Genomic DNA, 72,089 nt, shown 5'->3' with positions numbered 1-72,089 from the left:
GAACATTAAATGTGTATTTATGGATGAAATTTCTATAAAATATTAACAAGATTTGATAGATACGAAATTTCCACGGATAATATTTATTTAAGACCCTCATTCAGATCAGAACATGTAAATATTTGAATAATAAATGACATTATAATGGATAATCTGAGAAAATCTTTTTAAAAAAAGAATTATTTGGAAAAAAAAAATTTCAGCAATAATTTACAATTAAATATGCACATTAGTATGGTGTATCGTCGTGATATTATTTAAAAATATATTTTATGACTTGTCCGCAGAATTTATTAAAATTATACATATTTTATGAACTAACAGCTTAAAATATTACACACTATGACTAGCATAATATTATATTAACATAATATATTTCATATTATTTTATGTACTATAAATATGTATTTTATAGATTTTTATGTTTTATACAAATTATTCAGAACTTCGTTAATATATTTAAATACTTGAACAATTTCGTATATCTACCTAAAACCATTACCATAAGAAACATCTTAATGTGTTGTTTGAAGATTGAGTGTTAGGAAATATTTTTTTCTTTAAAAGCTTAAAGTGGATTACTATTATTAATTTATTTTGTAAACAAATAACTAATAATAAGCGGAAAAAAATCATATTATGCAAACAATTTCTAGTTAATTACGAAGTAAACTACAAACATTCATTAAATAAGTCTTAAATGTTTTTTTTTATCAATTTCGAAATAGCGAATTTCTTAGGTTTCAACATTATTAGTATTTATAAAATATAATACATCATGCAAGTGTAATATATTATATTACGGATTATTGATGTGAATTATATGCCATGGAAAAATTGGAAAGCGGCCTTATGTTTGTTATTTATGACCAAAGTAAACGTGTTTTGCAGTTAATTATGATTTCGTGTGTATTTTGAACGATTATTATTACATAGGATTTAGCTATTGATAAAATACTAAATAAATTATTAGTATACATCATTCTATATATGCATATACATATGTATATTTAAGTTTATTATTTTATTACTTTTTTTTTTTCAATTGCTATCGTATGAGCGCATCCAATTTGTGTATGTGTGTGATTGTGTGTACATATTATACGAACGTGATGTGTATTATAATTATGTAGAAACTGTTAGAGACACGCCGAACCCATTTTGGAAATTTAACGACCCGAGGCGACGGACAAAAACGATATTATTCCCGTATATATTGGGTCGTAAAAAAAATTTATAAACTGTGTTAAAAAAAAAAAAACCATACTTATCCAAGCTCGTATACGACGTTTATTATGTATATTTTATGATAATTCAGTTATACGGGTGTCCGTTGGTCGTCGGTGCACCGATATATATGGTTGACTTTTACGACCAATAATTACGAACGGGGCGATAAATCCGGTCGACGTCGTGGAACGGGTCATAACTCAATTCGGATTTCTACACCTTTTGGATGTATGTACTTTCGTGTTGGCATTTTGTTCCGGTACGATCGAAAAAACTATTAGCTTCCAGATGTTTTGAAAGTACACACGTACGTGCATGATACATACACACAATACACTTCACAACATCCCTTAAAGAATTGACACCATAAATTCCATCTCTTCTTTTACGCGTATGTAAAAACGTAGTAGTACACGTGCACATTTTCACGACAAGAAATGTGTAGACATGCGGTTTTTCATGCTTTATTTGTGTTGTTGTCTATTAATTTCATAAAAAAAAAAAAATAATAATCATCAGTATAAATTAAAAGTTACCTAACCGTATACTGCTGTCATACTAAGAAAACTAATTAAATTAATTTATGTATAATTTTGAAGCGAAAATGGAAAAAAAACTTTAAATTAATTATAGCATTGTAAGATTCGATGTCTTATTTTTGTATAAGTATTATCACGAATTAATAATATTTGTTTGGAAAAATATTACTTTTACAGTCTTTAAATTTTAAAGAGTGAGACGCGAGATCACGCGCACACATCAATAGTCACTTAGTAATAACTAATAATATTAAGTATACCTATAATGGTTAGAATTTTAAATATCTATGTCTAAATCAATATACAAGTAGTTATTGGTAAGTGCTAGTCACTAATATACTTGCTAGTTAATAGTGATGCAACTGTAGAAGCGTAATTACGAGGTGTGTAGGTAGTTTAATAGTCATTAATGATTAATTATAACGATAAACAATAAACATTAACTATTAAAAAGTAGAGTTATTTGGAACCTACAGGACTGGAATATAGTCTTATTTTATAACATTACTTGATCTTGTTATTGTAGTCATAATTTCGTATACCAATAATATTGTACAAATGATAATATAATAAATACATGTTGATAGCATATTGTCATACAAGTTAAGACTTGAAATCATTACTTACTCATTATCTTTGATAAAAAAAATAAAAATTAAGTCATAATGTGGTAGAAGTTTTTGAAGTTAATTTAAAAAAATTTCTTTGCATGGCATACAGTAAAATTTAGACTCCCAAGTTAAATAATTTTGACTTTGACAGAGTTCCAAATGTTTAGATTTTTAAGAGTAGATATTATTGTAGATTACACAAAGAGCTCTAGCAAAATATCATAATAATATTACGTGTTGGAATTGATGTTTTATTAAGTGAAGTAAATATTATTTATTACTAAATAACTATATATTATATGGTTTTTAAAAGCGGACTGCAAAATGCGTACAACATGTGTAAATGGTAATAATAAATAAATTAGAATAAAAATATATACAACACGAAAGAAGTTTGTCGTTTTGTAAATCGATAAAAAATAATGTACACGCTCGCATGCAAAACCAAGGGCGCATAAACAATTCGTCATGGGTTTCGTTTTTTTTTTTTTTTAGTATTTATGTTTCATGTACCGATATAATGATGATAATTTATGCTTTGATATCTATAGGGTACAATAATAATAATACGTTTAATAATTTAAATAATAATCGTATTGAATCGTTTTTACAAACTACAGTTGTGTGTATAGTGTATTACCTGGTCGAATAATTGGAACACGTGCTGCCTCTGACATCATATTTTATATATTAGGCATGAAGTATATTTCAATTTGAAATGTCTTACAGCGATTCATTTGTATCTCAACATTCACGATTTAGAGTTCTAGCAAAATTAGTGTTTACACTATTACTCGCGCCCGTTATATTCAATACACGAATTTATATATGTGATAACAATTTCCCGGAATTAAATAATTATAAAAAACAATAGGGCAGGTAACTTTTGGTGTATAACTTTTTTATCATTATTTCTTATACACATATTTTTAAACTTTATTTTAAAAATAAATAAAATTAAAATGATTTTAAATTTTAACTGAGTCACCACAAAGTACGTATATTGTATGTAAGCTAATAAAAATTCTAACAGAAAAAAAATTGAATTTATAATAAATGTTCTTTGTGATTTATTAACTGGACATTAATATTCAAATTATAAGAATAAATATCAATGTGTCAAATCCTAAAAGCAATGAATTATAAATTAATCATGCTAAATATATATATATATATATATATATTAATTAACATTGAGTATAATTAATACATAAATTACTAAAAGTTTGTCTTTATAAAATACGCATCATTTATAATAATTTACTTAATTCATATTTTATTACATTTATTATGTATTATTGTTATTATTATAATAATTTTCGCGGGTAATCATATTAATGACCATTTTGTGCCTATAAACATATATGATATTATAAATTTAAAAACTAATAAAAAGTCCAAACACAATTATATTGAAGTGAATACGAAATACTCTCATAAAATACAATTTTAAATTATTATTGTCCAACCTGATATCAATGATCGTCGTTTCTAAACGTAATAAATTATTACAGCCACATCTCCACGATGGACAGTGGAGAAACATACGAGTTTTGACCATGTGTATTAGAGTTATATTTAATATCATATGAGACCATATAGGTCCCAGTATACTTCGCAAATCCGACGAGTATGCTTGGTACATAGCTATTATGTTTTATTGGTTTAGCGCGTCAGAATCAAATGAAAAAAAAATATAAATCAAAGACCCGAACACTTCGGAACATGTTTTAAAGAAACTTCGCTAATATAATATGGTCAATGGTCGTCTTCTCGTGTGCATACTCTATCGTATTACAACACACGTCGGTGACAGTGCCGAGTATCATTATTATTTATTATTATTACGATTTTTATGGGGTTTTTCGAAACACTTCCCGTCCAATCATCCCGTCATGTCGACGTCTGCAACCCGAGCACCGACGTACTGTTGCGCGTTATTTTTTTTCCGTTGGACCCCATTATAAGCCAGAAAACACGTGTTTGCATGGACATGCGTGTGTGTAAGGGCGTACCGTCGGCACGAATGTGTTGCGTGACAGACCGAAAAGCCGTTCGGACAACTGACGCTAAAAGGATTGCTAATAATAACGACGACAAGCCCGTGGGGCTAGTGGACACGGTGCGTCTGTCGGTGGCGCGGGTGGAGAATTAGCGCCACTCCAATGTGCGTATCGCGTTTGATGTGACAGCGCGCCAGCAGGACCCGTTTTATTGGAGAAATCACTTTTAATTTTGTGTTTTTATTTTCAAGGTTTATTTTTTCTACTATTTCTCCATTACGCCACGCAACGACTCAGCTCCGCACATTTCATGTATAAGTTTCACGCAGTAGAAAAATATAATACATTATAACTCATGATTTATTTAGTACGATGCGGGCTCAAGAGCAGACTGCAATGTCAAACAAAATGCAATATATATATATATATATATATTATATATAATAACATGTAAGTACGCACATTACGGTATATGTGTAAAAGTAAGAGGTCGTGTTAAGAAAAATGGACGAAATTCGTTTTTTGTAGTTTTCATTGTCGCCGCCCAAAACCCTATTCTCGTGAGCTATAGGTATATCGTAACTAGGTATATGTAAGATCAATCGATTTGAGTCCATAATAATATAATAAATATAGTGTAGTTGTCAGGTAAAAGGCATTTAACCCTGACCACCAACTCGTCTTAATGGGCTATTATTTTTTTGGAACTTTTTACGAGTTATCTGAAACTACCCTTACGGCCTTACCGTACTAAAATCAACCGAACACCAGGTAATGACATACGCTTTTGTCGAAAATTGAATTTGCATAAAATTTCACTTTTTTCTTGAATTTTTCGTTTATTTTTCCTGATTATAAAAAAAAATACTGGAAATATTTAAGTTTGAACTCTCCACAATACAAACTAGATCTGATTTGGTAGGTATCTGAAATCACCCCCATATTTAAAAATTGAAGCATTTTATCGACGACTTGCCATGTATAATCATAAAACAAAACCATATCACGATAACATCAATACATTCATCGCTCCGCTCGGAATCTAAAATATTATGTAGGAGACTTTCTTGTAATCCGCTAATTTTGATCGAAATATAGTTAATGTCTATAGCGATTTACACCGACGCATATTTTTTTCCGTGAACTAAGGCACCTACATTAAAACAGAGATTTAATAAAATAGAAATATAGTACCGGTTATGGTTAGTTTCATTCATTTCGATCGTTCAATTATATAACGATATTGCTATTAGTTTCGATGACCTGGTAAAGAAAGGAAAAAATTGCGTTGAAATGATTATTGTTTTTTGTTATGCAAGTGAAATTCTAAACCGGATCACAAAAAATAACGCATGTCCTTATACTAACGTGATCAGAGGTTTTTGGTGTGGATGACGTCGAGTGCCAAATTTAGTGTGTGTATGTGGGAGGGAGGTTGTCAGTTTCATATTTTTACCTAGTAAAAATATAAAATAAAATCGTGTTATTTTATTTTGAAAATATTGAATCAAAGAAATATCAACTACGTTCAATAGATATGAATTGTTGATGTACACGTCGTGTATAATTCTCTGGTCTAATATAGTTATACGGAAATCTAAATACGCACGTGTCTGGAAGTATGTATAAACTCAAAGGATATTACATATATAATAATATCAGCATAGTTTCAACAATTAAATACGCACCTAAATATTTAACAGTGGCAGAATAGTTTTGTAGCTCACAACTATTAAATCCTGCAGTACATGTTTAGAGGTTTACCGCCAATTCTGGTCCTCTCAGCCACGTTACACGACCGCAATATCTGTGTTGACAAAGTCACATTGTTTAAAATTAAATTCAGTTCAGTCGTGTGCATTATGCGCATACAAACACATACACGTGGTATAATATTCTCGGTCGAGCTGTTGATTTATCTTGTATACGGTGTATTATTATTATATTATATACCTAACGTCATTATATTATAATATAATAAATGTGCCTGTTCAAGCAGCATGTGTTATGTACAAACTATAGGTTTAATACACCGCCTCAGGTAGAAATAAGTCAACCCGGTAACATACTTATTTGTCTAACAAAAAGTAATTCGCCACTTGCAGGTCGATGTACTGTAAAGCCTACACGCATTTGATGACGTATTTACGTGTGAGAGATGCGTCGTTCCGGACGAACGTAACATATATGCTAATATACGTAAATAGTATATAAATAAATAAATAAATAATATGTTTTTAAATCGTACTGATGCTCGTTGAATAGTATCTAATCAGAGCTTGTTTACACCGGTTAAAATTATGACGAAAGTCTAATAAATTTCACAGTGAAATTGAAATTAAAAATCAGCACGCAGTTTTAAATTTTTAATTAAAATTTTAAAGATGTATTATTGGACCTACTTGGTTATAAAAACTAACGATTGTAATTTCTTTAAAATTTAACGGCCCATTTAAAAACTTAATATATATGCTAAGAAAATGAAAATAAAATAAAATTGAAATTATAACTATTATAGACTGTCAATAGTTAACAGGATAAAATAAAAATGCCGTGCACAAAATACTCATTATTAGTAAAATAAATATATTTAATATTACTTATTTTCTATTGTAGAAATATCAATATTTCCTTTCTAATAATTTATCCACTTACGAGTGAATAATAGTAAATGATTTGACTACGCATTCGTTTATACTCGATTATTTATTACGTAAGACAAACATTGTATTTTCCGTTTACACATTAAATGAGTAATGGTTATTGCCCGACAAAATAGTAAAAGAAATGGCGAGTTTTAAACCGATTTAATAGGTACATTATTTATGTACGTAGGTTGTGGTGTACAGTATAATCAAATAAATATTTTTTATTTATGCAAATTGAATTACACTGAAATGCATTTCATATTTGTATTCTTTCACTTATCAAGCAACATATAATATACATAAATGTATGTGTAATGTATCTAATACAGTTTGATTATAACAAATATATACTTAAAATCTACAATCAAACTGGCATTGTAATTAAGTGGTAATTATTATTTGCTTGAGTTTATATAATATAATATATAAATTAATTATAATAAATTATCACGTGTTCTTGACTGCTTACAAAATAATTACGATAACTTTTAAAGCTTTTAGTATAAGATCTAAGATTGCTGAAATACATACAATAAGTTATTCATTATTTAAAAAATAAAAAAGGTGTATTATCCTCTATCGATTATCAACGAAAGAAGTACACTAAATTATCAACTTATAACTCGCACAAAATAATTATTAATGATATATTACGTTAATATTATTTATTATTTTAATAATAATAACAACAACAATTTTCGACTGTGTATAATTTATAATTGCAGATTAGTTAATTTATAAATTATATAATATAATATATATTCGATTAAACTACAACTAGAATATTAAGAAAGTCATAAGTGACTCAATTCACAATATATACTTCATATTATGCGATGAATCATCAAATATTGAAAAAACTAAAATTTAAATATTATAAATCACAAAGTCACTCTTGCAAACTTACCCACTTTTAGTCAATCATTTATCAAAATACTTAAATAATTTATTTGTTAAATAACAACAATAATGTCGAATCAGCGGCGAGGTATATGATGTCATTGTGGTAAATAAATCAGTGTAGGTACTCTAAACATAATGTATATTATTTTGTAGCTAATGAATTAGTAATTATTCGACCCGTACATGTTCTTAAAACAGCAACAAATTAAAATATCCTAATCACAAAAATAATTATGACGTTGTAAAAAACATAATATAAGAAAATTGATATGGTACCTCGAATTAATGGGCCTTAAAGGTCATTAAAATTATACTAAATAGTTAGATATAATAATATATTAGGTTATTTCTTACATTGTAATGTTTCATATACCCACATTATTATATAATTATCAATGCTATGTTTGAATAACATTTAACTCTAAAAATATTTTAAATAAAAATTAATTTATTTTGGTGTTATGTTTATAAATTATAAAATGCGACTCAATCATTTAGCGCATATGTAATAGCATCTATGCCTTTGTTTCAATGACTTCAATATCTGTGGAATATGACATAATTTATTAATTGCATATTTCCTCGTACCTGGAATACTATTTTTACAAAAAACAAACAATTACTCACCTATTTATAATAATTTTGATATTGGCGCATTTTATCTACGTGTTGGAGTTTTTAAATAATATTATGATATATCAGGTTTCTAAAAAATATTAATTTAAGTATATCAATATTATGGATATTTCACATCAATATAAAATAATATAATGTAAGTCTATTAAAAATATATAAAATAATTTCAGCAAGATGAACCTTCATAACTACGGGCTACTTACACTAGATTAACGTTGTATTGATATTTTGGAGGCGCTTTGTGTGTCATTACTCATTAGTTATTGAAAAATAATTATTATTATAGTCATATCTCATATATAAAAGTGAAATTATTAATCATTGGTTGTGGACATGTTTTAAATCGCATTATATATTATTATTATAAACAATATTATTGACCTGGCACTAACTGTTGAAAAAAATTATAATTGTACCTAACTATATTCAATTCTACACAGAATTACCTTCAAATCGATTCGTCATGGTCGGTTATACTGATTATGCATTAATAATAGTTTATTTCGTTTGAAATTAAAAGTACCTGCCTATATGTTTGCACAACGGTCAAACGTTTTATTAATATTATTATCATATTTTTTTTTTGTTAGTATACATAGTATAATATGTTATATGTTATATATAATATAATATAATAATAACAAAAAAATAACAAATCAGTTATTATTTTACGTTTAATATAATTTGAAATAAAATTCGTGGTTAAAAAAAAAAGAATAAATACTTAAACTATTTTTTGTACTGAAAAAAATTGTTGGTTCTTAACAGTTCACCGTATTCTATACACCGTACGGCGTACACCAAGCTTTAAATAGAGATGATATTTTTTAGTTTTTGTAATAAATTTATTATTATTGCAATATAGTCTAAGCCACTATAAATTATATACATAATATGAACGCATATTTTACTATAAACAGAAATGGCGAAATAGTAATTATTACATAGAAGTAGGTGTGTCAAACGTTATTACTTCGTAAAAATATATTATGAATTTCTTTTCCGCCATTTGTATATTATTCTTAATATTTTGAAATTTCAAATATTATCCAACATTTAAATGAATAATTATCCAAATTTAGTTATTGTGATGATTAATCAATTTAATCGTAAGTGAAAACTCCTTACTATACCATATTGATTAATGCGTACATTTAATTTAATAATTAATAATAAGCCTATATAATTTACACTCGACTAAGAACTTAAATACATTATTGTTATACTACTACGTGACGATAACAATATAGTATTGCGTATGTCATCATCATATTTTGTTTCAGCACTTAAAATTATATAATAGGTGTCATGTAGTACACCATACCTATATACAACTTTCAACTCTGTGCGAAAATAAGTACCACAAGAACATTATGATCGTTATGCATAATAATATGATAATATTCTATAATACATACACAAAAGAACGATTTCCGAAGTTTCAACTAGTACTTTTAAGTCAACAGGAAGATAACATCTATGATTTTTAACGAAATCACGAAGAGGAAAAAAATTATTTTGTCACATTTCTACACATTATAGTATAGTTTTAATTTATTTTTTTTAAAAAAGAAACATTGAAAAATTTAGAATAATGTGTTTTGATTTCAATGTAATTAGGTTCTTCAGTTTGATATTTAACTGCGTGAACGGTCGTCGTATGTAACCTAATGTTTACAAAACTCATAGGTACCTAAGGGTCCTAAAGTAATGTTTAGAATAATGTAGTATTGTCGTTACCATAATTCTCCGTTGAATTCCAAATAAATTGTGCGTGTACCGAAACCGACATTAAAAGCGGTCGTCGCTTTTTCGATTTATTTTTTACGCACATAATTCTATATTAAATTACGTACGAAAATGCGAATTGAAGTGTAAAAGTAGGCCTCAGTCTCCAGCGGTCGTGGCGGCAGGTGATGAATGGGGTGGCGTGCCTTTGAGTCATTACAATATTAGCCGTTTAACACGCGGCGGCCTGTCGTTCGGTCTGAACCCCGTGTAACGACAGACCGCAAACAAGGGCCATCGAAAAAGGGGTCGTCGTCGCAGCCGCTATTGCCGTCACCGCCGCCGCGACCACCGCCACTGTTGTGTGTGCGCTGCTACGCGAGTTGGAGACCCGAAAGGGCGTGTTAAAATATCGGTGACACTATCTGGAAAATGATAAAAAAAAATTTAAATAATAATAATAACACCGAAAAGAAATTATGACAGCTGAGGGGTGTGCAGTACCTACTACACACCGTGAGGATTCGAGTGTAATCGCGAAACGTTTATCTGCCGCAATCGTTTATGTATTATTTGTCTTCGTTGTCGTCGTCGTCGCCACCGCGGTCGTCGCCCTTCCGAACGCACACGACCCCTCCGACAACGATATTTTAATATATTACACCGGACGACTCGTTATTGCAGAATAGCCGGTGATATAATAATAACAATAATACGTGCAATGTACTTTATTTTTTTTATTTTACTTATGTATACGCACCCGAACAAAACTGCGTTATTGTTGATGGTCGGCCGTGTGATTTATGCGCGTCGAATCGAAACGCATACACTCGTAAATAATATTTAGCTATTTATACGCGTACGCTTATCGTACATCTATATTAAAATATGTTAATATTTTATTATAATACCTTTATTATGATGGTACGAGTTTCTATTATGATCGGATACTCGAGAATAACAATCCGAGTTGAGGTATTATCTATATTAAGCGCGTTACGAACATCCGTAAATTATTTATATTATCATTACATTTTAACTAGACAGTACGATAAACATATTGTGCATTACGCACTATTTCGTAAAAAAAAACACAATTACGTCGTAAATTGTCAGTGACTTTAACTGCTCCGTGTCATTAAAACGCATGTTATTGGTAAATACAATGTATAATCGCTATTTCATTGTTTGGTTTACTGACCACGATAAGTAGTCGCACGCGATACCACGCAACAATCGTCACCGTTTCAAATTTTTATTTTGTGTAACGATTTAATAACTTTAAGTACTTAACGATACATTATTTTTATCTCGACACGTGATCGATAATAAAAACCACATCGTATTTCAGCAGTAACGCGTACTGTGGTATATTATACCAATAATAACAAATACATTAATTAAATATTAAGGACCGAGACCAGAGACGATGTATGGACTGAAAAACGACTTGAATTCTCGACGATATCGGTGGATGGAACGCGAACACAGCTAGTCCGTTCACCGCCACTGATTTAAGACGACTCGCCGCCACAGCAGTGACTGTTTCGTGACTTACTGGGGCGGTGCGAGTAAGATGAGGGCCGAGAAGACGACGGCGTTTTGAAGACGGCGAAAACGCCAGTGCGGTTGTGTTTCACGAGAACGACGAGTTTCTCGGGAAATGTGATCTTTGCAGGTCGCTGATCTGTCGGTGTCCCGACTTTTCGATGGCAGAATGCTCGCCGCAGCCAACCCACGACGGTCGACAAATAACCGCCACGACCACCGTGCAGCCCGCAACGATCGACTTCAAGAAGCTGATATTTCGGGCAGCAGTTCTCCTGGTCGTTGTCGGACGAATAGTTAGACGTCTGCAGTGGCGACGGACAGCGGTGATTTGCCATGGCGGCCGGTTTCTTCGGAAAACGGTGCAAGTCTCAGGTCGCGCTAGCTGCACTTTTCGCGTTTTCGTCCGCGACGATCGACGCATACTCGTATATAATATAAACACGCGATTATTTTGGTTTATATATGACGCGTTGTAGTAGTAGCATAATACAATATTATCATTACGTGGCAACGGCGGAAAAAAATATCATTATTACGTTTCGGTTTTGTTGAGGCCTCTCGCGGTCGTTTTCTCCCATTCCGATACATCGTACGCACGGTTTTCGTCCAGAAATCGTTTAGACACGCTGCGCTGTAGTCATCAATCACTCGGCAGCCCGCCCGTTTCCTTTGTACAAGTGAGCGTGTGCGCGCCGCGAGGTCGTTTATAATTGTTATTGTGTATCGTTACGGCCGAGACAATATTACTATCATCGTACCTATAAAATATTATCGTGCTCGGTACGCACTATATCATACTATCGTGTACACACTCGGAAGCACGTCGGATTCGGGGATCGTTCGCCACCCCCGTTCGGCTCATCGCTACCGGAAACACCCTTCCCGGACGGGACGTATCTCGGCGTCCGAAAACGTTACGGTCGACTGCGGGAGCGGCAGTGGCGGTTGATTATCTGTGACGATTAGCCGTGACAACAAGCGTGTATATATAGTAAAAGCCAACCCGATCCGCGTCGTTAACGGCCATTTTACACACACTCACACGCATACACACACACACCGGAATCATCAAGTCGTCTCACACAAAAGCGTATTTCAAACTCGATTAACAGCTTGTGCGCGCGCTTATACTGATATATATATATATATATATAACAACTAACCGCGTTTATACCGCCGCATGTTAATCCAAACACCGCCACTGCAATAGAGCAATGTCACACGAGTCATTATATATTCTACGAAGAGCGATCCTTTGCCGCCTTGCCGGCAAACGCGTTTCAATTATTCGAGTCCCGCGGCTGCGGCGATGATAATATTTTAATTGTACGGAAATACGCGACGTTCACGCCTAATCGGTCTCGTAGACACGCAATTAAACATTTAACGTAAATATATATCATATTATATTTATATATAGAAGCGGTAAACACCGGCGGCGTCGTGTGTGTGTGTGTATATTAATCCCGAGATGTCGCGTTTCGTTTCCCATCTAGTCAAAGGCGACAGGACGAGACGCGGTTCACGCGCCGAGAAACATGGACGCGGCACAACAAAGGGCACGGCCGCCCCCACAAAAGAAATTTTTCCGGCTGTTTCCCCGCGTTAATGACAAACGCCCGTCAGCCTTCAAATATATCCACACACACACACACACACAAACACCTCTATAATATATTATACCCACCTGTAGCAGACTGCAACGACATGTTGTGTCACGCGCAATTTAAAAAAGTTTTTAATATTGTACATGCGTCATAATATATACACAGTACGTGATAAATTGTATGATGTCTGAAAGGCCGGATTTAGGTGCTCCTGTTCTCGGGGGTTTGAGTTTTTATTTTTTGTAAAAAGCTCGTACTACAGTAAAGTATATCGTTCACAATAAATTATTTAATATCATAAATCACTACAAGAATAAATCAAAAATGTTTGTTTTCTTCTAAATAATATTATATTTTATTAGCAACAGTATATACAGTATAATATAGTATTAGTATTACGCGTGGTAATCAATAATAGAAAAAATAACTGTCCTAGGACGCAAAATATCTTCATTCCACTTCGAGTAGTTGAGCATTTGAAACAGTCTCACAGTTCGAGCTCGTACTGTACAAAACACAGTTCTGTATTATAGTATATTGACCACTAAATCTTTCTGCAGTGGTACATTCTGAAAAAATGCCGCGCTCATACTATAGGCTATATATATATATATATATATATACTCACAAATTGTGTCTTTTCGTAATTGTTTGTTGTGCAAATAATATACATACCTATTGTTCTGTACTTTTATGTTGCCGTAGCATGTTTAATTATGTTGCGTGAGATTTATTAACTTGACCGTGTGAATGTGTGATAAACTGCATGTATTCAAGTGTTACGAGTAACACATTTGTATGTGGTTAAAATTATGTATTTTAATATTTTTTTTTTACAAAGACACCGTTCACATATTATTTTAAACACTACCGAATAATTTTACTAATACAAAACGTATACGTAAGATTAAAATATTTCCATCGTCTCCGAATGTTTCTTGAACACCAGCCAACGCAACGAGTTGATGATAGATTGCATAATTTTATTGATTTTCAAGTTTCTACGACTCTAACCTTATTACTATAACACTGTCATACAATAAGTATATTTGTGATTTATATAATAATGCAAGTACCTCGTGTAACTTATATTCGAAACAAATATTCTTTTTTTAAATTTATACTGGAAAGTAAGAGATTTTATTTATACTAAAACAAAACATTTTTAACTCGTACCCAGTCAACGGATGTAATTATGACAATCAGCTTCTGAACGGTATGAGTTGCTGTCACAGCCATAAATGTAAATACAACGGATGTACGACGAGGGTTATATAATAATATACGTAAATGAATATTAAAGGTGTAGACCAATAAGGATATTATGATAATAATGTTGGTGCCTGAAACTTCATTCTTAAAATAATTTAGCATCTATTAATATTTTGTCAATATTGTATCGGGTTTCTGTTATCTCAGCTCACGCAATACATCGGAAGTATCAACAACATTATCTCGAGTGCAGTTATGATCCCAAGACGAACCAGTCATGTCGTACTAATGATATGTGTCAATTATCTCCGGTACAAAAACCTCAAAAACACGTGTGTTTGTGTATAGGCCTGGGTATTAAATCACACCAAAGTGTATTGCCAGCGTGTTAAGGGGAGGGGGAGACGAGGAACAACGTATAAAAATACGGTCTTTTCGCCTCTTTAATGGGGTTTATACCCATAGGCGGTGGACGATCGATACCCGGCCGGCGGTGTGGTTGATGAACGACCTGACAGTTTCCGCTTGCCGAAAATCATATTTCGCCAGGGTCAGAACATTAAATCTATATCTTTGTGTGTGCGAGTTTGTGCTTTTTGGGTCATAAATCAAAATGAGTTTTACACCGCCGCCGCCGCCGCCCCCGGATTTGTACGTCCACCGCCACCGCCGCCGGATGATGTATGTGACGGGTTGAAAAGGTCGATGTATATATACTCTTTTCCTGCAGTCCACCACTGCGCTCGGACGACCCACAATTTATATACTTACAGATTTTCATCAAACCAGCCCTCTATACGTTCGGATCTCTATACAATATTAATACATATGCATATCGTATATGTGATGTTACTCTTGTCCTGGTACATTGTAGGTTCCTATAACTATATATTTATTATGGCTATAATATGTGTTGTATTTTATCGGTGGACCATAACACGCGACTGGCCAATTAGAACCCGCTCGAGGTCTGGTCATCGCGCAGCATCATAATATATTATTATAATAACGAGCACGCGCGTTTAATTCATCTGAATTTCATACGCAATTGGATAGATTGTAAAGGTGGTTTTTTTTTTCGCGATGATAAATGTGTGCGTGTCTGTGCGTATCTGTGTATGTGTGTGGGTATAGTGTTCGCAAAGTGTATATATACGGTCGTGTGTGACAAACGACATCTCGTAAAGTTTTCACACGACGTGTAACGATTAAACAATTTTTTTTTTTTTTAACATTTCCATTACCGGTCGACGGTACCCATATACAAACATGGTTCGCAATACAACTACCGCATGCTTTACCATTTTGTATTTATTGCCCGCACACACTGATAACTATATAACCGCCGTCGTAACACCTTGTATAGTATATACTGGCTGTAAACTATAGCTATCTTTATAGAGGTCAATAGTGTTAACACAGCGGTGTTATCGTATATGGTTCAGAAGTAATGATTATGACGTGTTAGAATGTGTTAACTCAGTATACAAGTTGAACACGATCAGAAATAAGAATCAAAGAAATACGTCCACATCCGCCTTAGAACTTTTTTTTTTTTTAGTTTCATAGTCTACCATAGTAGAAATTGAATAGATGATACTCAAGTGACAAGTATTTATATGAGCACGATTGCGAAACGTCAATAAAGTATACAAGACTCGAAAACCGAAATTAAAAAGCTTCTGTAGAAGCGTTTTATAGTACTTAATAGGTGCATTACAATAACATGAGGTATTTAAAAGAATTACTCAAAATTTGATAAAATATTTTTAAATTATTATAGCATACACATTGCCTTTAGGAATAACAAAAATTTGCAAGATGTTTATAATATTTAAGAACCTAGGAAATTTGATTTTGTTCATATTTAATAACTTTAAAATTACATCAAATTGTACTAGATCTAAAATGTAAATGTTCTAATTATTTCTAAACAACAGATTTTTTTTTTTTAAGAATATTTAAAATGTATATACTAATAACAGCGCGATAAATAAATTAGATAAATAATGGAACAAAAACAAATATACATGAAGAAAGCGAGCAATTATTAGTAGTACTATTTTGACTTTTCTGAGATATATAATATCATGCATTTTAATTATTTTTTTTTTTTTTAGAAACTATTTGGAATTATATCATATTTTTTAAAGCGTCTTTTAGTAAATTTATTTTTTGCCTACAAACTGGGTTTCCTGGTATAATCGAGAATAAATTTGAGAGATAAATGGACTTTTGTGATTAGTAAATTTGCTTTGAAATATATAATAATGTAGGTGGGCTAGTTTTTTATGTAGAGATGTGTAAGTTTTTATTTAAATTTCCATCGGACATATATCACGTGAATTTAATAATTAGTCGTAAAATGATCACTTAAAATGCAAACAACAACAATAAAATTGAGTATAACATTATGACTATTGATGCACGCACGAACGAAAGACATTAGACAACTGACTCACTATAAGTTATTGACATTCAGGTATAACAGAATGTAAATAACAACGAACTGGCAACTTATATAATATATATTATATTATATGACGTTGAATATTTTTTAAAAGTTCTAAGAGTACATCATACACTACTCGAATGCTAAATTTTGAAAATGGTTTTTGTCTGGTATAAATTACACGTTGACTAGGAAGTAAAAAATACAAAAACATATTATTTACCATCTGATATAATAATGGTAATATGTAAATAGATATGAATGTATAATATTATATTTATTAGTCTTTATAGAATGCTAATATAATGGTATACATTCATTACACCTGAATGTACTATGTATACGCATTGTGTACACAATAAAATTGAGGAAACATTACACTGAATACATTTGCGCATAGCCACGACATTTGATTTTTGCCTTACCTATTAATTAGTAATACTTATTATTTAATAATACATATCTTCACATACCCCCTGAATTTTTCCGCATTGAATACTATTTATTTTTTTAATTGGTTTTTGACTAATAATTGTTGCCTTCAATCCCAACTAGATTAGGTTACAGCAATTCCAATTATATTTATAAATAATATTATAATATTATTTATTCAAATAAATCTCTGACAATGCCATTTTAATTATATTATCCATTTATATTAGTGGAAAAATACTAATTTTAAAATATGAGAATAATGATTTGAGGAGTAAAACATCGAACTAACTTACAAAATTTAAAAAAGTGTATAAATTAAATTAACTAGTTATTTGGCTCATTTTGAATTGTGTTGGTTAAACCACTAAAATGTACGGAGAAATATTGAGAATAAATTTCTGTTAAAATTTCGAACGAAAATGGGGTTACTATTTAAAATTAAAATAAGTATACCACAAATACGCATGTGCGAAAATCTTATAAAAAAAAAATAAAAAAATGCAGAGAGCATGAAAATGTGTAACGACTACGTTACGTATAACAACTAACGGAAAAAACAAAATTAAATTATGCTCTACGAAAAGATATCGTGTGCCTTTTATTAACGTTTACACAATATGTACTATAAATTATATAATACGTCAATATGACATTTGTTATTGAATAATCAATAAGGTAATCAGACGGGACCTGTGTACATCAAGTCATCAACACAAGCCACAAGGTAATGTAACTATATATAACACAGCAAACACTCGAGCAATAATTAAACCCGTTGAAACGCATACTATATATAGGCTTACTCTAACAGGTGTTCAAATAAAAAAAGGACATTCTCATAATAATAATTATGTATAAGTTAATAATTTAATATATATATATATATGTGTGTATATATAGTATATAGTATATATGCTATATGGGTATACACAGTATTATCAGCGTAAACAGCAATATTCTTCTTCTAAATCGCTTACACCACGTGCAAGACATATTATTATGTCGTAGTAGAAATAGTTTAACTGCGTAAGACAAAAAAGCAAATCAAGTGTTATCTCTTTGAACGATCGCAACTGTCTATATATGCATGCAAACGTGTATCATAGTAAACGCGACGAATGTATCTACATAATATAAATCACGTTTTAATCGATTTAAAACATGGCGTTATTATTTATGATTTTTTTTTTCTGAGTATGGGCTGTGCGCGTGTTTCGGTTGTATATTATTTTATAAATAAAATTCTATTGTATATAAATAAATAATGTAACTATATGCATATGGAATATTGAATTTGATTTATGGCGTATTGTTGTCAATGCTATATTATACTGCTTTTGTTTTTTTTTTTTTTTCACGGACATCGTGACATAGGTTTCTTTTTTATTACATGTATCATATTAATTAAGGGTCATATCCGGTGATTTTATTTTTCGATAGACATTCCGCGATATTTTGGATTTTAATTATATTATGTTTACAGCATATTGGCCAAGTCTGCTGATTTAGTTGTATTCTTTCCAAGGATTTAAGCTTTGATGTTTGTACAGAAAAAAAGTTACAGCTAAGTGCCTGACCTAAGCCACAATTGAAAGAAAGTGTTATGATTTCTAAAATAATAAAAATAACCTGTAGTGAGTTTGATAACACAATATGTCTTGTGAGACTTTATTGTCCATTAGTGAGATTGATTTTATAATTTAGGTCAATATAGCTTGCAATCTGACTTAATAGGGAAACTGACTAGACAAATTGAAAAGTCAATTTAGTCACACACGTTTAGACGTATTGCTGTAGAACGGGTTTAAGTGATTTGACTTACAATGAAATAACTCATCACCTATATGAGACGGAAAGGTAGCTTTTACTGCAAATTGGAAGGATATAAAAAATGTGGTCGATACCTACTTAGTTTTTTATCGATTCTGATCTAATATTGTTTGGTATTGATTGTCCCAAGTCACATATAAAAATTGGTTTTCAAGTACCTGCTTTCAATTCTAAGGTGATTCATTACTATTTCGTCCGTTCTATTTGTAGTATGCCTTTTATACATATTGACGATTAGGTATGTACTACGTGTCTACGTAATGTGACGTCAGTTAAACATTTGTATATGTCACTTAATTTTTGTTTTAACTATTTATTAATACATTCCAAATTTCAATTTAACTAACCTAATCTAATCTAACATAGCAGATTCGTTTAACGAAATCTTATAATAGTAATCTTTTTTTTTACGTAAAAATAATTGAAATTTGTTCTGTAATGACATAATATCGAAAGCGTAAAATTATTATTAAAAAAAAAAAAAAGGTTGGCAAGTGGATATCGTTCTGCTGTATAGTAGAGATATAGAGATGGAAAGTAGGTCACTATAATGGATGTGTTAAATTTGAATGCAATGACAGGTATCATTGTATACGAAAAACGATTCTGAACGGAGATGATTTGCCAGTCTAAGATAATTAGTAGGATAAATTATATTATTACCTTTATTTTAATTGTAATATATATTGTTATTTTACTCGATTTCGTAAAAAAAAAATAAATTTCATACGCTCATAGAATTTTTTTCTATATTGACGCTGGAATTTTTTTTTACATTTATTTGAAGAAAAAGTTTTAGAGAACCTTGTGTTGGGTTTTTTAACCTTAGATATAAATTACAACAATTTTATGAATATTCAACTTCAACATTTCTGCAAATTTTCACGATTTTGACATATTTTGTATACATTTGAACTTTTAATGCTTAAAAAACAAAAATTGTGACTAACGATTTTTGATTTTTTTTTTTTTACTTCAATAAGAACAAAAAATTTAGAAAAATCGAAAATTTCAATGGTTTATAAATAGTTTAAAAAAAATATAAATATTTTGAAAATTTAATCGTAAATATATAACGTTAATATAAACATTTTTTGACAATTTCAAGTATTTACAATAATTCGTTTTTAAGTCACTGCAAAATCGAAAAATCGATTTTGTCAAAAAGTGATTTCCGTTTTTCCGTTACTTTTTCAGGGTTTTTCCTGACGCTTTTGAAAATTACTGGAAATTGTTTACTTTTGACCCCCCAAGTACCAACTAGATTCGATTTTCTTTTCAAAGAGGGACTAAAGTCAAAAACCAAAGCACTATTACTACTCCAAAACGTGAAGACAGACAGAGAAATAAAAAATAAAAACACACATTATTGTAAAATCAATACATTCATCACTCCGTTCTGAATCTAAAAAACTAATGACTACATGGAGAATCCATTTCACCAGATTTGCTCTCAAAAATTTCAAATATTATACTCACATGTACGCGGTATTTCCGTTGAGTAACTCGCGCGCCTCTTGGCAGTGGTTACAAGGTAAACGCACCTCTGTAATAATAACGTGGTGTGAAATCTCGCGACCGACAATAATATAAAATGAAAATACAATATATATATATATGACATAAACATATTATAATGATATGGTTTACGAATAAGCGAGTGCGCTTTTGTACGTGTGTGTGTCAGTGTGTGTGTACGCGCGCGAGAGAGTGATTTTTTTCTTCATGACAATACAAAAAAATATAGTTTGGCGCCAGGTCGACGTCAACGGCACATACTCATACACACACAAACACATGACAAAAGCGTGTTATTATAAATAATGGCGTTGAAAAAAAAATAATAATAATAACGCTGCTGCTACAGCAACGATTCTATTGTCTGTTCTCCACGGCGGCACCAGCGGCTCGCGTGAATTGCGCAACGGGTGAATTATAATAATAAAATGAAAATATTACCGTCGGAAAATTCGAATAAACGCGCTGTGGTGATGATTATAGTGCAAACGCGCATTTCGTAGCAGCCATGTCAAGTGCAATATGTGAATATTACTTAACGGTGATATGGCTTAAATGGTCGGAGTGCCAGTCGCCTAAAATTATTGTAGATCGCAAAATATTATGACATTATTCAGAAACGTCGGGTAAAATTGAATTGCCCGGAGAATATTACTTTTATATTTTTACCACATAAATCAGGATGTCGATAACAATTTTAAAGTGTACGTATCATTAATTTAAAAACAAAGATATGTAGCTTCATATTTTGTTTAAATGGGCTTGGATACTATATTTTGGAATATAAGTGAAATTACGATATACATATATGTGTGTGTGTGTGTGTGTGTGTATACTATTGGGTAGATTTGAAATATATTTTGACAGGTATAAAGTAGAACTGACCATCTTTAAAAATCTTTTTATTTATCTCCTATTGGAGCATTTTTGACTTATACCAACAGACGTGAATCAGTTCATTCGCATTACAAATTATGATTAAATTTCTATAGCAGTATAGACAATAAGTAGTATTACTGTATTAGTAGTTGTGCGCCCTGCAGCACAAAAGTTGACGACTCTGATGAACCGCGTCACGGAGCAGGGATGATGGCTTATTGAGACTGTACGGATGGCCCAAGAAGCGACTGCGATACGTTGAATACCTTGGAGCTGCGATGGACTGAGTAGACGCTGTGACGGCGATTTAAGGACGAGGTCCACGTGCCGGGATGCTGTGTACTCTGTGGAAATATTTGTCAACAACAAAACGGTGTACTCAGTACAGTCGCAGTATTGTTTTACGTTGTCGATCGAATGAAACTCGGAATTCCGATATTGATAAAGCCGTTGTATGCTTGCGACATATTTCTTTATATAATCAACACTTTAACTGTGAACCTACCTTTGGACGATGAGCGCCTAACCTTGATAAAACCGATCCTATTCTTTATTGCCAAGAACTATAAGTTATTTTTAAGACTCATTAATTTATTTTTTCACTTCGATCGATTGTAGGCAGATACCACGACGCCCGCATACAGCCAATTGTCGCCATTGTTGGTACACAATACTATATCATTACACCGTACAAATCGACATGATGTCGTTATTAATCGTTTGATTATGTGATATCATAATGCTTGCTCGAAATATAATCGTTGGTTTTTTCAGTCTTAAACGCTGTAATACGCTCACGATGGCTACTTTTTTTTTAAGCTACATCAAAACGAAACCATTACAATATTTAACGGGTTTGTTGTGACCTTTATGGGCGGTTCAACGGCGAGTACGGAAGACATTATTTCACGTTCAAAAACGTTGGCGGCATTGAATTTCCCAACATAAAATACTGGAATATGATAATATATATACTCTAGGACGAAATGTCATTGGCTTCTGAATTTATACTATATTTGCCTTGTCAATAATACGTGGCGCCGTCCGAAATGGAAGTCGGCGTTGAGCATGCAGTTCAAACAAAAACGGTCCGTCGTTAAAGGCGAATTTGCGATCCGCGATTGTACCATTCATTTTTACCGTTGCTATACCATAATAAACATGATGGCAGTGTGTGCAACTAAAAACTATAGATGTCCGTCACCAGCTGTTTCGCGTCCGAAATAGAACAGCGAGGTAACATAATGTAATAATAATACGTTATATATTACACATTTGTAATGCCATTATTATGTGGCACGCACATTTTGGAAAGTGTGCCTAGAACGAATTACCGAAATTCGTCGAACGTTCCACCGGCGTTATTGAAAACGATACACCTCATAATGTCATATACCGTACAAGCGGTGGCGCCATATATTTATCTGTTATCTGTTTCGGCTGACGCGAAAATCGTTTAATTGATAATAAGCGCGTTGCGGATATTTGCAGTGACATTGGATTACGTCAACGCGCCGCTGCTACGGTTGTCGCAAAAGCGTACACGTAACACACTCGGTCACGCAGTCGTACGGCACAATATGCTGTACTACTACTACTACTACTACTACTACTACTACTACTACTACGGTAATTGACGAAATTAATTTGGCCCCGATGTTTTCACGATCACCGTCATCGATGTAACGAGTTTATTTGATTATAACACTTTTTTTCGCGGTGTCGTTCGACACGACAATATAATACTGTAAACGATAGAGTATATTATATTAAAATGTCTACGCTGCAATAACGTTTCACTCGTACGCGCGACATAATCACTTGGACGGCCTCGCGCTCGTCGTCAATAATAATAATAATAATATATTACATTGGTGTAGGTATTATATTTGAAAAACAAAATGTTTCCAGTCATACGCTTGAGTGCGATTAGTATAATATACGTGTAGAGGTACTTATACACCACGATATTGGACTAACCGAAATCCAAATCACGCGAGTTGTCTCACTACTAGTGACGACGAGATAAGAGAATATTCTTTTGCAAATGATCACCACCGGGTGATTATTGCTATTGTGGAACCTACTGTACTAGATAATATTTAGAATTTTACCACCCACAGTTGTACACCATAGTGATTACTGATGTCTATCTTGGAGAATATTCTTAAGAATATTTTCTCAAAAGATAGTTACCGTAATTTTACATCGCTATTCACAACGCGTCCGTATATCCTTTTCAACAATATACGTATATACCTTTTTAAAGTTTTCGATTTCGTTTTTTTTTTTTTTTAGAAAACTTATATCTGAAACGGGTACTAACCCACATTGTACACTCAGTGTAAGTGAGTGGTCTTAAGTCGTGTCGACATAAAAGTTGACACGTTTTATCACGCGAGATTGAAAAACCGAAAAGTCTCAATTCTCACCAGATCCATTGAATGGTTTTAAATCAAAAAAAACACGAGTGACGTACTTCAGTCAAAATCGAAACGCCCTGTATGCGCACGTTAAGACGTTTTTATGACCATTTGAGTTTCAAACGGGGCCGAGGACAATAAAAATAGTGCGGTGGGGGGTAGGGGGGATTAGACGGAAACTCGGAGAAACGCGGTGCGTAAACAGGCCATAATATTCGAAAACAATCGTAACCATAAAAACGGAATTATCGGTATAAAGCACGCGGCGTCGATTCCAATTCCCTCGCGTCCCCATCACGTCCACGACGACGTATGTATATAATAATATGTTTTTACGACTCGTCCGCCGTCGTAATATTTAAAAAAAAGGCCGTTAAGGGGTCGAAAAAAAAAAGAAAAAGAGGAAAAAATAATAATAACGACGGTAGTAATACTACCAGACGGCCATAAATCTCATCATAGGAAGAAGCAGGCCGGCGACACGCAACCTCCGCCACCGTCACGCGATAAACGTTTGTTCGCGGAAGAGTAAATATTATAACATACTACTATTATTATATCGATGGTGGCGTGACGGCGGTGGAAGTCGAGATAAAATTTCAAACTTTATTGTCCGGACGACACAAATCGCTAAATGTATATTATATCGATCAATTGTGCATTTCACATCTGTCCATTATTACTGACGACGACACCGATCACGTCAACCTGGTTGTGGTTAGTGGTCACCCGATTATTTATCAATACTGCAGTCATCGTCCGTACACGTTGAGTGATAACTCACGAGTCAAAAGTGAAGCGTCGTGATTCACGTCACATTCAAAAAAATCAATAACTGTGTTCGGCGGTACTCCGTTGAATTATTACGAGATAAAATTGTGAAATTGATCTGTCAACATTTCCTACGGTGATACATGAAAATGGGAACAATTTGTATCGAAACCAAACACTAGCTAAACATAGGCGAGTTGTCTTAGAATTTAAATAATGGTAATAACGGAAATGTACTAATCGTGTTTTATGATATTTCAATATTCTTACGTGATAATAATACGTGTCTGCTGTTGGTTTGGTGTTATACGTGTATACCCGTAATCAGTATACGTTTTCATCAGGCAGCGGACCATAATGTATGTGTTGGTGTTTTTACGTTTGGAACATTAAGTAAGTAGGTATGCAAATATTGTACTAGAAACATCGTAAAAATGGCAGGCAATGCTTGTGTACTGGAAACGTTGACGGGGTTAGCGGAAAAAGTTAACTCTTATACACAGTGGATTTGTACGTCGACAACGCGACATATGTTTGTATACAACTATAAAGTAGATGTGTAATAAGTTGCGTGTGTGTGCATAATAATGATAACGTTATTATTCGTGTAAAATAATACGTCCGCTGGACCGCGCGTTATAAAAATATAAATAGATGAAATACGACGTAAAAAAAAAAAAAAAATGGAAAAACCTCTCGTAAGCTTGCCAGAAGTTTTACGGCGCCTTCTGTGTTTTACGAGCGACGATTATGTAATATTGCACCGCGTGACAATGTCGGGCGGATTGTGCTACGAAGAATCACCGAAGACGGTCGTTAGGCGCAACCTCGTACCCGACTTCATACTGGCCACTCGACCTTATCGAGCTTGAGGTCTGCGTGAGCGAAAAACATTACATTACTATGGTGATTTATAGAGTATAATACAACGATAATCGCGCTGAAGGCGACAAGAATGATGGCATACGTCACCGCCATATGGTAGTGGGTACATTTACCGTAAAAATAAAAACGCGATTTTGTACGAATTTTGTTATGATAAAAGCAAAACCAAAAAAATATATACACATATTATACATGTATATATATACTGTCATGAACGGTAATACATTTACAAATTACAAATGTACCTATTACCTTCTAACCACAGTAATATGTAGTCTACTGTAGTGGGCGAACAATATAATTAATATATCGGTAATCGACGAATGATCAGTAATACTGCCAGTTGCAATCATAATATTATAACATAACTGTCTGTGGCACTATTTAAACGATTGGAATCGATTTAAAATTATGATGTTTAACAAATATATTAACTATCACTGTCAATTGAAAAAAAAAATATATTATCATTTTTTTTCTTATATAGACCCCCACTGGTATCAAGTGTTCGTCACGATTGTGGTGAAACGGTTAAAATACCTGTTTGGCGAATACATCCTCATTTCCGACGGTGAGTGATACAAACACACTAAACCGGGGTTAGATGTATATACGCAGTACAGACACATTTCAGTTTGGGTGAGTTGATTCACGTAACTTTACCTACTTTATATATATATATTAATTGACTTTCCGAGTTCGTTTGGAAGAAGTATAAATTGATTTCAAACATATAGGTACATATAGCTGATTTTCGAGCTTCAGTCTATATTAGTACTACCCACGAGAACACCGCAGTAGGTTGGCTGACAATTCTTCAATTTCTTTATACTTATCTATTAAATTTGGTCAATCGTCATCGTAGTGTATAGTAAGGGCATATCTAGGGGAAGGTGATAATTCGAAACACATCGATTTCTAGAATCGGGTATTTGGTCTAGAAGAGACCGTCTGTCACACTACCTACGACGACAACGGGCGCGACATCCGTCGTCAAAAGACCGCATTGACGTGCTCGCGCGATGGCGCACTGTATGTGTGCATAAATGATGATACGCTCACAGGAGAAAGCCGACTCCTTCCACGTCCGCGTCCACCGCCTTCATTACCACCTCGCCGTCGAGCGCGAATTATATGCGCACTACACTATATACACCACACCGTCCGTCAATCTATCTGTACATACCCGAGTATTGTGTATAAGCCTACTCGTTTGCGTATAATATAAGTTTATCATAATATATAATAGTCTATAAAGTGCACGCACACCGCACGTCATGCGATGCACTGCAAGTATAATGTATACCTATACGACCACCGACGTCCGTCATCGAGACCCGCGTCTCTCTCTCTATCCGCCGTCACTGTCGTAATTTATGTGACCGAAAAGGATACGGATAGCCACGCCGCGGTCGTGTGACCGCAATGGCGAACGGTCGGCAGCTCCGGTGACACGGACACGTCCAACTCGGACCGTCCGCGCATATTAAAAACGTCATTGCCATATACTGTGTATGTCTATACATAACGCGCACTATATTATCATCGTAACACCGGTCGGTCCCGAAATGGACCTGAGCTGGCTGCAGGCTTTGGGTATATACGCAGTACGTCGTATATACTATTGTACCCGTGTCGCGTTCGCAGTAGTATCTTATGCGTTGCTGCTGCTGCTGTTAAGCACAGCGCACTTGTGCGCTGCGTCTTGTGCGACCGTTTAATATTTATAGCTATCGGTATGTATGTTATTATCATATAATATAAGCACGCGATTTCCATACGTTGCACATGCGCATAGTCCCCGTCCGTCTCTCGGCCGACGACGCAGCGTGCCGTTTATATATATATATATTATATATTCGTATATTATATTATAATGTGTATGTAATGCGCGTATAGGCGAACGCACGTCTGCTCGTAAATTGGACTCGAGTTTAACGTACGGTATAATAATAATATGTATAGGTATAGGTTTCAACGATGACGAAGACGGAGTTCCACAACGCACGACACACTGTATAATGCGATGTATTACCAATATATGTATACAATATTTATATTTATATTATTATGATACGACTCGAGAGGACGTCGTACAACCACACGTGTGTTGCCAGTTAGTTGCGCCACTGTCGTTTTTCTCATAACATATTATATTATTGTATGGAAAATCTACCTTACCGGATTCATATATTATACTACAGTATATTTATAATTGATATCAGAACAAATTTATTGTTAATCGAATTCGTAGAGGAGTATTTTTCATATCTTTATATTTTCAATTGAATATTTAAATAATTCAATTTTTCAAATTCTTGTATTTTGTTCTAAAACAATATGTTTAATAAGTCAGATAGGTACATCGCAATATGCGGGTATACGACGTAGTACTCTAATCACTGGGTGTCGCATATTATATTGTTTTATTGCCATCGTCTTGTTCGGATTGAAGTGGATGGTTTAGGTCATCGCCGCAGTTTTTATTACATTTTTTTATTGTTTCACGTGGGTCTCCTGTCGGTGTTATATCATTTTTACTGTTGTTATACGTTTCATAAATTCACAATCGAACGATCGCGTTATTGTCGAAATGACTTCATGTCGGTAGACCAATAAGCTTTAAGAATTGTTTAACGTTTAACTGGGTGTGATACTCAACACTTTTCACTCGTTGCAGTGTACATTTTGAATAATTTTTTGTTTAACAACGTACCAAAACAATTTTCATTAAAAAATAATGCACTCAGATTAATTGCAAAAATATCAGCAGACATATTATACGATTAAGATAGTCTACAATATCATCGACGTTTAACCATTTGGCTGTTAGTCTTTGGTAGATAACTCTTAAAACACCATAGGAATTGTATTTTTTAACATGTTTATCGGATTTACAACTTTTAAAATATAATATAATTTGATGGGCCTATATCGAATTGTTATCAATTGGATAAATATATTTCAATTTTAAAAGTATACGATATATATATTGAAAATACATGCCTATAATTATATTTTATTAACAATTATACTGAAATTTTGCAACAGTGTGTGTGTATATCACCATTAATCATGTATAAAAACAAAAATATTGACGCAATATCTCTGTAAAACATATAATTTATTACACACTATTAATTATAAGATCAATATCTCGGAGTGAAAGTTCTTTTTCTGACGTCAGTAAATAATCACAAAATATCACCGACGAATAGCACTAATTGAGCACTAAATAATAGTGTTATTGTGGAAATTAGTGGTAGAATTATTGTTCAACCAGCTTGTCGTACTCCGGTATAATCCACTGTAACGCGGTCGATCATATACCAGTATATGTATGTCAACTCTGCGCCCCTAACGCTGTTTGGTCAAAACCAAGACCGTTTTATTTTCAGTCCAACAAAAACAATACAAATAATAATAATAATAATAATCTGCTTTTGGTCGACCAGATATTGCAGTACATCGCCATCGTGATGGTATATTGTCATTGTAACGACACTTATTCGCGTCAAATAGCCAGGAACGAATAAAAGAGTAACAGAAATATTATATATATATATATATATATTATATTATATTATTATATTCAACAATATATAATATGAAATCGGGTGATGTATATAATATACAGTTACATAGTTTAATATTTTTACAATAAATTCATAATATATATAATTTATGTTATTACTACATATTTTATATTATAATATTATATACGAATCGAATATGTATATATATATATATTTATATGAAACATATATATACATATATTTTAAATTCTGACATTAATAATAATATGAAATAATAAAACCGAATAACAAAAAAAAAAAAATAAATAAATAAAAACAAGGTAACGTAGTCGATAACAAAATAAAAATATATATAATATATAGGTTCCTATACGCAATAACTTATTATTAAACCGATTAAGATAAAAAGCGGATCAATTATATGACATTTTAGTAAATTATTTTTTTTTCGTTCAAATGAAATAAAAATTATAACGCGTACCTATAGAACGTAATAATAATAATAATAATAATAATAAAAAAGCAGCGTTAATAATAGCTGGTGTATGTATATAATAATGTACTCGGTTATTATTGTTACACAACAATAACAGTATATTGTGTATTGTATACATATTATAGAGATAAACATAAATAAAAATAATAAAACAAATTTCGCTAATCATCAGCTAACAACACTCATCGCGACTAACAGCGGTACGACGATCGTAATAATAATAATAATAATAATAATACATTTAACAAATCGTTAAGACTTTCCGCGGGGACAGGGTTATGTGTGTGGCGACGTTCCCAGTCGCGGGGCGGCAGCGGCTGCGGCTGCGGCGGCGTACGGCGAGTAGGCGACGGCCGGGAAGTACGGCGGCAACAGGCCCGGATGTGGCGGCATAGCCAGCGGCGAGGACGGGTAACCGGACGGGAAACCGTACGGCGAGTGATGTTTGCCGGACGCGTACGGGTGGTACCGGCTGACGGCCGCGGCGGCCGACGGGCTGAGCGGCGGCGTCGGGTACGAGCGCTGCAACAGCGGCAGCGCGGCCGCGGGGTCGGAGGTGTGCGTGCGCAGGTGTTGGAGCAGCTCGTCGGACGTGCCGAATCGCTTGCCGCAGTACGACGGCAGGTCGGCGCCCATCCACGAACACACGTACGGCAATTGGCTGGCGGCCGCGGCCAGCGCGGCCAGTTGGGCGTGTGCGTACGCCGCGGCCATCGTGTGATGGTGGTGTTGCTGCTGGTGCTGCTGTTGGTGTTGGTGATGAGCAGCGGACTGTTGGTGATGGTGGTGAGCGGCTGCGGCGGCAGCGGCCGCGGCCGCCACCGTCTTCGGGCTGGCGTCGCATTGCGTGCAACCGGCCGGGCACGTGGCCGCCGGCTGTGGTGGTTGTTTGCCGGCGGCCAAGTGAGCGGCCAGCTGGCAACCCGCGCAGTACGGGTCGCGGCACGGCAGTGGCGGCGCCCCGGCGCCAGATCTGAAATAGGGGCTCATGAGGGGCGATCCGCCCAACGCCGCCATGTGGTGATGGTGATGTGGGTGCGCGGACAACTGTGGGTGGTGGTGCGCCGACGGGTAACCGGCGGCTGCCATCAGAGCGGCCACCGATGCGGCCGACGACGACGAATGTTTGTTGTGCGATTGTTCGCCGTGTTTTCTGCTCGCGGCGGCCGCGTCTTCTGCCGGCGACTTGCGACTCGAAGCGCTCTCTTTGCTGCTGCACCGGTCACCGGCGCCACCGATGGCCACGGGCGTCGCTCTCCTTATGGTCGCGTCCAGGCTGATCGACGTGGCGTTGGTGGTGGCGGCGGCGGCGGCGGCTGCAGCCGCGGCCACTTCGGCGGCCGGTCGGAGAACGCACGATTCGTACGGTTTGAAACTCGACCGGGCCGTGGTGGTGACGGGAGTGATCGGGGTCGGCTGCAGGTGGTTGTGGACTACCGACGTCCGGCCGGGCGGCGAACCGCTGTTCGAACAGGACGACGACGACGACGACGAAAGCGACGGCGAACGCTTGTCTCGGCCGCCACCGCCACCACCGCCTCCGTGGTCGGAAGATGACGATGACGTCGAAGAGAGTGACGACGACGTCTTCTTGTGGTGGTTGCCAATCTTGTCCGAGTTTGTCTTGCCATTCTGCGGCGCCGGTGCGTCGGATCCGATCTGACTGCAAGTCTGCGCCAACAGCGCCAGTGGACTGTTCTTGGCGTCCAACTGAAATCAGAAAACAATAATACGTTATTGAAAATTCTAACGGAAAGTACACTTTCACAGTATATTATTGGATAATATGGAACCGATAAGGACACGGTACACCTGTTTGATGATAAATTAAAAGAACTACGTAGTTCGCATCGCGTTAGGTTGTGTACGACAATATACAAAAACGTGAAATTCAGCTGTAGTACTTAATATTGTGTACACATTAACCGATATTACGTGTAAATCGATGACGTACTAAACGATTTCTTCTGTATGGTATAATACACTCAAATATCCATATTATTTAAAAAACATAGTGTAGATTGGTTTATAGCTTAAAAATAAATGATTTTTTTTTATGTTAGTTTGCTCTTTTTTATCACTTCGTGTTCAGTTTTCAAATCCACACAACTGTAGTCCTTTTTTAGATTTTTATTTATTTTCAAAAAACAAAAAAGTACACATTATTGTAAAACCAATAAAATGTATTTACACTACTTTTGAATATAACGGAGCGTTATTATTCTAATATTATAAGAGGTGTTTTCGCATTATATTATTTTCAATGGATTTCCTTTTAAACTATTCTTATTTGTATTTTTTTTATTATAATTTAGTAACGATATATAAATATTATCATATTGTATGATGTATTATGTGCTCCATTAAATATACAATATACCTATGTATCAATGACTAGACTAAAATGCAATACTATACATAGACAATACTGTACGCGTATTCTAGTTTTCAATAACATCGTTTTCCCAGCGGTATAATATGGCCGGGAAATTTCAATAATAAACCACATAATATTATCATGCCCAAAACGCATTCTGCGGAATAATATGTAATCCTTATATGCTTGTACGTTTGTGTTTTGTGTATACGCATAAAAATCTGCAAGCCTCCAATGCACATAATAATCATCGTACGTACAATACTACTGCACACGTATTATTGAAAACTGATTTTTTTTTATTCTTTACTCCCCCTTTGGCAATAGTTTCATTTTACGATTCTATAATATATTAATATGTGGTTTTTCAGTTTGTTCTCGCGTTCGACCTCCATGCCGTTATGGGTTAGCGTCACGTGCCCGTCGTTTACACGATAGTCGATAATGTATACCTTACCGATATTGTATTATCACCTATTATGGCACATTTAGTAAAGACATTTTTATTGTTTATGCGACAAAGATAAGTCTTCGGCGTTGAAGATGTTGAAATCATGTCAACAGTACCTCAGACGAAAAACACGTTTATCGCGGCCACATTATAGTTAGACGGAGTTTCCAATACGGTTTCAAATAATTTAATGCGATCTCGGAATATTGTTATACAGGACACGCGGACAATAATAATATTAATAATCCATCTTCGTGTGCACATGTGTAAAACTTAAGGAAAAACAAATGCTATTGATATAATAATATACATAGTTAATAAACGAAATACATTTAGAATTTAGTAACAATTACTTGTAAACGTATAGACGTAAATAGTGTCAAAAAAAAAAAGTATTTTATTCTACTAATTGAATTTTCTTTACGTAATTTATAAAAGTTAATGTCTAGGTAATGATTATTATACGATAATAAGAGATTAAAATTAATACATTTATTATGACGTACTTATTAATGAATAATTAGTATGGTACTATGGTTTATTAAATGTTTAAGTATATTAGTATAATATATAAGAAGGATTAAAATCCGGGAGACTCTAATCCTAAAGTCATTTCAAGAATGATTTTTGTATTTTGGAAATATTTAAGTATTCGAATATCTAATTACTGTAGTTATAATGATTCGTATTATTATTACTAATTTATCAATTTATCAATTTTTAACGTTAATTACTTATAGGCTATAATTTATATCAGTTGAACTATTATAAAATATTTTATAAATAAAAATTAAATATTTGTTTATAACTAATATTTCTTTCATCAATATTTAATATTAAATGCACGATACATATATTATTTTATACAACTCTAAAAGGAATGAACTTCGCGTAAAATTTTAATATAAACAACATTGCACATTTCAAATAAATGAAAATTCTGTGGAACGATCTACAAGATAAAAAATATTAAATATTTGTCCATTAGCCGAGATCCGCGATAAATTGTCATCTGTTTTTCATATTTTTCATACACACAATCGACGAGACGATAAAATTTTTGTGGAAGCAGGAAATAGCATTTATAAAATAATAATATTTACATAGTACGTTAAATTCAATGAATGTACCAACTTTTCAAGAAACAGAGAATAATAACGCTTTTTTGAATAAGACAGTATAATACTATACTATACTTATAAATGTATGATTATAATGATGTGTGTATGTATACCTATTTATGTTATACAGTGCCAATTATTTTTATTTTTTAAAATTTTAATATAAAATTAGAGTATACAATAACTCTTGACTTTTTCTAACTCTGCTATGGTACAACCGTACAATATATGTTTTGTGCTTTGGTGACTGGCAAGGCGAAGTCGATTATGGATAAGAACAAATTCATACAAAAATTACATAGATATTACAATAATAGATGTTCAAAAAAAAAAAAAAAATACAGATCATTAATGTTCATTAGGCCGAAATGTGTGGTGTTTATTAACTTACTGTTTGTGTAAATTAAACTCCAGCCAGATAAGACACATTGATAATTATATTTATGTTTTGATTGAAGTTTATTGTGGTATACGCGTACCATTACATACAATGTATTTTATGTATGTGTTTGTGAATGACAGGCATAATACTCTTATAAAATCATTATAACATCGGAGTAGGTAGGTATTATATTAATATTATCTGTTCGTATACAAGATATCTATGATTTTAATACACCGGCCTCGTCGACAAGTTTCCGTCGCTTAGATGGTTGCATTGTTTTGTCGTGAATACGTGATAATATGTGAGCGTGTCAAGCGTGTATAACGTGTGTGCATTCGAATCGTTGCAAAATGTTTAAAAAACAAGATATTTTATGATGCGAGACGATAGAACGGACTTAAATAGTTGATAGAATATATCATCGGAATACGACTAAAATATTTAGAAATTATAATGCCGACGGTAAATTAACTCGTTCGTCTCGTTCCTAGGGAATTTTGTTCGTCCGATGTCTATTTTTCTCTGCGCCGCCGCCGCCGTTGCCATTCTATAGGTATACGTTAAACCATAACACATTAGGAGTAGGTACGACGACAGCGATTACGGCTGGCTGTTGTACCTTTGTAATAAATCATCACAACCAGACGTCTGACACCGGTGGAACCAGAATTGTGCAATTTACTTAAATATATTGTGACAAGGGTGGCTGTGACGTTTTCCCGGCCAGAATACGTGGTCCTGCTAACAGTGTGGTAGCGCACGACATAGGTTGTTTTACGGAGGAGGTTATGCTAATAATAATTTTCCTGAAATTACACACCACTAATAATAAATATATTCAGAAGAGAGGATATTTTTAGTATAAATATTTTTTCACGAAAGAAGACAATTCGGGTGTCCTCTTAACCCTCCCTCCCGTGTGTGCCACTGGCTAATTGTGGACGGAAGCCAGTAGAAATAAAAACATAACTAAATTTGCTCGTAGCAGGTACTTATCAATATCTCTCGGTGATGTAAATTATATGCTTTCCAACGTCTATCACCGACACAGTAAAATATCATAGCCTATAGTTGGTTTGGTAAGTATAATCGGCGGGAAGTCTTTATACATTTAGGGACACGATTTTAAAGATTATATACTTTCAGTATCGCTGCAACTAGTTGTACTGGAATGGGCTAGTTGACTTGAATTATAATATTATATTATTTATACCATCGTGATTACTTTTCAGTACTATACAGTTCTGCACGATTTTACCTCGTACAACCGACACACACAGACACCGAGAACGCGTTAAGAGGATTCTGTCGATCGGTTGTCGTCACTCTCTTACTCTATATATATACATACACACATACTTAGTGGGACTGGTGTATTTCGGGGAACGATCGGTATAGTTTCGTCGCGGAACGTCGTACTAAGCGGCGAATACTTCGAATACCTTATCTGCGCAGTGTTCACGGTGGCGGTGTCGCGGACGAGCCGAATATAATATTATACATTACGGCAGTGTTGTCGTGGTCCGTTGCCGAAGACTATTCCGTTAATTTCGTTTAGCGTGCGCATGGCAAAAAGTTTTCGCGCATATAATCACGCGGTACGAAAATAGTCGGACGGGTTAACCGATTGTCGGAACTCGGAGTGAAGCGAATAATAAGAGATTAATAACATTATAACGATAATAATCAATAATATTAAAGACCGGTGCACAGATGATGGTGACGGTATTCACTCAAATATGTCGGCCGGCCGTCGACGGCACGTTTACGTATTGTCATATTATTATCATTATTGTACAATGTACAAAAAATATCGAAACGCACGACGATAAATATGTCGGCGACGCGCATGAATTCTCTCCGTCGACCCACGGGTATACACGGTATTTTCTTCGCGCTGGCGTCATGCGTATCATGCTTTGAACCTTTTTCTCAGGGCCAATCGACCCCGCAGTCGGCCAATAATATTGAGACACAACTATAAATGTCACCTAAGCAAACAGAATTGTATATTGGTATATTCCTATACTCATTAATAATATGCTACAGCATCTGTACACCATTAAATTAGTAGAAAAAAAATCAAAAGCTCGGTTATTAAAAATTAAATTACTGTCGTGCATAAAAAGATAACCTAACCTATCCTTATTTGTATATGCTAATTTTGAATTTTTAAATAACACGATACTAACCTATATTACAATAAATATATCATAGGCTATATATTATATTATAAATCTTCCTATCTAAAAAAAAAAAATCGATTGTTAAGTGATTGGTTTATTTCGACTTGCACTCAGTATTTTTCTGCAGTATAAAATGTAGACTTACGGGCATTTATCGAGTTTATTTTTGCTCGTGTATAATATATGCACATGTGTATACCCAACGTTTATTATAATATGCAGACGACTAACAGTGTCTTACGATGCTCGGGTGTGCATAATAAACACGCTTGTGTCGAGTGATGTGCAATAAATTAGCGCACGTCCGGTTAATATAATACATAATATTATGATATCGACAAATTATATCGTTTTATGCATACCTTTTCGAGGAGTATCTACAGTGAATCCGTCTCGAACGACCGATCATCACGGTGTTACGGCTCACCGGACGTATTATATTATAATGATGAAACAGATATATACACGTCGTAAATAATATTTTATCGGCACTATAATATATTATTATGTACTCGGGTGAATGCTTTTAGAATAAACTATTACTCGTCGTCATGTTTATAGAGTATATACATTATAATAATTTGTACCTCAGTACTCCTGGCACGGTATCGTAACGAATAAAAGTCGGGCTATTATATTTGGTATATTATAATTAAGTGTGTAAAACGTAAAATAATAACGCGCCGAAAACTAGTTATCTGAGCTGTGCAATAAAAATAATATTGCAGGTATCGCTGTTATAAATCCTATGCCGCCGTGTCAAGATGAATTTAAAGACCCGCTCCCAATTAAAGTTACAGCGTGTCAGCGTGAGCAACTGCATCAATCGGAATATATAGTGAAATCATTGTACAGAGTATAGGCATTAGACATGCATCGCCATCCATAAACACTACTTTATCTATGGTAATAACTTATAACTAATAATAATAAAATGCAGTTTTAAGTCAGTGGAAAAAAAATTAAAACCGTCAACATTCGAGCGCGGTATTCATGATATTTTATTATATTATATCATGGATAAGTATGAACATAGCACCTCCAGCCAACATCAATTTTGACCTTTCCGACACGCGATTTGTTAATATAAAATTCGCACCTTGTTAACATTTTTTTAATGTTTAGTTTTATAGAAAAAATTTTTATGACGACAAATATTGATGAACGCCGACAACAATTGTGTCGATGTCAGTCAAAACCCGGTCGAAAAAAAATGATTATTTTTAAATTTTTGTCTCGGTTTCTACAACTATTAATAATATAATATTATTATAATGTAATATCATCAATTTTCATTTTACACCACCACGCCTAGAACTAACCGGAAGGAGAGTACACACCTAATACACTGACCAAAATATTATACCTATACAATATAATATCTATCAATACATATTATTATGGCACGATGTACGCGTATTCGCTGTCATTGATGCAGTCGTATCCACGCTCATGCAGTCAAGATAGCCCCGTCGACGAACTGGATAAATAGGCCGTCAGAATTATTATATTTCATATAATATATTATCTTATAATATAATACATGCACGCGGCAGCTAACAATATAATGTATATTATATATATATACATAGGTTGATAGATGTACACACCTCTCGTTTCAAATCGTTTTCCCCTCGATATTCCTCCTAACCGTCTTAACCATTTTCCCGTCGATCGTCAGAGTTTACAGCCGCCCATCGACATGTCAAAGTCCTGTAATAAGCCTAGTGCGCGCAGGCGCGCGTGTGTAGACATCAAAAACGACGACAACGACAAGCACTTCTCTACAACGAGCGGGTAGAAAACCATTAACGAACTGACGACAGGGGTGGTAAAAAAATACACTTCCCCTCCGCGTGTCATTATCGAACACACACGCGCGCGCCCGGGCCGTGGCGTAATCGATTTGCCGCCGGCGCTCAAATACAATTTCTTGCGGCGACGATATTATATTATTATATTAGGTGAAGACGTGAGCCGTTCGACGAGGTACCTATATAACACTATTATAAGGACGTATCCTACAATATTTATTGTATGTTAAAATATATAACGTTTATTATACAATAATAATTCATGGCAAAGTCGTGGATTGGTTTTTAATTTTTTTATTTATTTAGCTTTCGCACTCCTGGTGTACGCGCTTTGTTTTATACATAATATTATTATTTTTTTTTATTATTATTATTATGTGACACGGCGAATCAATATTGCTTGCGAGTTTTCGGGAATAAATCAAGTGTAGAGTTAGATATAGCTTCGGCGGTGGTATTTCCCCCCCCCGTCCCGCCACGCGCAACCAACTCGATGCGTATTGTTATTATTATCGTCATTGTGTCTGCAGGGGGTTAACGTCCTCCTTTTCTTTTTCTTTTATTTGCATGGCTTTCCGATCAACCGATTTGGATGCTCAATCGCTTTATATAGTGTTTAGATAGAGATGCTAAGAGATTTGTCGCTTCAAAGTCGTTTAAATGAAAACATTATCATTGCCATTGTATAATGCGCATTTGTAATAATCTCAAAAATATATTTGTTATAATTGCTATCGAAACTACGCTGTTTTCAAAAGTTTGGTTTTGATTTGACGAACTAGAATATAATAAAGCAAATTTTAGTATTAGCATTACCACCAACGCGAATTCCGACAGAAAATTCCGCTTCAGATTTATTCAACCGTGTACCTACGCAAAACCTTTTGATTGGTTGTGTAATAATACAATTCATCAGTAAAATGCGGGATTTACTTTAATTTTATATATTTTTTTTTTGCGTTACACATCAGATCAGAATCGTTCTGGCTTGTAATCGGATCTGTTGTATACTGATTTTCAACAAGCCACTAAAAATTTATAAATTCGTTAAGTTTGGTCAAACATCAATGAAACAGTTCAAGGTTCCTATCCTAAAATTTTTTTTTAGATGTGTTCAGTATATTAAATACATACACGATTTAATTGTTTTTATTCTTTATATTTTTATAATTAAATCGTTTTAAAAATAAAATTAAGCTGCTTTATAGTTAAGCAAAACATACTTTGATATTTGAACATATATAAAGTTTTGAATATTTATAATTTAAATAATATCTCCAATTTTAGTTGAATGGTTCGGACTAATCTTATTTTAATTTTAATGAAATAAAAAATCGTTGAAAAAAAAATCTAATAATTTTTAGTATAGGCATAAAAATGGCAATAATAATAAAACAAAATAATGTTACACTTACCGACGGTAGAGGAGTTAAATAATCCGGTCTCAGGTATTGGTTTTCGTTACTCATGATCATGGTTCACACTGCACATACACACTATAGTGTCGGATTCAGCGTTTTACACTAGGTGGATGAAAATAATACGAAACACCCGCGGTCGAAATTATAATAGTAAAAAAAGTTTTTCGTTAACAATGTTTGCAAAATTATAAAATCCGAAATAATTTATTACAAATTACGGGCGTGGAATCGCACAGACACACTGGAATATTATACAATAATAATAATAATAATATTATTATTATTATTATTATAGTACGGTCGCGGCGAAACGACTGTGGCGTACGGCAAACGACTGCGCGGACGGACGTCGAACGTTAACGATCTTCGGTGTTGCACTGCCGCTGAGTTCGGTGTGGCACGAGTGCGGCGGCGGTCTGACGACGCGCTAACGCCGTCCGCAAAGCAGTCACCGGACGGTGGCTCCGTCTACCGTCGGCGAGGGCGCGCGCGCAACAAATCACTTTGCGGACGAACGCGGTTCGCGTGAACGGTCGCACGCGGCTTTCGTCGAGCATCGCAATCGCCACATAAACCGCGGTAATGTCAAAATCTGATGGTGTATATTATGAGGGTGGTAGGTGTGGTATAGTAACGCTGTTACGGTGTTACGAAAGAGAAAGAGAGACGAGAAAATCGCAAAAGAGGTGCAATATATACCTACCAAAATCTTGTGTTCAATATTGTTTCAACAGATCCGTTAGTCCGTAGGAATAACCGAGAGCGTTCGGGCTCGTTGCAAATACCATTTCATTTATATGCAACGTGTTACTTTAGGCCCGTTTGAAGGGCTGCACGACCTTACACCTTTGGTGAATATATTAAAATGAGAAATAAATTTGAGCGAAGAAACTGTTCAATGGTAGGACGCCAAAGTGTATTATAGCTTATACCCGTAATTATGTTTATATTTAATATAGAAATATGTAGTCATATTATAATTTTAACTCATATTATAATAGTAAATAAAATAAACAAAATATGCGTTAATATTTAATTATACATTTTAAATGGATAACACTAGCATCGATTTTACCATTTTGCTATTTTTTTTTTTATCCGAGGAAAATTTACTTGATGATATAGTTTATACACAGAGAAAAATATCATTACAGTTATAAAAAAGTTACAATTTACAGGTACTGCTGTAACACCCTACAATCAACTCACTACAAAAATGGATTATGAAGTAAACTGCAGAACTTGCAGAATTGTAGGGGCGTGTAAATAATATTTCAATGTATCCTTCTAATTACAGTCCTAGCCTAACCTTATAATCAAAGCGAGTATATAGCAGCTCCATTTGGAATTCGTTGATATTATGACAAACTGAATAGATAATAATAATAATAACAGTAGTACAACATTTGATGACTAGAATTGTGTTTGTATAAAGCAATGATGTATTCACTACGTATCAACAAATAAATTATTTTTATAGAAATAAAAATTTTATTTTTTTAAATTATCTTTACATAGAGAAGTACGCGTAGGTTTTCGAAGAAACGATTAAATAATTGTATGATATACTATAAGTATACAATATGAGAGATATCAATCGTCGATTTCGAACGATGTCGAGCCATGGACAGTCTCAGAGAGCTAGTCAATGCACGTATAAATGAGTAAATGACACTCGACACTGATTCCTCGTACACTCATAGACACTGGGCAGTAACTGCTTTGGTTAATTGCTTTAGATTAATTTCTGTTTCATACGGTCACTTAAACAACAGCTAGGTAGATCGTTTTAAATATAATATTTCAAGAACACTTAAGTATTGCCGACACACAATGTTGTTTGAAATGTAATCTTTAAGTTGAAATCAGAATAAATGATAAATATTAAAAATTATTGTTATCAACCCGTACACGGTATAACACCCAAATGGAAATAAAAGTCAACAATATTTTTATATCTGACATTACAATCAAAATCCAAGTGTGTATAATTTATTATACAGTTACTTTAAGAATTTATTCCCCAGATTTCACTTTCTTGTATCTAATAAAAATTACAGTTCGAAAATGTTACGACAGTGTTTTGGAATAAAATTATTTTGTGCAAAATATTAATATTATACAATAACTCATACGGGTTATAATAAATATTTATAGTATTTATATAGTGACAAGCGAAATAACATTATGTGGCAGAAATCGGTGTGTGGTGACTAGTGGTACATGTATATATAATATACAAATGCATAACTATATTGCATTTAGAGAAGAATTAGGCTTGTTGGATACTTGGGTCCCCAATCTGGGGCAAGTTTATAAAGTTTATTTTTAAAATTCAGTGCTTAAGTTAGTACCTACTATTATAATTACATTATATATATAGTTCTTTATCGCAGTATGATTTGATATGATTACACAATTTTCTGACGTGTTTTTGAAATTTCGTTTTCACACTACAACATTTTTTTTAAATTATCGATGCAACAGATATATATATATTAGTCAAAGAAAAAAAATTATTATTCAGTCGTTGTTTCATCGTAAGTACTTGTATTATGCCCCATGGTATTTATTATTGCTTCGGTATAATGAAAAAATAATAATTTGGAGCTAATCGGTTTTCTACTATTGGATCATATTGATTTAATGTATATATATATATATATTTTTATTTTTTCACAAATATATTATTATTCTTTTTTTCAAATGATACAAATATGTGAACACAATGTTGTTTGTCAACAACATTTTATGAATATAATATGTTAATTTAACAAATCAAAAAAATCAGTGAGCAATAAACGATAAAAGTTTCTACAAAATATACAACAACCAATTATATTATAATTTTCATTGGCCTTAATTATTCGACCAATATAAGCATAGCATACGAGCTTTTAAAAAATAAATTACACCAGAAACGGCTTACCAGCATACCAGAAAATTACTTGCGGATGACTGATGGCCATAAAACATTTATTTGTACAAGATATTCAGCATTAATTTGTAAATTTTTTTCTTAGCATTGTGTTTTTTTGTAAGCTATTGTATACCAATTAGTAAATTAAATAGTTCAATCCACTCAACTAGAGTCAAATGTTGAGAGTTTTAAATATACATATAAAAATTAATTTTTATTTATAAAAAATAATTTTAATTGGTGTAAATTTTAATATTTTTGAAAAATGTATCATTTCAGGCAGTGTTTCTCAACCTTTGTATTATGGCGGCACACTATTAAAAATTTTCATACTTAGTGACACAGAATAAAAAAAATTAAGAATAATACCTATTTATTTTTTAAATATAGTGTCAGCAAGGTTCATGTATTTAATATTAGTACTTCCCACGACACGTTTGGACTTATCCGGCGACACACCGGTTGAGAAACACTGATCTCAGGCTCACTTATTTCTCTTATATTCTTGAAGGTTATCTAGCCAATAGAAATTAGGTCTGGACAAATAGGGTTATAACTTTATAAGATTGTTTATCCTGAAATCACCACCCATGAAACACGCTCGATTATAAGCTGTCTCGATAGTGTCTCTCGGATTTCCACCAATTCGATAAGTATTTAGCAGTGTTAGCACCTATAAATAGTGTATTATTAATAAACGTGCACAATAATATAATGATAAGAAGGTCCTCAATCGAAATAGAGCGAAGTGTGATTATTTCGTCAGAATGGAAGGAAGGCAATGGATAATAATAATAGCAGTGCGTCTAAACGATATAGACGCCTACAAACGTTGTTTTTGGCACACATCTGTGAATACATGTATACACACTATCTGGGCTCGGGGCCCAACTGCTTCACCGTCAATTCGGAGTGTATAATATACTATTATGTACGACAACACAATGGTATAAGATGCTATATTATGCGTGCATGTACGTCTCGGCAGTCGACGACACAATGTACGAATGTCGACCCGGCGGCGGCGATAATGCGGTTAGAAATCGTCCGAAACGGGTTCGGTCCGTTTAACGCTCGCTACGTACTGTGTAGGTACAACCACGCGCGGCGCTTCTTATAATAAATCGAAACCGAGATTATTTCGTTGGTCGGCCAATGTTATATACCGTCCGGTCGGCGGATATACTACGTGTGTTTTTCGAGACGTGCAAAATGTATGATACGAATTATGAAATTGAAAATGAAAATTACCGTAAAAAAATTTAAAAAAAAAAAAAACCAAAAATATAAAAATATCAACTGGTGAACATCTAGGGAATTATAGACTATAGTTACATAGCCGAATACATTTGTATAAAATAAATCCATCAGTCAATTAAACACATAATATAATATTATAATACCTATTTATAACGTACATTAAATAGTAAAATAAGCATAGAAGCTTACAACAATTTAAATTGATATTATTTACTACATATAATATTATAAATACATTTAAGCCATTAAAAAGTGAATATTTTGTATTATATGTATATAATAGTCATATATTATACTCATTACTCATATAAACATATTAACATTTTTTGATACCATACTTTTTAATTTTAAATCGTATTCATTTATTGTTATATCTTATATTTTGATGATTCTTTGTTGATCTTGAGTGTTATCAATATATTATTGTAGTAAAATTTTAATTTGTTCATAATAATTTGTCTTCTACTGCGTATACACTTATTTACATTTGTATTTTTTATTTATGTATCATAACATATTTTCGTTTAATTATTTTTTTGTGTGATTTATATTTATTCCATAATATGGTTCTATAGGTATAACGTATCTAAAAAAATAATGATTTTTCTAACATGCTCAAATATTTAATGTGAATATTGAGTTTAATTTGTAGATATATATTATAAGTTACAATATGTTAATTGTTTTTATAGACTTTACAATTGTTAGTATACCAAATCTGCAGACAGCTGTGCAATACCGACTTATTTTGTCAGTTGTTTTAATAATTTATCTCCGTGTGGGTTTTGCGTCGAACCATATATTATTATTATACTATGTGAGAGCAGGGGTCATTACGTGGTACACACGCATATTATGTTAATTCCGCGGAAGGATAATCGTGCGGTTTATGTGGGGAGGCACCTCAACCAATCTCGAATGCATTCTGCGCCGTCGTCCAGGTGTATCCCTCCTTACGTATATGTATCAATAATTCATATTTTATGTGTCTTGTATTATTATTATTATTATTATTATATGGTTGTTGGCCGTTGGGTCGTTGAAATAAACATAACGATACGCACGCGCACAATATAATTACATCAAATTATATGCCATTATTATATGATAATATGATATACAATAATAATAATGGTACTGCAGCATACGTGGGAATTATTTACGAGATACAGAGTACACCTAATGTTGGATGTAAATCGTACGAAATTATTTTGAAACATCATTTGAATACTTTTCACTATACAAAATATAACTCATCATTACATATATTTCTTTTAGAACATTCCCTGCCAGAATTGTTTTGACGACAGCCGTCGATCTACAGCGCAATATTTATCTCCAACGAAAACCGCGTTTCTTGTTATATTACCTATTAAATGTTTATAATAAAGCCGGAACCTTAGCTATGTAGTATGCCTTATATCGTACCCTGATTAGCTGTTGTAATCATGGTATTATTAACTAACCATGAACTACCGGAAATTTCCAGGGTTAGGCTAAGCTAAACTTTTGAACACGTCATGACAAATGACGTAATTATATGAACTCGACTTAATACTCTGCAGTCAGTATCGGACACGTGATGTTAAATCCCTACTCGTATATTAAATACACCATATTAATATATAGTTATATGGTGTAATTATTATTATGTTAAACGCGTATCAACTTAATGTTTCGTGATCATTATTATACTTACATTTTTTATTTGGCAGTTGGCATATGTTCTTTTAAAAATAGGATAAATATACTTTTATACACGGAAATGAGGAAAACACATCACCGTGCGATATGTGTAGTCTGTGGTATCGCAAAATTATATTACTAAAGTTTATAAATATTGTCATTAATCATTGTCATGCATTTGTATGCAAATAGTGAATTTATATTAAATAATTTACTTTTAAGTAGTCAAATTTTTATTTAATGATATTGTGTACCTGATTACTATCAAACGCTCATGTCATATAAGTTTAATTATTACGAATTTTCGATGTATCGGGAAAACGTTACATCCAAACCTCAACACAGTGTAGGTACTATAAAGTTTAAGTTTACCTTAATACTTGAGCTATTTATTATAATTTATATTATGTGCGTTATAATAATCTTACTAATTACTATAGTATTATTTGTCATTTGTCAGTGTCATACTGTCATTAACACCGAAGTATATATACTATATAGACGTACAGTATGTAATATTAAAATATATTATGGAAACACGTAGATATTTACTTATAGCACGTCTGCTGTTATTGTAGTATATAATATCAATATGAAAAAAAAAAAACAAGAAACAAAGGTGTTCGCTTTAGTCACATAAATCAAATAATCATTTGAATATTTAAACCAACTGAAATATTGACAATGGGAAGAAAAAATCTATTTCCGCTGGACGTGCTAAACAGATTACAACACAATAGGTACATTTCAATTTTCTCACCGCGACCATATCATATGCATGTATGATGTACACATATTGTGTGTATGCGTATTACATCAGTGGACAGTGGACGAAAGACATTTCCGAAACAATAATAATATTATTAACTTAAATCGATGTTATGCACCTCACGCGTTCGGGAGGGATCTCATCGGAATAAAGATTTTAACGACTCAATAACAAATGGTTGCATGGGCCGCGAGCAAAATTAAAATGGAAGAATAATAAAAATTGGTGGTTTAACTACGATAATAAACTCCTGTCGTCTCGGTGGAAACGTAAACACAGCGCATCATAGGCAGTAAAAGTCTATTTTTGTTTTGTTTTCGAATATATGACTTTCATTAGCGACTAAACGAGACCGTATTTATATATAATATACGTATGTATGTATGTATATAAAATATACGTTTACCGTACAGCAATTGTTGCTCGGTTTGTCACATATAATTTAAATATTATATATGTACAACGCAGGTACTTAATTTTTTTTTTTTATAACCCCGTCGGTTTAAATTGAGCAGTCGCTTACCGGGCCCATCAAAACACCACCTTTCACGTAATATGCAGTGTATACGGTTCAACTGCACGTAATAAAAATAAAAAGGCCCCACACGCTATTAAAATCGAAATTACAATTTATACACAATTAATTCTCACGATTATTATCGCCGTTGTCGTCGTTGTCGTAGCCGTCGCTGGTTCCTGCGCCACGTATAATAATATAATATACCTACATTATGTACCTATATATGCAGCCATTATGTAAATCGCGTTAATCGCACGACTACTCTCTGTCCGTGTTCCAATCAAGATGCATAAATTTCATCGTTTCTCGTTAGTTTTTTTCATATAATATGTATATAGATATATTCTATTTCACAAAATGTTTACAAGCCGCCCAATGTCGTAAAAACGCCGATTATATCGCTGTACAGTCATTATTATTGGGACTCGCACCGAGAATAATCGTAAAAACAATGATTTAACACCGACGACAACGCTGTTGAGGAGGTCTTCCTCTGTCGTCATCGTCATCGTCGTCCACCGTGTTCGATTTGTATCGTTTTCTCGCGTGTTCGATTACAATCAACGTGGCTCCGTGTGTGAGTTGTGCGCAACCTGTGCACTACACCCCTCACCCATTACCGCCCAGCATCCGTTAAGATTAATGGTCCGCGTGTACAGCGTATAGAAAACTGCTCTCGAGATGGATAGTAATAGTGTGTGTTTGGAGAGAGAAGAAGAAATTACCAGTTTTGACCCCGTGTTTCTGTTTTTTCGAGAAGAGAAAAACGCGCACGAAATGATTCCGTTGCCCGAAAAAACCCGTTTTTACTCGCACCGAAATCATTTAATTGCATAAAATATAACTATTTGTGGTATACACATATACATGTATTTATATACTCACGTATTGCCATCGTCTAATTTAGACATCTATCGTGATGCGATTTCCTTAACCCACCCATTGAATGGCCGCCGAATCCTCTCCTCCACCCCGGCTAAACCGGATCAACTACAGTGAGTGTAATAATTTACATTTTACACTTTTTTAAAAAAAAAACATAAATAAAGCCGATGCCGGTAAATTGCAGGCATCCGGACCAATAGCGACAGCATGGCGCATGGTCTATACTTGGCGTGCCGTATCAACGATGACGGGTAACGGGCTCTGTGGTCGGTCGTTCGATGGTGCAATATTTATGATATAATATATTATTATGGCTATAACAACTGTTATAACTAAAGACTAAACCTATTCTGGTATTTTAGTTAATCTATGTAATATGATTCTACCTACCAAAATCTCACAGTGACACGTTTTGTACTTAAATTTCGTTGTGACCTCCACTACTACTTTAAACTTTGGTGTTTCACGATCTGTTAAATGATATGCATATTATTATTGTTTTATGCGTTTCAATATAACGTATTAAACAGCTCCCATAATATAATATTATACGTATAATATAATGATCTCAAATTATAATGTACCTACTATACATGTTTATGAATTTTTAATATCATATTATTGCGTATAAAATATATCGATTGGGTCTTCGAAATCGTTAATTTAATTAACACGCGATATAATCAACGCGTGTGCTTAATACGATTGAGAATAACCAGCGATAATCCATCCAATTTTTACGTATACATGTATAAGAAATATAATTAATATTGAGTACGAAAAACACGTTTAGTACAGACTTATTGTGTATATGTGGTAGATGTAATATAGTTCGACATTTTGGAAAGTATCTGATTAAAAACTCACGTTCTGATGAAAGACAACATATTATCGCCATGTGCGATTGTAAACGCAATGTATGGACTAGGCGACCATTGATCAAATTAAAAATAAATAAATGCCACATAGTTATTGCAGAATATTTTGTCAAGCGTTCAAATCTCTTCTTATTTTTTAGCGATTAGTATAATATTGTACAGCGCGACAAGGTCGAAATTGCTTGTGTAACGTAAAATTTATTGCAAAGTTTAAAGTCTTTACCAAATACCAATACAAAAACATATTCACACAGATGTAATGTATTCATACTGATGCGTTTGTAGAATTTTTATTGTTATTAAAAGGAGATTGAGATGGTGACAGACTATCGTTTGGTTTCCGGAATTGCAGACTGACGGTTACACTTCGGAAACGACATTACGTGACAAATATAATATTTGCTCATACAATGGCAATGACTTAAGTGTAAAATGTATTACAACATGTATGGCATATAAAATTCGCACGCGACAGGACGTTACATCGAAAACGGTTGGCACATACTAGGTAGATCAATCTAAAACGTCATATGTACCTAATAAGGTACCTAACGTAATTTTGACAGGTGAGGAACTCTTTAATTGATTCAATTGTGGACGTGGTCAGGTGAAAGCCAACCCGGTTCGTTTAATGTGAATATTATTTCGTATACGTTACACGAGTAGGTACACCCGAAAGAAAATGGTGGTCTCTAGAAAAAATGTGTACTCTGTATTCGAGCGTCCAAAAATAATAGTTATTATTGATCTTTGATATTCATTTCTCGTAAATGCATTTTAGTATTAACAATTCAATATTTGATATCATGTAATATAAGGTATTATCATAATAGTCGTTTTGTGTGATTATCTATAATATAAAAAATAAAATAAAACCTGTGGGACGGCCAATTATTATCGTAACGAAACGGCGTCTTTACACGCAAGTTATTTATCCTAATGAACGCACACGTTCCGTATTCCAATACCATTACCGGTAGGTATATTTTATAATAATGTATAGACAGTCGTTGGTGTGTTGGTGTATAAAATATATTAATATGGTATACAAATCGGATCACGATCACATATCATGAACCATTTGTTATTCGTATATTGTCACTTATTAGTATAATGATGGTTATTATGTGCTCATTATAGCTGAAAAACTGGAAGTGACGTCACAAGAGGATTTCAAGAATACAATGTCTTACAGTTTTACGTTTATAAAGCAGTGCCGTTTTGTTTTCTTCGGCTTGAAAACGTTTTAATCATATCATTACTCATAATATTTGTTGTTCTATTTGTCGCAAACGATTCGTTAAAATAATTTTAAACTATATATCGGATAATGCACGCACGAGTTTTATAAATAAAATATAAAAAATAAAAATGTTTGAACAAATATTACTGCTTACATTTAATATTTCATTATCCAACTGGCGTCGTGTGATTACAGGTTACAACTGTGGATTAAATAATTATATCAGATTACACGATTATTGTATTATAATATATCCTATGTCGATAGAATGCTAAATTATTTTACTAACAATTTATGTGCTTGCTTTAAAGACTAGTAGTTATTAAAAAGGTCACACTGACATTTAGAATGAAACGAAAAAAAACATTGAATATTGACCAACGGTAAATTTAACGAAAATTCTAACAAACTTGCCGCTGCAAATATATAGTTAATATAATGTATTAACTATTAACATATTACACGAAGGACCATCGTTGTACGGAAAAACACACTATTACATGGAGCAGTATATTGTTACGCCTATTATCAATCGTCCATATACACGTTTGCCTACCTCGTGAACAATCGTCGTCGTGTTTTCGTCACTAAAATTTAGTGGTGTCTGTGAAATAAAAAACCGGAACCACGACTGCACGCCACCACATTATTATAATATTATATTAATATTATGTACCTACTAACTAGGTATAATGTAAATGTTAATAATGTACTCATCACGACGAAGTCTGCTGTCTCTTTAACTGTTACGGAGTGCATAAAACATGTAATGCACCGCTGGTCGTAGGTAAGTAAATTATTGTGTGAACATTTAATATGAATACATATATTATAATATATGCGCGCATACGAAACAGCCGATCGGTATCGTCGAAATAATAATAATAATAATTAACCGAAGCGTAGAAAAAGGTGTCCGGTCACTTTCCACGTCGAGTGGCCACCACTGATTTATAAGTCTAATTACCGTCGTTTGCTCGCTCCGTATCGAAAACATTCGATCTCTCAATCCGTAATGTACGTTATTAATTATATTGTATACGCCGGTTCGTATAAATTGAACAACACCAACAAGACGTCGTCTGATATACCGTAAAATATATACCTACGCCATATCATATATATATAAACGTCCCAGTCCGTAATGTTTCGTTGTATACATTTATATTATAATAAATTAAACATATATAGGCAGATACAAAAAAAAATAAATAAATAAATAAATAAATAAATAAATACTAAACACGCTGATGTGTATATTTTTATTTTTCAGGTAGGAATATATATATACAGCACGTTAGCAATCAATCGTGTTCCGATAACGTGCGCGATCACGTCCCGTCGGCGTTCGCGTTCGCTCGATCAGATTTCCAATTGGTACATCGAGATTGAGTAGGTATTGAACAGTTAATATAAGACGTCTGCAGAATCGAGTTAAATTTTATTACACCCGTGAACACTCTATACCGCACAAATTATAGACTACCCGCGCAACAGTACCCACGACTTGTTAATCGGTTGACGTCTACGTTTCAATAATAATTATAGGATTTTTATAATCATTCAATCTACGTTTTCGATAAAAACGCGTTTGACCTTACGTGAACTTACATAAAATAATTTCCACATTGAATGTTTTGTAACGTGTAAATATGAGCTTTGACTTTGGAAGACGGTTCACTGCAGTTTTGAGTCTATCGCATCGTTTACTCTTGAAAATATAATGATTTGATATATCTAGTATAATAATATACATCATGTTTAATTTAAATTACTTATTTAAATACTTAATATAAATATAATGCTCTTTTAAATCGGGAAAAAAGAGAATAACTCACACTTGTTTGTGTTATAGGCGCACCGCTGCAGAAACATTGGTGTTGTAGTTCTATGTAGTCCGCAGCAGGATCGATCTACCAAAGTGTACCTAAGTCACGTACATGTACAAGCATAATATTATCTACCTATATCTGTGGTTATATATTATTACATACACCCGTATCAAATAACTATGGATGGTCGTAAAAAGATCGAGGGCGCATTCGCATTATACATATATATTATACCATACGGACCATATAGGATGAGTGATCGTGTTTTCCTGTTTCCTTGTAACACAGAAAACGGGAAAACATGATAGATCCCCCCCCCTATATATTATGCAGAGTATTAAAGTTGTGTCGTCTGGGTAGGTGATGTCCTCTCCTTATCACTCACCGTATATAAAACACACATATTTATATTATGTAATATATATATAATATATAATATTATTCTTGTATGATTGGAATCAAATTCGAAACTCTGTCGCTGACTACCGGTAACAGACTAGCTGTGGTCGGGCGAGCAAACATCCAAACCCCACATCTTCCGGAGGCCGTAAATTCTAATCGTGAAATGTTTTTATCTACCGACCGTATGCAACGACGACCGTCATATATGACACACATATATTATGTATATATTTATAATAGGTACGACGATCCTCGTTCACACTGCCTCCGATCATTACAATATAGTATATTATACGATTGGAATATTTATGTTCGTCTGGGTTACGTATAATATATAAATAACAGAAACGCGTCGGCGGAAAAGTATATATATATATATGTAGATATACTACACGGTTTTCTTTTCAGTCCCTCCTAGTTCCGATTTTGTATAATATACTCGGACCTATGTAAGATATATTATTATTTATTATATTATAATATACAGTATCGCGTGTGAAATATAATATTACATTAAATATTATACAGATAGATATTACTTATGGTATACGTATATATATTCCAACACTACCTATATTGATAGTCGTTGAATAGTAATATATAGACAATATATCAATACCAGACAAGAAAAACGAGCCATTTACTGTAACTTATAATATAGGTGTATATATATCATATTCATAACATACGATCTTATTTATCGCGTATGTATAGTGTTGTTTATTCTAACGTTTGAATGTTAACATCTGGCAGCGATATAATACTGCATCGTATTGAGTCATTCGCGAGATTTTTGCAAAAAACATATGCATATAGTCTCTGTAATAGTGTCTAAAAACTAGCGTGATCTGCGGTGATTTTATAAGCAGTTTTAATGTGGTTTGATCACAGCAAAAACGGAACGAATCTTCAAAATTACTTCTATGTCATTGATTTGACGTAATGCATTTTGGAGAAGTACTCGCTACGAACGAGTGGTAGACATATTATATCCTATACGTATATTATAATATTAAACACATGACTGAACAGAAGTGTATATTATAGAGGACAGGTGTATTAAAATGAGAAACGAGCGTGACAATAATGTGTGACATGCGCAATCGATCAATCGGTGAGCAGGTTATAGCATGGTATATAAACTCGTCGATTGCGAGGTTTTCGAATATGCCACCGTAGTTATACCATCCAGCGACACCGATATCCATCTGACATCTGCAGTAGACAGAATTCGTTTTCGGGCGATTTACGGGGCTTCGTGATTGAAATATTTAAAAAATATACATCCTCATACGATACTACGATAATATTGAGTTATATAATATAAGCGAGCATAATATGGAAATATGGAATACATTGTATAGCGATCGTAATTGACCTAAAAAGGTATTAATCATTTTGAAACTTCACCTTAGCCCCCACTGACACTTTAAAGAAAATCTTGGGAAAACGTATTGCCTCTTTCTTAGGCTTTCGAGTAAACAATACCAGACAGCCTATACAGGTATTATATTATATAGCTAGCAATACGCGCGTGCGCACGACTGCATTGTAATAATACCTATAATAATAATATAATGCGTACACAATATCGTGGTTCGTATGCAGCACAATAATGAAAAAACGTAATGCGCAAGCATGCGATTTTGAATATACGTAAAATTACACATATACAGGGTGATTCGCCATGCATGATTACCTCAATTTGTTTAATTAATGATTCCGATTTTTATGCTATTTCAAAATAATATTTTAAAAAATTAAATAAGTTTTTAAATAAGTGTATATATATTTATATTTATGTGTTAATTTCAGTATGCTTAATTCTTAAATTAATTGTGGTATTTATTTTAATTTTATATGAAGGATAATATAAGTCTTTAAAAATAAATAATATCGATAGAATAAATTACGAAATAACATATTGATAAAGATAAGTTTACATAAATTATTAAAATTTTCTAATAATCATAAAATATATTATCGTTGAATTATTTATCAGTTAATCTGTACTGTATAAGTGTAACCTTTGACGAAGTTGATTATATCAAAAACTATCATCGAAATTATAGGTATATAAGTAAAATGTTAATTTTTACTAGGAACTAGGATAGGGTTGGAAATGTGTATTTCTGGCCATTTCAAGTGATTTTAACTTTAAGATTGTAAATTTCAAAACACGGTTATGGCATTATTTATATTTAAAAAAAGTTAATTTTTTCTATTGATGGGGACTTTTGACATCTGCTTCTGGCTGTTTTCAAGTAATTATTCATCATTTTACATGGAAGATTTGTCGTACAAATTTCAAAACTATAAGCTTTCACTTCCAGTGGCATGGCGCGTACATTGTATTTGTATTTTTTTATTTTTATTTTGAAAATTATGATTTTCACCTAGAAACAAATGGAAAAACATATTTATGGCTGTTTTATATAACTTCAATTTGGCGGAAAAAGATTTTCTGTAAACTTGACTTGTATTTTCACAAGAAAGATGTCTTTTATAGGTAAAAAAAAAGTTAATTTTTACTTCAAACGAAGTCTAACCGTGCCTGTTGATCGGGAGGCATCTCCGTATGTTTTTTCTATTTGTCTGTTTTTATTTGATTGTACTGAAATTTAAAAACTAGGCTTGCTCGACTTCGCATAGGAAAATTCATTAGTGTCTGAAAATATATGGTCCTTAAGTAAGTTTATGATGTATATTTAAACAATATACAAATCAGATTTTGATTAACTGAACTATTGAAGACACAATAATACGCTCGGTGTATCGTTCTGCATGAAATTCACATTATATATCGTGTGTTGTACATCGCAGTATCTACCGTTTTTTTTTTTTTTTTTCGTATCGCATATCGTCGCGCTGCGTCCGCACGTCGTCGCATAATATATATATTATATACAATAATTTACCTGCAGACGCGCACACACTTACATAATACATAAACACACACACTCGCATCATAAATATATACATAAACGGCGGTGCGTCACAATAATATATTATATTATATATTATATACGAACAACCGCGATGGGATTAAATCGTCACGACCTTTGTGCGGCGGCTGCGTCGACGTCATTTGTCATACGTTTAATGCACTACACTGTCCGCCGAGTCTCGCGCAAAACTTTCACGGCCGCGTCTCCCGCGATGGCGATGCGACAATAATAATATGTTTATGGCTAACGATATTTTTTATCTATCCGCCGCGATCTATCTGTAACTGCGAGTGGACGGGGGGGAGGGGTGCACGGACGGTGCTCGTATTTACGATCCCATTGTGTTTACCTCTCGACGCGCGCGCGCGTACACTGCAGCGGTATCATAACATTACGTACATTATTATTATTGTTGTTGTGCAGCACAGACGTAGTACAGCAGACCGCACTATAATGTACCTGTACATTGTGATATAAACGGCGATATTAAATTATTATTGTGATCATATTATTATAATATAATGGCATACCGCTGCACCGAGTGCAACGTGCGTATAATCTATTTTATTATTAAAAGGGAATGTGTGTGTGTGTGTGTGTGTGTGCGCGCGTTCACGATCCACGGGGCTGAGTCTATTGCGCTCGCGGTTCCGAAGTTTGGTGCACGGTTAGTTCTGTACCCGAGGATGAGTGCCTCATCAATGCCGTGTTTTAAATTTTGCATTTTAAAGAGGGACTCACAGAGGGGTTTGTTGGCTCACGAAAAATAAATATTTTTATTTGTTTATTGTTTGTGTATATTTAGGTTTTTACAACCGTCGGTTCCACGGTCGTTTAACTGTGTCATATAGGTACAACGCCGTGTTGGTGATAACTTATTATTAGTCCGTTTGCCATACTATGTTTCCAAGCACGACGATTCCGGAATCATATTTTCTTGACTTTTTTATTCGCTATAGGATACCACCGCACAGATAGGTGTAGCTATATTATGATATTTACGCTCTTGATGCACAAATAATAATATATTATTATTATGTGTTTGTGTATCACGGAATTTCCAATTATGTGAAGAGCTCGTAAAATGTCCCGACTGCTTAATGTGCATAATACAACACTACTGCAGCAGCTGTGGCGACAGTGACGATCGCGAGTATAATGACACGCGTTTTATAATATTATTATGATATAGTAGTTATATTTTGACGACCAAAATGTACGTTTCTGACGTAAAATTATACGCTTATATTAAGGCGATCCACAGTGGCAATATGTGACTCAATAATAAGACGAATATCAGTAAAATATTGCGCCAAAAAGTATTAACTCAGGCTACTAATTTGATTTCCGATTACCTCCTACCAACACGATAATATATACATGATATTATATGTGTATGTATAGGTTTATTTTATAAAAAAGCACTCGATCACACGATAATCACTCGTGAGGAAATCGTTAACGTACGGTCGCAAACAATAATTATACATACGTTGTAAGTAGGTATCTACCTTTATTATATACCACATATACCTTATATAGTTACCACACATGACAGATTTATATGGAGTACACATGAAGATGTCGCGTGCGGTCATTCTACATGGAAACTTGGTCAAATAAAATATATAATAATATAGCCAATATATCAGTATATTAGGTAAGTGCATTATCTGAGATCTTATTGCGACTTATACGAGTACGGTTTATTGAACGTGATCCAATAACGACTGTGAAAATGTTTTTCCCGATAACGCTTCGTCTGATACCTACACCTAAGTATAACATATAATATTATAGTGTTTAGTGAGCCTGTGTGTCATCGTTATTGTCTACCTACTTTACTCGATAAACATAACGCTTGAAAAAATGGTAAAAACATTTACATTGATAGGTATTAAAAAAAAAAAAAAAACTATTCAACCTATAATTATTACCTGTAAGCATGTAGGTACCTGCCTGAAAACGTAAATTGTCATTATATTATATTCGCTGAACTTATTATGTATCCACATGGAAAAAAAACAGGTGTGAATAGTAACTTACTATATCCCTATAGCACCTGACACGCCACTGGTGTTTATTGGCAAACGGGAAAAGAAAGCTGTGCACACGGTCCACGATGATGGTATTTTCTATATTGTCACTCGGATATCATTCGGCTATCGTCGTCGCTCTTATCTTTGATAACGTAATAAAACGTTTAATGTTTAATATGCAGACGCGGTGCCGATAACGCGTCTCTTTCACGTACCATATTATATTCATATATTATAAATTATAATATTATCGTACATATTATTAATATAATACAGACTTTGAAAATCGAGTGGTCGGGGGCTCTTGTGGTATCCGCGTTTCTTGATATTTTCATTTTAACATGCCGACATGTCGACAGCACGTAAGCAGGTAATAAATCATTATATTGTTCGATACGGTATATTATAATATGAACGCGTTGTGTTTGCATGTATTTTTATTTATTTTTTTTTTTTTTTTATTATGCCGTCGATCGATCGTGTGAATACGACTTGTACGAACTATACCGCACTGCACAACATTATCATATTAATGTCATTTTCGCACCGCATATTATCGTAAAAGCCACGGGGTGTGCCGTCAGATAGCGAGCGAGTGCCGTTCTCAGGTCGAATATCGAATAAATTACTCACCGATACAATACGTATTATAATATACCTCGTTTGCGTTTCGCTTAACTTTCGCGGACAATACAACATAATACACTATAGGTAGCTAATAATCGCATATCCTCAACCCGGTTTTCCTGGCCATCGTCGATAAAATAGTGTATTATCATCGTTACTGTTGTAGTACCTACACGTCTGTGAAATTAATATTCTTTGTTTAACAGCGATTGCATATTATATTGTTACTCAACGCCCTACTGTTCCAACCACTATATTATACTGTATTATCTTGTCAGTTGTCAACATTGATAATAATTCTTATGTACCCACTCGATAACGTTGCACGTAATATGTAATAAGCATACTTTTTATTACAGACGTCTGATCGCCTAAATATTACAAGTCTTCAGTCTTAACAATGATAGTATCACGTATAACAAATAACAATAGTATTAGTTGATAAATTGTTTATTATTATTATTATTGATAATACATTCTAGTTTCACACCTAAATCTCAGGTTATAAATTTATAGCAACGGGTTTACGTACCAAACCTTCAAGTCGGCGCTTATCCACGGACACACTGCTGGTAGTAGTGTCATCATATAATGGAAGAAGTTCTGCTGATGCTGCCGTTTGTATTGGTGGTGCTTCACGAAATGTTATAGTGATAATAGTTGTGGATGACTGCAGCTGATACTGTTTTCCAGCTAACCTCATAACCAGAAGGGCACGTGACCGTCAACTATTGTTATTATTGTTTTCCTGCGGCCAATTGAGCAGCCAGCTGATAAGACTAGGTCTGAAATAGAAGCACACCTGCAAAGATCTAACTAATGCATTATATAACGAAAGAAGATATTTTCGAGAGTTGCAGTTATGGCAGTGACGCCTAATGTAACCGATTACACGGAATGCATTATATGTAATAAAATCGATATTTGGTCGGAAATCGAGTGAAGGAACCAAAAGGAAGCCTAAATCTTGTTGTGTATAATTGCTCGTTGTAGTTATTATCAACGTCCAGGCAATTAATCCCGTGGCTGCTTCTGGCCGCAGAAACTCGACATCACCGTAATCCAGCGAGTATGAAAACAGATTAACGATGATATTTTCTTGTGACAGTTGCGACCTTATAATATGAGTTTGTTTAGTTTAGAACAGACTTCACGTCTGCATCAATCAATAGTGCTGGTGGACTAATTATTTTTGGTGGCCTGCAAATGTAAACAAAAAATAATCAAATGTTATTTAAAATCTTGATAGGAGAAACTCTGACACAACTTTTAAATAATAAGTCATGACTAATAAGGGCGATATGATATGATACCAATGTCGGTATTATTAAAAAAAAAAATATTAAAATTATACCGAAATCGTGTGCTGAAAACCAGGAGTGATTACTAGGTTAAATGGAAGATAGATAATACTTGCATATACATGGTAGGACATTCAATGTAGTCAAGTGTGTTTTAAGAGCATACTACTAGTTACTAAAATTATTACGTGGAATTAAGGATGTGGTTTCCGTATCCTCGCCACTGGTAATAATAATATAGAATACAACTTCTAAATCATATAAAGAAATATTAATTAGTTATTAGTTATTACAGTAATATACAAAAAAAATATAACCTTGAATTCAAATTTAGCAATAATTAGTGAATTGATAAATTGTTTCCTTTAATAGGAACTGTGCTTACTCACAACCACGTATAAGTTGTATAACTATAAATATGGTAAATAGTATACTCATAAACATTACACTTTATATCATGTGCAGTATATTATATAGGTGCCTAGATATAATGAATGGTAAACTCTTATAAAACTAGGTAATCTACTAAGTAGACATAGTATGCATTTTTAAACAAGCTTTCATTAAAGAAAATATAGTTTGAAAAAAAAATAATTATTATAAAACAGTCGTTATTTAAAAAAAAAATATATAACTTTTGTGATAAATTACGAGTTAAAAATACATTATTATATAATATTCAAAAATGATTTTATTTATACAAACGAAAATCACTAAGAATTTATAAACAAAACAATAAACGATTCCAATAAAACAGTTATATATATTTTTATAATTTAAAACCAGTCTACGTATTATTAAGGTTAGTGTAAGAAATAACACCATTTTTATTTTAAGGTGCAATGATTGTTCGTGTAAGAGTTTATATTTGACCAGGTATATCTTATCCATGTATGTAATATTGTCTATGAAATTAGGACGAATGGCTACTCCATATTATTATACATATTATGTGATTCTAGTTATTATATATAGAATATAAAATATATTATAATTACTATTTACACGATTTTTTTCGTTTTGATTAAAACCATAATTAGGAGAGATTTAACCCATTTAAAAAGTTAAACGATTGAAAGTAAATTTATTTTCTATGACTTGTATCAATGTTTACCTAACGTTAAGTTTATTAGATAATTGATAACTCTAAACGGAACTAACACTATCATTATTTCGTTTATTATAATCAAATATATTTATATAAGTAAATTATATAAAATATTAATTATTATAATAATATGTCACTACACTTTGCAGTGTACAACTGTTTATGTCTATACTACAATATAGTTTTTAGTATTACGATAAGTTATCATATTAATAATAATATATTTTGTAGTGTTCTTATTATAATTATGTTGGCTATATAAAAATATCTATATCATGTGCTGACAGTCATACTGCAAATAAATATTAAAAATTACCGAATATTAGTAACTTGGGCACTTGGCAAATTTAGGACGGGCTGCAAACTTTTATTTCCTCTCCGACATCCTGTTGTCTGTCACGACTGATTGACCGGGCTCTTTATTGGCACAAATTAACTTTAATATCCCAACTCATTGGACTAAATATTCCACTCCCTTCTTTATCCAATTACCTATGCACAACTTCTAACTATGGTGTACACTGTAAATGTATAACACTTTAATTGTAGTCTTGTACTTTCACGTCATGTTTTCGTTTGATATTTTTGCTTATTATAATATCATTCTTACAATATATTATAAATTATAATATATTAATGTATAATAAGTTTTTTTCGGTTGCGATGCTCACACACAAGTTTACCTAATATTAAGGTATAAAATATTGTACATATTAAACGTATATACGTTTTACATTATCATACCCCGAGGAATTGAGTCTTATAGACTGGTCGCATTTATATTATTTTAAATATATATTACATCGTATATGAATTTAATAATTATAATAAAATTAACTATCGGCTATTATCGGTTATTATCGTAAAAAAAAAATGAGATTTCTGTTAATTGCAGTGTGCAATAGTTCGTATGGATATGACGACGACGACGACGACAATGATGACAAAGATAATAATAATAATAATAATGATAATATTCCTATAGTACGCGCTTTGAGGATAGGTTTCCGGACACGCACGCGACCGACCTGTCAATCGCATGTCGGATTGCTCGTGGAAATATATCATGCATATTACACAGGTATATAATAAAATATAGACTGTGGACGACTGTTATAATAGGTACCCGCCAAGACGGGCGGTGGCGGCGCATTCCTTGTCGTCGTAACTAATTATTGTTATTTCGTCGTCGTTGGCCGCCTCCCATGTATACATATTATAACATAATGTACATATATTATACACTACATGTAACATGTTATTACGCACATTGTGTGTGTGTGTGTATGTGTGTGTGTGTGTATTTTATAAACTTATACTTCCACGTACATATACTTATATATTATGTATGTATATTGTACATAAGTAAATATAAGTATATAATTATCGTCTTATGGCCTGTGGGTTTAAGGAGACGGCGGCGCAGTATAATAACGTTAAGTGATGAGGTAATTTTCATAATGACAGAGAGCATGTCGTGCTGCCGTGAGGGCTGAAGAGGTACGCGGTGATACGGAGACATGAGAGAAAAAGAGAGAGAGAGAGAGTGAGAGATAAAAAAGACAGACACAGTGAGAGAGACAGAGAAAGGACTAAGACGAGGTGTAGTACGTGTCTAGTAATTGACGGCAGTGGCGACGGAACACGCAACCCGGTCATGATGCCAGCAGCTACTTGACTACGTGTAAATTATATTATAACCGCTTTAATAATTAGAAGACGACCCCTCGCTATCGCATAATAATCGTCCAACAGTAAATAATGAAAATGTATAAAGTCTTCGTTACAGTAGATGCGTGTAAACGTATGGCAGCCACCGGTGAACCCGAAATTAAAAATTATTTTTTTGAGTGTATAATATAATATAATGGCAAGACACTATATAATATAACTGATGCGTCTGAACTCTGAAATCGCGTAAATTTGCACACTGCAGTTATTTCCTTAAGTACGAAATAGTTTATTGTTCAGTTAGCGCACCCGCCAACTATATAGTATCGTATCCAAGCTGTTTATATAGTAATAAAGTATATTGTACACAATATACTGTTTATCTGATTGAATTTGCCTGTATAAACTAACTATTAATGTACTCGGAATATCTACTCGGAAGTCGAAAAGCCCATCGAAATTATCACAAGACCTCGCCGAATCCATCTATTTAGTTCGCTAAATCCACATAGCTGTACTCGTTTTACCAAGTTCTAGAGTTATTTACATATGGTTAATATAATGTTGTGTTAGTACTGTCTATTGTCTATATTTTGTAACGCTAAAACGCGTCGGTTAGATGAATTGTACTTGTTTACATTTGCTATATTAGTACATATAATATAGGAAGTAGTTCTGCGCTAAAGCGCTGCAATAAAACAATATTATTGTTATACATAATTGAAAAGATTTTAGATAACCCAACTGTTCTGCTTCGAACTATTTATCGAAGTAAATAATTCACCATTATTCTGAAGTGACTTCCTATTGGATATGAACTAACTATTTTCCATTTTATAACAGCGTACGTATACTAAACCACTTGCAACAACAAAAACAACAACAAAACATTTTAATGGATTTCGGTTAATGTTTTTGTTTCATTAAAATACGTTGCGATTATCTGCAGTTTTTTGAACAGCTGGCAAATGAGTTAGAAAGCGGACCCAATAATTAAGCTTTTATTATTATTTTAAACAAAATTTAAATCTATTGGAATGAAAATGAATTTTTTTCTCATATTATGCTACAATAATATTTACAACTTATACAAAACCGTATATTTTATGACCCGTATCTCTTTATCAAAATCCATTAATTTTGATTGCTTATAATCAATTTTGGTTATTGTAAGCTTTTATTTCATTTAATTAGTCATAATTCACATAGCATACCTATAAATATATATATATATATATATGTAATGTATTGGTTTTTTTTTATCTAAAGAAAAACACAAAACTACATCATTAATCATTTTATTTTATGACTGATACAAAATACATGCTATATTTTTGTTTATTTATAATTTTTTAATATATTATGTATGTTACTATAATAAGTTATGGTGTAACACATAAGTATATTTTTTTAAGTTTGACTTAACAGTTAATACTTAATATATTTAATGGTTTTTTTTTTTTTTTGTAAATGAAGGTAAAAAAATATTTTCTATCAATAAAGATAGTACATAGGTTAGTAAGTTTTAAACTTAGTGAAATAATAACGACAGAACATGGATAATATTATAATATTATCAATATTATACAAAACAATCTCAAACTCATGACCCGTTTGTATTTGTGTACAGTGTACTACCATAGTATATTAGGTATGATATTTCAAATTCCTAGTAAAATGTAATTAAAAAAATTTGACGAAATCAGATACTAATTCAAAGAAAATGCTCACCAGTAGCTAGTGGTTCAGTACATGCGTTGACAACTGTTGACATATTTTTAAAACGTTATAAATATTTAACACGGTCTCGATAATTATTTAAGTATCTTAGAATTTTGCAATATTTAATAACAATAACTCGGGTGTTATTATAAAACGCAAATGCCATTTGAATAGCTTCCTGCAGGACGTGAAGACCATCTTCAAGTGTATAATAATTACGTACATCGATCAACATGCGTCGAGACTGACACGTCGCCGCCGCCACCACAAGTGTGTTTCACGTATAAGACCAGTTTTCCAATCGTTGTGTAGACGTTCTCATATATAGTATAAAAATATATAAGCAGGTGAAGTTGTATAACTGAGCAAAAAGTGTATATTTTCACACTTGTTTTTCAAATGTCTGCGACCGGTGGAAATAAATCTCTGTAGATGATAACTGTCTTTGAGTCCGTATAGCATACATTATTTAACACACAGAAATGTGCGGCGTGCGTATGCATATGTACAATAGGTAAGTAAGTATATTATTATTAAAAAAAAAAAAAAATCAATGGTAAATAAGTTGCAGTTAAATAATTTACGCTGCAGGTTGTTAGTTTATTGGTGGCTTGCCTTATATTAGTTAACTTTGAGTTTTGTCGATGCAGCAATAATTTATAAGCGTAATATACTCACTCATTATGGTTTATTGAAAACACATAAATACCAAAATATTACAACCAAAAACGGGCAAAAGAAATCGTATTTATTACAATAAATTTATCATAAAATTTGATATACTCGTAATTGTAGTTTTTAATAATTCACATTCACAATTTGATCAAATCTAAAAAAAAAATATTTCATTAATCACTTTGATAAGTCTCTATCTTGTTGACTCGGTCGACGCGGTACCTATGTCTACTAACTCACAGCACTCGCATTGAGTTTATCGCGGTTGCTTGGTGGTAACCAGCACCGATCATTTTATACACGCCTTCAAGATGGAATTATACACACACATCACATAATAATATAGTGCACCTACACAGATATATCTTGTTAAAATATTACATATATTACATAATATACATGGAACGAAACTGTCTTGGGGTTTCATATAATAATACCGTTATGGTCATAAAACTTATAATATTATATATGTATTCTACACCGTATGCCTACGCTTATACTATATACTACCCAATTTCCTCTATGTGTTTATTAACATGTTCTTATTATTTATCGGTGTTGTAAGCATGTTCCAGATGATTCGATAAATATTTGGTTTTTAAATATTTTAATTTCGGGTCAGCAGTGAAGGATTTAATCGAATAATAATAATTTTGAACAACGCGAGAGCCAGATGGTTCAACAATAACGTCATGTCGACCGTGTTATTATGATAATCGTTATTTTTTATTTTAATTAAAAAGAACAATGTTTGTACCTATGTTATTAATATTATTTACTTTACTTTTATGCATACATATTAAAACAAAAAACACAACACGCGCTAATAAAATATTAAATTGGTTCCAAAATATATAAACCGTTAATGTGAAAGTTAAGAATTAATTTGAACAACTAGAAATACTAAGAGTAGTTAAACGTTAACTCGAGCTTTTACTATTTTTCTTAAATTCAAAGTTTTCAAACTGTTTTATGTACATAATATTTTTGTAACTTCAAACTAAGTTTTGACGTTTAAATAATAATTAATTTTAGAATTTAAAAAGTGTTGAACTTGAGTTATTAATGAGAGCGTTTTCACTTACATCACGACTGTTAAATTTCTTATTTTAAGTTTTAAATATTAACGTTATGAACATTCGTTTTTGTTATGTTTCCAAGTTAACTGGAATTTTGGGAATTCATAAAAGAAGAATTATTAACATCGCTAAAGACAAATCATTCTGCAGTTTACTTGTCATCCCAAAGAACATAGTATATTATATTATAAAGCTTTTTCATTGTTTGATCCATAAATACTGTCTTAATTATAAATAAGTAATGACTATGTATTATAACAATGTTTAGTACACAGCAGAATAAATTCTCATTTATGTCACCTTGAGTGAGAACGTTTATTACAACAAAAAGAGAGTAAATTATTTTCCTTTGATTGTTGTTTGAATTGACGGGCTTGCTGTACATTGCGACAGGAAATCAAAGCAATTAAATTCAGTCGAATAAAACAAAAATTCGTTTTAAATTTGCTTTACACGACTAACATTTGTAATATATTTTCACCTTTATCAAATATGTGTTCAAATAGTCGAGTAATATTTGAATTTCTTCATCCGCCTACGCGGCCGGGTGATAGGTATGCTGAATGAGATCTACTGCGACAGCAATATTATCTTCATATTCTTCGTATAGCCGCAGCGACGTGCAACGGGTGAGTTTTAGTTGACGGTTATTAAGACGTGTGCAGCAGCAGCAGCAGCAACGACGGGCCATGGTCTCTCTCTCTCTCTCTCTCTCGGACTTAGTATATCTTACGCGTTATCGCACTATATAATATAGCCGGCGGTCGTGCGCATCCGACGGAGGCAGTCCTCGGCGGCGGCAGCGACTGACGACGATGGCAGTGTGGCGACCGACCGAGAGACGACAGTGAATTATTATTGCGCCGACGTACGCGCGCACAGATCACAGCTGCTGCCTCAGCCCCGAAGACCGGTAGCCGACGCGACCTGTCTGACGATAAAATTTACCACCGGCCCGGCCGGCCGCCACCGTATACAGCATATTATATTACTATATACGTATACGCACACTGTTGCAGCAGCCACATGATATGTATGAGAAGCTGTGGCCCGACGAGGACAGTTAGTGTGTGTGCTGTACGCTGTAGCAGAGGAAATGTACTCGTACGAAATAAATCTGTCGGCTCGGCGTAGACCGGCCAACGGGGTAGATGATAGCCGGGCGGGCGGGGGGTAGGCGTGCGCGTACATATAATATTATTGTGTATACAGTGCGAGACGACGCGTACGCGCGGTATATATTGAGAAGTCGGGAGAGGAGAAAAAAACTTTGTTTTTTTTTTTTTTTTTTAAACAAGTACCGTGTAACCGGTGGCGGTTTCGGATCACAAAGGACACATCTCCGGTTCCTTATAATATACAATAATATAACATCGCGCGCGGCGTATACTTATATACCTGTGCTCCGTTCACTTTTTTTTCCTCCGTCATTTCGCGTAAGAACCCGGTCTTCAAAGAATCCTGCGCCGGTCTTGGAAGCGGTTTGCGCGTGCTATAGGTACCACACTACGTGTATGTACGTCTAATATAATGTAGGTGGGTCATAATAATATTGTCGTACTATTACTCTTTTTTTTTTCATTTCTTTTTATATCGTTTGGTTTATTTTTTCTCGTATTATATTATTAACCACGTTATAGTTGTTATTCGGGACCGCAGCCGTCATCGCCGCCGCCCGGGCACGGTTTTTTTCCCTTTCGTTTTTCTCTCCGTTTACCCTCTCCGCGACCATATAGCGTTACGCGCACAGCAGCGTGCCGAGCGTTTCGTATGGAGATTCGGACCGGTCTCGTCCTGCCGCCGTCGTCATCATCCCCGCGACGCGCGTTCGTGTAGGATCGCGCGTCGTCCATCCGTCCCGCAGCACGCCGGTCATTTATCGTTCACGCCGCACTGCAGCAGATTGTTTTCGTTTTTTTTTTTTTTTTTAGTACAGATTTATAGCGACGTTTCGCCGGCCATGTGCGCGTACGGTCGGTGGTGCGGAGCAGCTCCGGAGGTTTTTATTGCCCACCGGGCCGCCGACGGAATGTTTTTATACCGCCGCCGACGCGAACCTAAATGCGAAAACCCCCCATTGTTATGGATTGCGCCGCGGACACGATTTACGGGTTTGGCAGCGTCGTGTCGAACAAAACAAAACATAATATCAACGCAATGTATATATTATTATGATGACCGTGACGATCGGGATTTGGCGGACGGATAAAATATATTAAAGCGAAAATTATTTAAAAGGGCTACTGTTTGACCACCGCCGCCGATCGGTCAACGTCGTCGGGCTGTCGGACAATAACTCGTCGTCTCTGGTAGGAATTGTTGTGCGTGTCACCCCCCCCCCCCCATCACTCCCCTCTTCCTCCGACATCATCAACACGATCCACTGATCAATCCGACCGAGCTGATGGACGATGTGGTTTGGTTTTAGATTGTTCGGTTTACCGGTCGGATGACTGAAGTATAAGGCATTACTATACACATGCTCATAACAGCTGCCTACCACTATAATGAAAAACAAAATAGTTTTCATTTATTTATTACGCTTTACTTTACGATGTGGTCTGTCCGAGGCACGGAAAGGCATAAATTACAAAACCCAACACTATATAGCTCGCTATTTTATTTTATTGCAATGTGACTTCACCGGACTTTTCTGTTTTATTAGAGTGATTGCATTGCGTTTCTACTTTCTGCGTAGCATTATATTATATTTTGTTTGTCCAGCAACGGTGCCATGTGGTAGGCCTATAACTCACCCATTGTCGAGAAACGTATACGCGGTTATGAGTTATGTCTTATGACTTTTCTTAGACCCGAGTACCTATCGGTGGATTTTATGTACATACATTAAATGTTTATCTTTGTATTGTGTTATTCGAATCAAGGATTTCTTTGCGTTCTCTCGTTATCCCGCCGACTTTGATTGATTCAAGTTAAATCATTCGACTGTTCGCACAACTCCGCGTATACCTTGGTCGTTGGCTTCAATTTTTCATACTGCGGCGCAATACAAGCATTTTACGTTGACTACGCTTTCGCTGTAACCTTTTGCTACTGTATAATCTTAGATATTATCATCAGCTCTGAATGAATATTGCTCAATGGTGTTTGATCACCTTAATTGCTTTATAAATATAAACATCCTACTTTATCGTGTTGATTAAACATTTATAATTTAAATTGGTTACACTCTATTTTTTACAGGTAAATTGCCAATCGCATAATTATATTATATTTATATGGAAAAGTAGTTTTTATAAGAACAACATTGTTAATTATATTAATTTTTATAGTATTATTTTCAATTACGGTGCTGACACGAAAATTGAAAATGCATGTATATGCAGATACCTTATTCGTTTAAAAATATTAATAATAATAAACAATTATAAAATGTATGAATTATAATAGCTAGTATTAAATAGTAAGTATCTATATTATTACAGTTTGCGTGTGAGCTATTATAAGGGTTCAATTAAATTATAAACAATTTCTTGTAGAATTATAATGATACCCATAACATATTATTAAAGACGACGATAAAAATGGTTTTACTATGATGGTTAAAAATAATGAATCATTAAATTATATTATTACGATTATTATTTTAACCGAACAAGGAATACATAAACGTTATTTTGGTTGCTGAACTTAGCGAATAGCTGTATGAGTTTTATAATGATGTCATATTTTTGTCTATTATCATTTTTTGGAGCTGTATAAATTCAATCTTCAATTTTGAAAGTTTTCTTAGTTGCAAAGTAGATATATTAGTCATTCTGAGGATATAAAGTAAAAAATGCACAGTAATTTTTATAATATTTGAGAAAAACAATTATGAAAAAATTGAATTTTGTATGCAAAATCAGTCTTGATATTTTATGGTAATTCAAAAATCAATATTTGCAGAGACTTGAATTTTTCGCCAAATATTTATATTATTATTTTCTATGAAAAATGATATAATTTTTAAAATATGTTAACTCTTTTCGATCTAACCTATTATTATGTTATATTAAATATAATAAATGCAATACATGTTTTTGACTAAAACTATAGTATTACTAATATAAAAATAAATTACTATCTATACATTATAATTATAAATAAATTCTTGTTATTATAGGATAATAGCATGTCGACAATCATTATTATTATTGTTCGTCCAGATGCAGTAACTTTTATTTGTAATTTTGCATGATTGAAAGCATTATTAGTATATTTTGTTTACGAATATTGATTTGTGTATAACTTGTTTGTGTACCTACCTTATGCTAAACATTTTATATAATATTATTTAATATATTAACGAAAATAATTACAAAACTCAAAACACATTAAAATTATAGTTATGTATGTAATTGTATAATATTACTATTTTATGATTATTACATTATTACATTATTATAAAAAAAATATGCATATTGGTTTAAATTTTATAATTTTAATACTCCCTTTATATTGTACAGCTAACTATAATATAAATAATATAATATGCATTTATCAAGTATAATTAATTCATAAAAATAATTTATTTGTAACCAGTCTATTAAGTGTTATTTAAGGTCGTCAAGAATTTATAGGTTTAACAACAGACTGGTTTTTTTAATGTTTTGACCAGCCCACATTATTGATTATCTACCGAAACTCATTAATATCAATATAACCGCTTAATAATAACAACTAAATTCGATGTTGTGAAAATGTAGATATGGTTAATATTTTATATGATTATCATATGTATCCATCAACTGCAATTAATATTAAATTGAACAGTTTATAATATATTGATATTAATAAGCAAGTTCTTATAATTACTCAAATAATATCCTAAAATATTACATAGGTATTCCAAAAGTTACAAAAACCAAACGTACCTATAGCTTAAAACAAAATTAATGATTAATAAGAAAAAAAAATAGTATCACATAGAATAGATAGCAATATCAATTATCACTATTTCAATAGTATTTATCATTATTATATTTATATGAATCTTATTGATATTTGTCGTTGAATACGTTAATACAATATAAATTATAATAGTAATAATAATCGAAACTTTATGATGACAAGAAGGCAAACAAAAAATATGCAAGTAAAGAAGGCGAGAACACTTAATATGTATATAAAAATTTCAAATTACACTTTTTTTTTTATTTATACACAAACAACAACGTATAATTTATTATTTAATATATAGTTACATATTATTATTTATACTGTCACACATATTTATTTTATATGTAGGATATACTATTAAATCGTCTAAAACCACAGAGATATTATATCCCATTTGCAATATGAATTATTAACAAGACAGTTATTAAAATTTTGAAAATAATAATTGGTATCCGCTTATTATGTGACCATCAGTCATTATAGGTTTTACAAGACATATTTTTAAATAATATTATTACGTCGAAGGCCAGTGTAACTTGCTGGTTTAACCATTTCCTTTGTGTACATATACTTTTTTACATACCATAGTGGTGAATTTAACACATTGACAATCACATTAATAATTGAATATCCTTAAAATCGACCGAAAAATTATATTCTAAAGAATTAGCGAAAATAAATACATACAAAATTATGTATGAAATTATTAATATATAATAATATATACTATGCCGAATTGCCAACTATGCACGAATACCAACTATCTGTTTATTTTTCAACGTATTTTAGATAATTGTTTATAAACATATATTTAATAAATTATGATTATTTAACTTTTACATAATAATTTTGTAAATGTTACACCATTGAATTATTAAGTATTTAAACATAATTTCAGTTATTTCACATGGTCAGAATTTTTATAAAAAGACGTAATACTTTCATGTGCTGTGTCCTGTTTTACAAATTAATAATATAAACATATTATTTTAATTTTACTTCATTTTTTATTATTACAGATAATTGACGACCTATTATCAAATTTTAAAAGATAATAATTTTATTTTGATATTTTATATCCTATCCTAGGTTTATTCAACAATTAAACAAGAAAATCGTTTTAAAATTTAAAAATAATGTGTATAAGATACCAATAATATACAGTGGAACCTCTATATAATGAACTTGTAGGTTCTTTGAAAACACAGATTTACATAGAAATTATGTTGAAAAGAAATAATATATTTTTAACTTAAAAACTAATTGTTAGAGTACAAAATGTATGCAAATAATAATATATATAATATATAATATTAATAAATTAATAAAACTAATGCATTTAAATTTTAAATTATATTATACCATATAAATTACAATTATTTTTCTTATTCTCTTTTGTCTAAGAACTTTCCGATATCCTGTTAGAAAACCTTTTTTCCATATTGACTATAAACATTCTCGCACTCATAAGTCTGGTTGACGAGGGTGGACTCTGTAAACAAGTAACAATACAATATTTTATTAATTTTTTGAAGAAAAATAATACGAAATCAATTATTCAAAAAGTAACGATTTTAAACGAAAACGTCATAAAATTTTGTGTGATGATACAATGACCCTCCAAAGTGTTCAATCTACGACTGATATTCTCGGACTGGAATCAGAAGACTAATTCTGTCCGAATTTCAAGATCAAAATCAGTAAACGTCCGCTGCAGTTTACGCCGTTTTCCTAACGAATTCGGTGCGATTTCCTATCGATCGATACACTCACACGACCGTAATAACGTAATCAATATATTATATAGGTACCCGTTCGTACGATTTTTACGAAAAAAATTATTGGGACGCAATCGTAGCCGACGGTTTTTGTACTGCGCGATGTGTGTGTGTTTTGATCGACAACGAGCACAACGCACGAGACGGTATATCATTATAATCGTTATAATATCGTTATACGACTCGAATACTGTAC

At 33.1% G+C, this 72,089-nt stretch overlaps 1 protein-coding gene across 1 annotated transcript; it reads right to left on the bottom strand.

The window, feature by feature from the left end:
• Nucleotides 1–29,698: 29,698 nt before the first annotated feature.
• Nucleotides 29,699–40,020, bottom strand: LOC113549823 (zinc finger protein Elbow-like). Its single transcript, XM_026951295.1, has 2 exons — nt 39,643–40,020; nt 29,699–31,603 (listed from the first exon to the last, which is right to left on the bottom strand). The coding sequence occupies exons 1-2, from the start codon at nt 39,700–39,702 to the stop codon at nt 30,170–30,172; spliced, it is 1,494 nt and encodes a 497-aa protein (XP_026807096.1). The 5' UTR covers nt 39,703–40,020; the 3' UTR covers nt 29,699–30,169.
• Nucleotides 40,021–72,089: the final 32,069 nt, after the last annotated feature.

Source organism: Rhopalosiphum maidis, chromosome 1, assembly GCF_003676215.2.
Source record: "Rhopalosiphum maidis isolate BTI-1 chromosome 1, ASM367621v3, whole genome shotgun sequence".
Lineage (NCBI taxonomy): Eukaryota > Metazoa > Arthropoda > Insecta > Hemiptera > Aphididae > Rhopalosiphum > Rhopalosiphum maidis.
Note: the sequence above shows the minus strand (reverse complement) of the source record. Positions and strands in the feature narration are given on the sequence as shown.

Coding starts and splice junctions, on each gene's coding strand:
- LOC113549823 (XM_026951295.1), bottom strand. CDS start 39,702: ATGATCATGAGTAACGAAAACCAATACCTGAGACCGGATTATTTAACT. Junction 31,604..39,642: donor ATTTAACTCCTCTACCGTCG/GTAAGTGTAACA, acceptor TTCTGATTTCAG/TTGGACGCCAAGAACAGTCC.